General features: G+C 32.9%; 4 protein-coding genes, 1 non-coding gene and 1 pseudogene across 14 annotated transcripts in view; 1 reads left to right on the forward strand and 5 right to left on the reverse strand.

The window, feature by feature from the left end:
- The window catches only part of LOC115954542 (cell division control protein 6 homolog B-like), a 4,202-nt gene extending 628 nt beyond the window's left edge, over window positions 1-3,574 (reverse strand). Inside the window, exons 1-8 of one of the 5 annotated variants that reach the window (XM_031072419.1) lie at window positions 3,136-3,554; window positions 2,839-2,942; window positions 2,529-2,603; window positions 2,345-2,454; window positions 2,141-2,247; window positions 1,951-2,010; window positions 1,346-1,419; window positions 539-903 (exon numbers count right to left, since the gene is read on the reverse strand). In XM_031072419.1, the coding sequence (XP_030928279.1) occupies window positions 829-903; window positions 1,346-1,419; window positions 1,951-2,010; window positions 2,141-2,247; window positions 2,345-2,454; window positions 2,529-2,603; window positions 2,839-2,880 (543 nt within the window). In that variant the 5' untranslated portion in view covers window positions 2,881-2,942; window positions 3,136-3,554 and the 3' untranslated portion in view covers window positions 539-828. Of the gene's footprint in view, window positions 1-538; window positions 1,420-1,950; window positions 2,011-2,140; window positions 2,248-2,344; window positions 2,455-2,528; window positions 2,604-2,838; window positions 2,943-3,135 lie in introns of those variants that run through there. The other 4 variants (XM_031072418.1, XM_031072420.1, XM_031072416.1 and 1 more) reach the window with 4 other exon arrangements.
- LOC115956852 (fatty acyl-CoA reductase 2-like) overlaps window positions 1-6,791 on the forward strand; it is a 10,784-nt gene extending 3,993 nt beyond the window's left edge. The window contains exons 7-9 of the mRNA XM_031075129.1: window positions 3,920-4,031; window positions 4,284-4,680; window positions 6,564-6,791. Of these exons, the coding sequence (XP_030930989.1) occupies window positions 3,920-4,031; window positions 4,284-4,680; window positions 6,564-6,727 (673 nt within the window). The 3' untranslated portion in view covers window positions 6,728-6,791. The remainder of the gene's footprint in view (window positions 1-3,919; window positions 4,032-4,283; window positions 4,681-6,563) is intronic.
- Window positions 6,792-9,387: 2,596 nt separating this feature from the next.
- Window positions 9,388-15,877, reverse strand: LOC115954541 (annotated as a pseudogene).
- Window positions 15,878-24,570: 8,693 nt separating this feature from the next.
- LOC115958696 lies at window positions 24,571-24,656 on the reverse strand. The gene has a single exon (XR_004084621.1). It is a non-coding gene; the product is annotated as a small nucleolar RNA R32/R81/Z41 (small nucleolar RNA).
- A 1,385-nt stretch (window positions 24,657-26,041) lies between these two features.
- On the reverse strand, window positions 26,042-33,463 carry LOC115954929 (O-acyltransferase WSD1-like). Of its 2 annotated transcripts, none has more exons than XM_031072931.1 (5): window positions 33,224-33,463; window positions 32,066-32,638; window positions 29,364-29,723; window positions 27,437-27,574; window positions 26,042-26,444 (listed from the first exon to the last, which is right to left on the reverse strand). In XM_031072931.1, the coding sequence occupies exons 1-5, from the start codon at window positions 33,407-33,409 to the stop codon at window positions 26,295-26,297; spliced, it is 1,407 nt and encodes a 468-aa protein (XP_030928791.1). In that variant the 5' UTR covers window positions 33,410-33,463; the 3' UTR covers window positions 26,042-26,294. The 2 variants fall into 2 exon arrangements, with proteins under 2 accessions (XP_030928791.1, XP_030928792.1); XM_031072932.1 differs by lacking the exon at window positions 33,224-33,463 and adding an exon at window positions 32,758-32,837.
- A 2,537-nt stretch (window positions 33,464-36,000) lies between these two features.
- Window positions 36,001-41,176, reverse strand: LOC115954982 (leucine-rich repeat protein FLOR 1-like). Of its 5 annotated transcripts, none has more exons than XR_004083993.1 (7): window positions 40,655-41,176; window positions 39,748-40,012; window positions 38,296-38,384; window positions 38,045-38,188; window positions 37,888-37,950; window positions 36,402-36,438; window positions 36,003-36,191 (listed from the first exon to the last, which is right to left on the reverse strand). XR_004083993.1 is itself a non-coding variant. In XM_031072993.1 (6 exons), exons 1-4 carry the CDS (start codon window positions 40,699-40,701, stop codon window positions 37,896-37,898), a joined length of 318 nt encoding a protein of 105 aa, XP_030928853.1. In that variant the 5' UTR covers window positions 40,702-41,176; the 3' UTR covers window positions 36,001-36,191; window positions 36,402-36,438; window positions 37,888-37,895. The 5 variants fall into 5 exon arrangements, 2 of the variants coding, with proteins under 2 accessions (XP_030928853.1, XP_030928854.1); XR_004083992.1 differs by having other exon boundaries at window positions 36,004-36,191; window positions 38,296-38,367; XM_031072993.1 differs by lacking the exon at window positions 39,748-40,012 and having other exon boundaries at window positions 36,001-36,191; window positions 38,296-38,367.
- Window positions 41,177-72,089: the final 30,913 nt, after the last annotated feature.

Genomic DNA, 72,089 nt, shown 5'->3' on the forward strand with positions numbered 1-72,089 from the left:
AGTACAGAGTGTCATAAGTTGGAGGAATTTTAGGTTAGACACCGCCTACGACTAACATATATAACACCAACACGTTGTAATGGTTTTTACTTTATAGGTTTGCTTCACTTCAATGAAAACTCCCATTAATGGCATGTAACAAACTCCAGCAAGCAACCCACCAACCATTGTTCCCCTTTGGAAGATTAAGACAAATGAAGAAGAGATATTGTTCCAAATGGTGACGTTTCAGCTACATGGCTTACAGTGAGAATCCATAAAGATCTTATGGAGTTTAGCTAAATGGAGCTTCCAAACAAAAGCTGGTTTGACAATCTCCAACAACCATACGAATTAGAAACATGAAACTTTATGTTGCTTTTCTTTCGAGTCCAATCCACAAAACTTATCTAATAAAGGCTTACACTTACACCACCCACACAAGCACACACACACAACCATGTCTATGTATACATAGTTATATACATACATACATGTGTATTTATACATATAATAGAGAGAGAGAGAGAGAGAGAGAGAGAGAGAGAGAGAGAGAGAGAGCGAGTCAAGGTCTTTGAAGGAGGTAGAAGAAATTAGGCAGTGACATTACATTCAAGGAAGAAAGTAAAAGAAATAAGGCAGTGGCATAGCATTCATGGCGTAGAAAAGTTGTGCTTACTTAGGAATTTATACCTGCTCTAGCCAATAATTACTTAGGAGATTATACATCATTACATAATTGATGTTTTCTTCCTAATAGAACTTCATAAACACATGCCAAGAAAATTGACTGTGATTACTTATGAAGATATACTTGTCTTAGTCAATGATTAATTAGACCATATAAGACTAAAGATCATTACAAATCTGATATTTTCTTCCAAAAAGAACTTCACATTGCACTTGCCAAGAAAATAAATGAACCTAGGACCACAAAGAGAGAGAGAGAGGGTATCAAGGATAAAACCTTGTCATCTACTTTGACCTAGAAAAAATAAAATTTGGTCCCAATGATAATGTTTAAAATTATAAATTCACATCAAATGTTGAAATGTTGAGCAATTTGATCAACCTATATGAGAGAGAATAAATACATATATAGTGTTTTGCCGCTATTACTCAAGAAACCAGAAAAGTTGTCAAGGGCCTGTATGTTGTGGTTCCTAATGTTCAAAGTAAAACTGTAAAAGGTGTAATAAGAGAACCTCAGAATATTTCTCAAAATGATAATTCCTTCCATTTCCTTGTACATGGTTAAATTTACAATTGAGTTCCTCAAACTGTGATGCAAATGAAAACACAAAATTAAAATTATAAGTGAATACCACTTGCTTGCCGGGAGGTATAACTGAAGCATAGAACTTACCATTAGCCTCTCATGAAGTATCTTGAGGATTTGATCTTTAGAGTAGGCCCGAAAAGTTACCACCGTAGGTTTGCCTGGCACAAAAAAAGAGTAGTTGAAGGAATTGCAAATTAGTTCTATTTCAGAACTTTAGGAAAGCTGACGTCTCTTATTACGCAATTCATATTTGTAGCCAATATTTTGGTGGAGGATTGGAGGCCTAGTACAGGCCACGGCCAGCCTATTATCAAGAACTATAAGCATTAACAGTGAACAATTGCCCCAGGAAAGACTAGGGCAAGACATGAAGATCAATGAAATGAAAATTAGAGTTTTTAAGATAACTGATCAGTAAGTTGCATTAAAATTAGTAAAAGATTTTCGTCAACCCAGTTATAATGAAATGGTATGACCAAGGGGCAGCCAAGGTTGTCAAAATATTCAGAAGTCTCTGAAGTTATATGAAGGAATAAAGGCTAGTTCTGGAAAAAATAATAATAATAATAAAAGACCATCACTAAATTGCTCAAACCAAACAAAAGAAGTTTTCTGAGTCTTAGATAAAACTAAATGAAAGCAAGTACAACTTAGCCTAAACAAAAATTGAAAGCAAGTACGAAACTCACAATTTAATGACTGAAGTTTTGGAAGAAAACGATCTGCTAGGTCTATGGCATTAGCTATTCCTGCAAAAGCAAAGATGATATGAGAAGTTTACTTACGCATTCAAGTCATGGAAAATGAAATCTGATTAATCTTGTGAAAGGCAGAACAATCTTGTCAAAATACTAATAATACATTTACTAGGAATTGTACCTATCAATATACATCTGGAGAAGGGGAATGTTGTAAGCATGAAAAGATCATGAAGAACGGCCCGGTCTTTAGTAATCAAATAGTCCAACTCATCAGCAATTATCAGCCTATTAAAAGTGAACACCACATGAATAAAACCAACCACACATTTGTGAATAAGCAACAAAGTGAACACCACTCCTACATTGAAATTCCATATCTTACATCATCTTCATGCCAGATGGCTGGGGCTTTTGAGAGTACAAGTTCTGCAAATGTTGCAAGGGAGAGGTAACACCATTAACTTTCTTTCGCAGTTGGCTTTCACCCAATATCTGCAAAGCCAAATACCCATTAAGCAAATTTGTTATTCAATAGTCAATAGCAAGCTACACCATTTAATCAATACCTTGCCAAAAATATCTGACGTTTTTGCCAGTGAAGTACAATTTATGGTTAACACATTCGGTTGCTGATGCCTCGCCTGGCAAAAGCAACAAAAACACCATATTACAACCTGATTACATTTTTTTTTTTTTGACAGAGTTTTGGACTATTACTTGACAATTAGATGATTATCCGCGAGTGCTTTTATCACACGAGTCATCAAATGATTTAAATAAGACACACGACTATTAAATAGATCATGCAATTAATAACAAACGTAAATGATCTGAATTTACATTTCAAAATAAAGAAATAAAGGAAATGGGTTATACCTCATTAGCCCAATGAAACAAGAGTTGTTTCACTTTCTCCATCGACAAAGATTTCCCGGTCCCCGGACACCCACACACGTATAAACTCCCAGCCTTCTCTTGCTCTACACACGTATAAACACAAATGAAACATGGAAATTTATAAACACCCATCATACCCAAATTTCAAAACCGAAAAAAAAAAAAAAAAAAAAAAAACAGCAATGAAAGATGGAAAATTTATAAACACCCATATACCCAAATTTCAAAACACAGAAAAAAAAAAAAGAAAGAAATAGAATGGTATCTGTAGCGTACCCTAGTGAGAATGAGAGGTGGGATTCCAGAGTCAGCTAAGAAGCGAGCAATGAACTCGACCATTGGTGTCTTCCCATTGCCACCCCACGTCAAACTGCCTACACTTATCACCGGCACCACCAAGCAGTGGTTGCGGAGGAGGCGGAAGCGGTAGAGAGAGTGGCGGAGGGAGAGAGCGAGCGTGTAGAGAGACGAAGCGAAGGAGAGGACTGGAGTGTGTGCGATCGGTGAGGGGATCTGTGAGAGTTGTTAGCGATCGGTGACGGGAGTGTGTGCGATCGGTGAGGGGAGGAGTGTGTGCGATCGGTGAGATTTTTGTACGATCGGTGAGGGGAGGAGTGTGTGCGATCGGTGAGAGCGGTCGATCTGAAGTTCGGGTATATTTGTGTTTGGATGAGGGATTTTTTTTTTCTTTTTTTTTTTGTTATTTATACTGTTGGTTGAGCTGCGTTTAAAGAAACGCAGCTCCAAACATGTAGAAGCTGCGTTTTTTAAACGCAGCTCAGGATAAATGTCTAAGCTGCGTTTTAAACGCAACTCCAGACTTGTAAAGCATTTTTGATGCTGCGTTTTTTAAACGCAGCTCAACCAATAATTAAAAAAAAAAAAAAAAATTTCTCGGACGAGACTGAAGCCGCGTTTTTTAAAAACGCAGCTTCAGTCCTAGGCAGCTAAACGCGGCCTGATTCGTCCAAAAATGCGGCTCGGAGCCACGTTTTCCAAAAACGCGGCTCCAGCCTTTCCTTTAAGCCGCGTTCAAAACAAACGCGGCTCAAAGGAATAGCTGTAGCCGCGTTTTCCAAAAACGCGGCTACAAAACGGCTTTAGCCACCAAAAACGCGGCTATAGGCCAACTCACAGGATTTATTGGGGACTCAAAAACAATTATAGACATGGTGCGTAGCTATTTTTTTTACTTCCTCACAAATTTCAATTGACATAAGGTATACTTTTTATTTGAATGATGCTATGGATACTACAAAATTCATCATATAACTTTTACAAATTGATGTGTTATCAAATATATTATATTATTGATATTTTCCAATCAAATTTACTACAATATTAAGTTGTAAATGACATATAGAAAAATTTGAAATGTTTTTAACATTTTAATTTCTATTTCACCAAGAGTTGAATGCTTGTAGGTTCCTACTGACATGGTTGTCAACACGTCCATAGCAGCCATAGCAAAACATGGAATTGCTGCGAAACCAGGCTTAAATGTCTACCATGTTGGGTCATCTTCTGTAAACCTGATTACGTTTAAGGATTTAGTCAAGTTTTGTTACGACCACTTCACTAGTTCTCCGTTGATGGACTCAAAAGGAAAGAACATCCACATCACTGAATTTAAGTATTTTAGCTCAATGGACAGTTTTTCCTCTTACATATCTGATGAATTAGCTCAAAGAAGTGCACTAATGGATGCAACCGTTTTAGACACTAAGCTGCAAGGTCAGCTGGAAATGAAATCCAAGAAGAAAGCGGAGCTTATTCTTCACATGGCTCAGTTATATTGGCCATATGCATTCTATGGGGGACGGTAGTATATCTGACTTTGAAATCCTCTCTCTCTCTCTCTCTCTCTCTCTCTCTCATGACACAACACAATTGTCTCTCACTCTCTCTTTCATCAAATTCTTGTTTGATCTGCCGTTGTTAGAACACCACAATATTCGTCCTTTTGGGGTTAATGCTTAGATAAGGGGTCCAATTCTCAACCATACGTAGATTGGCCTAAGAGTTGCTTATAGGAAGTGCCTACAAGAGTGCCTTGGATAATAGCTGTTGAAGAGACAGAAAGTTTCGATCGGTTAATAACATGGTAATTGCCCCTGCCAGTACCGGAAGTGATAATAAAAGTGGGAATGCTGTCACTAGAACGGACCACACAAATAGAGGTGTCCCGAACATCTTTTGATCGCCTTTGAAAACCTTCCCTAGATCTTTCAAAAAAAGAAAAATCCACCTCTCGTAATGGTTGCCACTTCCCCGGAAGCTAGCGCTGAGGACAACGACCCGAACCCCTTTAGATCCAAGTTCAGGAATTCCTCTCGTTTTCAATGGAGGAATTCTTAAACCTTATCAAGCTACAAGACCACTCGAGGGAGGAGGCTCATTGACTTCAAGAAACGGGATACCGAGCCGAGGGAAGGCTTTGTTGGGGCCTACGGGTACGGATTTCGTCAATCCTTTAAAAGCGGCCCTTGGGTTATCTACCCATCCCCGACTACTTAATTACTTGATGAGATAGCTTGAACAGTAGAAGTCTCTTAGGGGGTCTTGTCTTCTCGGATTCCAGCTTTTTACTTTTCTTATAAAAAGCTTTGACCTACTCCCTGAGCAGAGATGTACGCTTTATACGGGTAGTGGGGTATCTTTTCTATGCTGAGAATCATATGTGAATCCCCACGAAGAGCCAGAAGCGGGAGCCCAAACTAGAATAGGTTAATTATTAACCAACTATTCAACTATTCCACCTCCAAGGATGGAAAGAGCCGATTCGTCTTCGAGCATCGCTGGCAAAGATAAGTTTGTGCAAACTTTTCTCTATATTTTAGAATAAGAATTTACTTTTTATATTTTAACTACCCATTTTTCATCACACCTCGATTGTTCTCTATTTCATACCCTATTTTATTGAAATATTAAATTTTCATTCTTTCTCTCAACCCATTTCATTCTCTTTGCCACAGATATCAAACCTAGAAACAAACAAATCAAACCCAGAAAACTCATTATAATATTAAGCACAAATTTTGTTACCAAGACCCATGATCAGAATTCTCCTCAGAGATTCTAAAAGAAGCCCGCATCTTTCGTTTTGTTGTCCATGTTCACCGCAGCTTAATTTTGATTCTCAGCCATAGTTGATTTTTTCTGATCAACGACGAGGTGCTCCCAAAGCAATTGACCTCATTGGCAAATGACAATACTAGCCCTAATGCCACTGCTAGTAACACTGGTAGCAAGAACAATGTTAATGACAACATATATAGGAAATATGGTCGAGCTGGAGGTTCGTTCTGGGAGATGAGTTGCTACCATAGTGCCATTGACAGAAGCTCTAGAAACGGCTTTGAAGGTGGTCTCTCAAGCACAGTAGGTAGGGTGCCCCAGCTCGTTTGAGTGAGGGAGAGAAGCGGATGGAGGAAGAAAAGAGTGAGGAGTGAGAAAGGAGAGGGCAAATCAAATGTAGAATTGATTGTTAGATATTTATCTTGAATCAGGGTAAAATTAATTAAAGCTTGTAGTACTCTTAACAAGTCCAACGTGGTTTTTCAATCCATAACATGATGAACCATACATCACCTTTATGTTTGCTCAAAATTCTCTTTCTGCTTAATTCGCTAATGTTTTTAATTAAGCCTTGACATTTTTGCAGCTCCTCTGTTACTAATTTGTTGAGCTATGATCTGCTGCCTGGTTTGACAATCGTAATACCCAGAAATTGATGGAAGATATGTCCTTAGAAGAAATGAGGGACTTTGGATTTGATGTACGGGGCATAAATTGGGAGCATTACATCGTGGACGTTCACATTCCAGGTTTAAGAAGGCATGTCATGAAGGAAAGACTGGCATCATAATAACTATGCTTTTGTTAGTGGTGTCCCCTTGCTGTAATCAATAAATAAAAAAGAACCGTATCTAAGACTTACGAAGAAAAAAGAAAAAGGAGGGGAGGCTATCATGTCGTTGCATTTATGCTTTTAGTACTTCAATAATATCCATGGAGGACTATGTAACGCATACTATCTGTCCCAATGTGTATTGGGGAATAATTCCTCTTGTCTTTGGATGGAAGAGTACTTGGGGGTGTAAAGATGCTTGCAATTGCAGTCACTTTTACTGTTGAAATCTAATGTTTTGTACCATGTCAACACGGGTTTTTTTAAAAAATAACTATAAAACACATACTATATTATAAGTTAGACAACGTTTCAAACTTATTGCATTTCTAACAATTCGAGTTCAGTGAACTCGATTTACCTAGAAAGGTGACGTGGACAAAGTAGGAAATCGAGTTTACTAAACTCAATTTCTATACATAGAAATCGAGTTTAGTGAACTCAATTTCTGTGTACAGAAACCGAGTTTAACAAACTCGGTTTCTATACATAGAAAACGAGTTTATTAAACTCGATTTCTATGTATAGAAACCCAGTTCAATAAAACTGAGAATCTGCTCATCATTTCTGCTCAAAAAATCTCAACTCAACAACACCCCAAAAAAAAAAAAAAAAAAAGAACATAAGAAACAGAAAATAAGCAAAACCAACAACCCATTTCTTTAAAACACAAAGACAACCCAAAAACCACATAGAAGAGATCAAATGAGAGAATGATACCCTGCGGTTGTTGGGACGACGACGGCGACGGAATGGAGGGGCGACGGCATCGGAGCGGAGGGGCGATGTCGACGGAGGGGCGACGACAATGGAACGGAGGGGCGACAGCGACGGAACGGAGTAGGTGACGGAGCTGCAGAAGAGGGAATGAGAGTGAGAGAGACGGACGGCGATGGAGCGGGAATGACCGGATCTGAGAGAGACAGACGGTGACAGAGCGGGAATGACCGGAGCTGAGACTCCGTCGCCATCACCGTCCCAACAACCGCAAGGTATCATTCTCTCATTTGATCTCTTCTATGTGGTTTTTGGGTTGTCTTTGTGTTTTAGAGAAATGGGTTGTTGGTTTTGCTTATTTTCTGTTTCTTATGTTTTTTTTTTTGGGTGTTGTTGAGTTGAGATTTTTTTAGCAGAAATGATGAGCAGATTCTCAGTTTTATTGAACTGGGTTTCTATACATAGAAATCGAGTTTAATAAACTCGATTTCTATGTATAGAAATCGAGTTTAGTAAACTCGATTTCCTACTTTGTCCACGTCACCTTTCTGGGTAAATCGAGTCCACTGAACTCGAATTGTTAGAAATGCAATAAGTTTGAAACGTTGTCTAACTTATAATATAGTATGTGTTTTATAGTTATTTTTTTTAAAAACCCTGTCAACACCATGCCAGTCTTTACCAACTGAATTAACTGGTACTCATACAATGGTCCAACTCTAGTTTCTTCAAATAATCAACACTTGCAAGAGATAAACTCCATATTATAGCATAAATAAAATACATGAAATTCTTCATATATTATCGGTCAAAAGTTGAGCTAAATCAGAGTAACTACTTTTCTTCTTTTTTTTCCCCATTCACTAAAGACCCATCTGTTTTATGGGCTACACAATGAGATCACTTTTTCCCTTCCCTTAAATTCCTTATTATTTAGTGTTTTCTTGGAGAGAGAGAGAGAGAGAGAGAGAGAGAGAAGAATGAAAGAAAAAAGAAAATTATTTTCACACTTGCACACATAGTATACACAATCTCCAAAAACAAGGAACACTACGGTTAAATAATGTTAGTATTGCCCAATGTAACAAAAGTACGGCCATATGTGATGTTGGTATTATCTAATGTGATGGAATTGTCAAAAATGATAATTTGGTAACCTGATATAGCAAATTGCTTACTTGTGGGTACTATAAATACCCCCCCCCCCCCCCAAATAAAAAAAAAAAAGGGCACCGTAGTATTACCCATGAAATAGAAATAATGTTATCCTTTTCAAGCCCCATAATTGTTATCTTTTTCAAGTATTCAATTTAATTAAGATACCTAATGTAAAGCACCTTCCTTTATTTTAATTTTTAGTGCATATTAATTTCATGGTTGAATGATTAAAAAAAAAACAACATAGGTCATGAACACTCTTAGCGAAAACATTATGTGCGGTACTACAAAATATCCAGTTACCTTTTACTGTCTGCACCGATGACTTATTTGCTCTAAGGAGATGCCGCACAGATCCCGTGCTATGTCCAAATTAACTATCGGTAGCTTTGTGAATAAGAAAAATACCATTGGCATATACACTGAACAATACAGGTTGCTAGATATTACTAACTTGGTAAGTTTAAGTAGTCACTAATAAAATCTAAAATGTCAATTATCTTTAAAATCCTAGAGTAAAATCCTTAACCAAATCAGGTTTGGGAGAAGATAGTTGCATCAAGAGAGCATCAGAAGTAGATGCAAACATGTAAAGTTCACATACTGAACTTTGTAGGAAATGAGCAGACTAAATGAGAACTTTAATTAAATCTTTAAACAACCCTAGAAAATATAATCATTTTAATTCTGTTGGACACAAGCTTTTGTGTGTTAAAATTGAATAAGTTAAATATAACTAAACGTAGACTCAAAGCGTTTCTTTCTTCTTAAAAATTAACTTTTTAGTACATTATAACTTCAAAGAGGACCAAATTTGGTCCACTTCTAATTTTAACCAGAAAAAGTTTCATGAAGTCATAATTCCATTACACCAGTCTATTTAAAAAAGATAAATAAGAAACAACAAAATACCAAAATCAATAAAATTTAAATTACATGAAGGATGGCTGCCACTCAAGTGTTTCGCCTGCAAACATTGGAATGATATCTCCAAAAGAAAAGGAGAAAGACTCCGGTACCTTCCATGGAGTCCTGGTCATTTTAATTTTTGATGTGTTTCTTGGAAGCCCGTAGAAGTCTGGTCCATTGAAGCTTGTAAACGCCTCTAGCTTGTCAAGCGCACCTGCCTGAAATAGGCAAATGACTAGTAAATAAAGCTAGCATGATGTTATTAATTTCTTGCAGTCATTATCACCATCTTTAAGAATTGCTTAGGATGTAGAGTAAAAAAATTATCTCAAGTATTTGATCAATCTCATACAAAGTTCATCATAATACAGTAATTTACACACTAATATCCCAAAGACAGCATATGCACTCCGACAATTGGACACATCAAACAAGAACAAGTCAGTGTGGATCCAACAATAAGATGCTGAATAATGTCAATGAATGAACCTACTTCACTTTTCAGAGGATTAAAAACCAAGTTCCGGAAAATCTAAGTAACAAATTCTTTTTCTCTTGAAAGACACGCATTCCTGTCTCCAAAAGGGCAATTTGAAAAATCATATTTCTCTTAGTTCCTTAACCTTAATCAATGAATTATACTTGCGATGTCCACACACACAGGAAATCTTATAGTAATTTGTAAATTGTATGTTGTCATCTTAGATTTGTACCGTGTGCACTTTGTGCTAGAATTTGGGATGATCCTATCATAACCTAAAAGCTCACTAGACCTGAATGAGTTGAGCCATACAGGAGCTCAATAAAAATGCAGGAAGCCTGAACTGATTTCTCCAATTCAATCCAAACTCATAAAACCAAATCAACTACACATCACTTAAAATTTGCAAAAAGCAGTTTGTTTTTTCATAACACATCCCCTTTTGTTGGGTTAGAATTCATTCTGACATAACCTTCCATATTATTTCAAACATAGAATTTTATTGCATGCACACCATATTAAATTTCCCTATAGTCATAATAAGTTTTAGGCTCAAAATTTTAGTAGTTAGTTTAGCATGTCCTGGTATATGTCTTTTCCTGTTAGACATAACTTTTTAGACTCCAAAGATGGTAAACCATCAACTATCCTCTTTCCAAAAACCCATCAACTATCCTCTTTCCAAAAGCCAACCTGGCCACTTAATCAGAATATATAGGGTAGGTACTAAAAGACCATTCAGAGAGGCTGGAGGTTCAAACATCCTTAAAGCATCAATGTCAATGGTCAAGGTAGTGCCTAGTCAGGAAATCGGGAAAAGAGAATGAGGGTGCATTAAGTTCAAGTTTCTTTATATAAAATATATACAAAAATGAAAAATAGGAAGAATAAACAAACTAGGAATTAATAATAAATATAACAAATAATAAAATTAAAAATTAAAAAAAAAAAAAATATATATATATATATATATCTTACATCTTCAAAGACCTTTGCATACAGTGATAAGGCAACTGGAGCATTGTATATACCAGCACATCCACAAGGACATTCTTTCCTTCATCTCTCATGAGGAGCACTATCAGTTCCAAGAAAAAATCTTTTGCTTCCACTAGTCACAGCGGCAACAATAGCATCTCCTAGATTAGAAACAAATGAAGGTAACATAGTCATAAGGAGAATTTCCTTTTACCATTATGAATTGCTAAGTTCCTAAATAACATGGGTTATAAGAAATTATAACTTAGAAACTAATAACTTAGAAATCAATCACCAAGGAGATTTTTTATGTTTTTTTAGCATAGGGAACCTTTCTAAAAAAGAGCCCTTCAAACTCGCCTCTAGCCAGTAAAACTAAACAAATACAACCAAAAAAAAATATCACAGTCAACTCTCATGTCAGACATCATTTTGGACATTGAAACACATTTAATTTTCATCTTATATTTACAACACCTAGTCAGCACCATAAGGTATGTAGACATCAGGACCAATGTGACTGCCATTTGCAATGACACTGAGCATAATTTACAGGGCCATAACTTGTTCATTATTTCGGAAGTGCATAACAAATTAGACCTAGAAGTTTGATAGTGCATATGGAGACGGTAATAATCAATTGCAGCTTTGTGGGAAATGTTAAATGCAACATATTGTGGATCTCTCTTTTGAGTACTGGAAGGCAGTAATTATGTGGCTGCAATCCTCCTTGAAAGAGGGAATTTCTGTTGAGAAGAAGATGCTGTGGAGTAACAGTTGCAGCAACAGATCCTAAAATTTAAAGCAAGATAAAATGCATACATTTTTTAAATGGGAAAAAGGAAAAGAAAATAAAGGGAAAAGAATGGCAGAAGGCAAAACTTCCAACAAAAGTGAATAAGGATACCTTCTTTGCAGGACTGCACAAACCTAACAGCATCCATGGTAGTGATATGTTCCATCACTACCTTCAGCTGAGGAAGCCTCTGGACTAAAGGTTTTAAAATGGTCTCAATAAATACCTTCTCACAATCAAATATGTCAACGTTGGTATCCGTAACCTCCCCATGAACCTGTGAATAAAGAAGCACACACATTCAAAAATGAAGGTTTATATGCTAATCAATGTCTCCTACAGATGTTTTATTGGGGAAAAATAAGTCTACTACAGATGGGTAAGCATCACAAGGAAATTTTTTTGCAGTGTTCTACTCAAAATCCATTAAGATTTTGCTTAGTTTATGTAATGCTCTAAGAAGCTTACTCATTCATCATTGGAAGAAGCTCAAAACTTACAATGAATTCAATTTTATGCCAGTGAAATGTGATGATGCCTGTTAGAATTTTGGAAATCATATAAGAGTGCTTTTGTCCTGTATTAAGTATTATCAACTTCAACAGAATTCATAAGCTAAAAGATTGGTGTGACTTCTTAGGAGTTCCAATAAAATGTTGTACAATGTTTTATCCTGCTGTACATGACATGCATGACATCATACACAAGGGTCAAATATGAATGAAAGAACTTGTAACAAACCATGAGCTACTGCACAAAGTTGATGCTGAATGCAGCCTAGCACAATATCCAGAAACAAGTAATTGCTTCACTGAAACTTTAAGCATGTCAACCTTTTTCAATTTTCAGAGAATGCCATTAAAAAAATGTTTCAATTTGAATGTGAACAACCAAAAAAGGGATGTAGAAAAGTAATGACATGGCTAACAGCCTAACACTTAAAAAATACAGATAAGAACAAGTTAATATGGTGAAATTACCAACAAAGGCATGTTTTGTACAGCCATCTCCTCGAGCACGGGTAGACATTTGCCAAAAAGATCTGTCACCCCATCTTGAGAATTTGTTGTAGCACCAGCAGGGTACAACTTCACAGCAAAAACAACATCAGTTCTTCCTGTCAATGAATCAGCATCGTCATGAACTTAGGATTGAAAGAAAGAAGTGGTGGAGGGGGAAAATTAGTTCAATTAAAAAAAAAAAAAAAACAAAAAACAACAACAACAAAATTAAAGAAAGAGCCAAGAGGAAGCAGCCTACATACATCTTACTAAATTAACAGCTACAATTAAATCTTCATACAACAATAAAAAGATATTAAAAACTGCTCTTATGAAGTAAAAGCTATTAACAAGCACCAATCTTAAGCAACATGTTCTTGCCAACAAAGTTTCAGGTCTCCAATCTCCCCAAAAATACTCAGTGGTGAAGCCTAGGATTTGTCTTGTTCTTCTCTTTTCCCTCAATTCTATTTGCTATTCTCCCCTTCTTCAGCTTGGTGGTGATTCCAAGCCCCTTGGGTGGTGAAGCCTTGGGTTTTCCTATTCTGCCTTTTTATTCACTATTCTCTTTCAAATACATTCTGCATCACAGAGCCATCATGAAATACTAATCTTACAGGCAGTATTCTCTTAATAATAAGATGTTCATATATCTGTGTAGGATTTGAAGGAATGCTACAATCAAATACCTTTTTATTTTCTAGGTAAAAACTTGAGGGGAAGCAAAGTCCCATACTTGCCCGCCACCACATATTAGTGGTTGTGGGTGTGCCATTTGGCCCAAAGGAAATTGGCTGTGATCAAATAAAAGTCAAAAACAATGAAGCCCTAGCCCCATAATGATCAAATACATGTCAATAATCAACTTAAATCTCATGCAACAGAAACATGTTGAGCAAAAAACAAATTTATTAAATTAATTGCATTTTTCCAACAGGTAGCGTTCTCTCTTATAATCTTTAATATTTACATTGCTTCAAGTATATCAAACAACAAGTAACAGCAGAGGCAATTTCCTATCAGAATTTGCAACAAAGAGGATTTGTGAACAGAAAAGTAAAGCAGCAATTATAGTCTCATATGTATTTGAAAAAGTTTGAATTGCGAGTAAAACAATAATGATGATTGTAAGGCTGCAAACATATTGTCCAAGTGTAATTTGATTAAAAATGTCCCACTTGAGTATTATAAGCAAGACTCACTAGCACGCTTGATCTCCTCTGGGTTTGTTTTATCTGTCAAATAAAGTGTCATAAGTGGAGTGAAGTTGCTATTGACAGGCAGAACCTTCAAGATCGATTCTCGATAAGCCACAACAGCAGCTGTGGTGGTGATGGGGGGCTTCAGATTCGGCATCACCATTGCCCTTCCAAAATGACTTGCACTATAGGTGTAACAATTACCAGAGAGAATACATCATAATCATTGAGAATTAAGTTACTCTAAATTTTCAGTAAAATATGATTAACTGTATTCAGACCCTAGTCTTACTCAGGAGACATATCCACACTCACACAGACACAAAAGACAATAATTTGCAAGTCAACCTCAAAAGAATAGCCAATGAAGTATTGACCTGTGAGAGACAACCCCTTCAAGAAGGTCGCCATCACGGAGATGAAGATGCCAATCATCAGGTTGTGTTAGAGTGAGCTCCATCTTAGGTCCTTTGCACCTTAATTGCTTATTCCCTTCAAACTTCTCCAAGGCGAATTTCAAAGCCTATATTACAACAAACATATAAGAAATGAAGACACACTCTAAGAATAAAGTTTTGTCAAGTCAGAAAGAATGGTGGTGAGCTAAACATGGGCATAATAAGCTGTACTCATCCTGAATAGTGATTATATGTGAATTAATATGACCTACAACAAAAAAACACAATGTTTTTTAATAAATCCAAACCACAGTTTCTTCCCTCTTCCCTCTCACTTTTTATCTTTCACGTGATTTCTGGTGTATTAGGCAGCAGCTTTTGTGTATGTTTCAGTTCTACAACAGAGCAGGTGAATAAGAAATGAAGACACGCACTAATTCTATAGTTTTTTTCAAGTCAGAAAGGATGGTGATGAGCTAAAGAGGGGCATAATAAGATGCACCCATTCTGATTATAAGCAATTAAGAAAAAAGAGTGTAACATGTACACCACATGGATTGAGCACTAAACATAAAAAACAAAAAAAGAACAGAATTAGCTGTAAAGTTCATGCTCCTTTTGTCTGATTCTCGATGTGGGTATTATAATATACTGCATAAGGACATGGTCAAAGCAGATTGACAATAAAAGATTACCAACAGTCTCCAACTCTCAAATTTCATTGAACTAGTTAGACAGATTTCAAAACGACAATTTTAGTTATTGTGTAACCGGTATCAAGCAAAGTCTATAATGAGGATTATACAAACTCTACCAGAAAAGATAAAATACACAAAGAAGAAGATACATACTTTACAAGGAAGGACCAAACTCTTTATCATTTTATATGCCACCAAACAACCTTAAAGCCTCTGTTGAATATGGAAAATTCTTCTGCTCAAGGAAGAAAAATTTTAAGATCAGTTTAACAAAAGCTCTAAATCCTTACCAGACTTTAATTTGTTTATGAAATTTGCTTTCTTGAATTCTGTCCAAAGTTGTATTTACAAATTCATTCATTAAAAATTATAGATAAAGCTGGTAATTTTTTTGGAAAACAAGCAGTGAATGCGTAACCAAACAAACCCAAGTTCTTGAAATGCAACCTAGTTATTGATTTTGAGGACGGATTTTCTAAGTGACAATACTTCAAACAGGTGGTGTGCGTGTGGGTGCAACAATCTGAAGAGATTACAGTTGACAAGCATGTGAATTCTCTTCAGATTATTTGAATATAATTTTACAAATGATGGGGAGGGTCGCCGGAGTGGAGGAGCTGCCTGGCCTATATGAACTGCGGACGGTAATGAAGGTTGAAGGCGGTGAAGGCAATATAGGAAAGAGACAATGAGACAGTCAAGATTAACAGAGTAGCAAAAGAGAAAAGTTCAGTTTGTTTTTAGAGAGAGAGAGAGAAAGAAGTTCAGTTTAATTTTGGGTTCAGACCAACTCATAAAATATATATATATATATATATATATATAACCAGCAACTATAGATTAAAAAAAAAAAAAAAAAATGGTTTCAATTCAGGCATACATTAAAAACTAATTAGTATCTTACTCTAATGATAAAGAACTGTCACGATACCATAGATTGAAACTTTCTAAAAAAAAAAGGGTTTAAATTTCAAATTTAAACTTTTAAGTATACATTTGGATTGAAATAAAAAATTAAAATTATTTTTCTATTCAGTTTATTTTTGCTATTATTCATGGGTTTCACTGTACTATTTTAACTAACTTTTGCTTTTATTTACAGTACTTTCAGCAATAATTTTTCAATTTCAACAAAATAAGTAGTATTCAAACACACCCGTAGTCAAATTTAAATTATATGGATTTAAATTAGGACAAAGTTTAGTTACAAAAATTGGTTGTAACTTAAGGCTACAACCTTACTCAATAAAATAAATATTACTACATATTTTAAAAATCTAACCGTTGAATTGTATGTTTTTTACACCCTTAATACACATGTCAAATTTTATGTCAATTGAATATTATATACTAATATGATCTATAAGTTTATATTTTATACATAATTTTAAACTACAAAAACTTGCAATTTAGGGTCTGTTTTGATACCGCTTATTACTGAAAACTTATTGATGAAAACACTGCAGTAAAATAATTTTTAAATTATGAATAATGCTTGTGGGACCCAATTTTAAAGTTACATTTGTTTTATTAAAAAACTTGTGGGTCCCATGAAACAGTGCATGAGACCCAGGGGAAAACGCAAACACCAACTGCATTTGCTATCCAAACTCATACTTAAACAATTTATTTACGACATAGTTACCAATTTTTAATTTTCTAGAAATTTTGCAAGTATAAAAGATATAAGAAGAAAATATAATCCAATAGTGGATTTATTAAAATTCACCTCCAATAAAATATTTAGTAAGGTTGTAGTCTTAGTCTATAACCAATTTTGTAACTAAATTTTGTCATTTAAATTACAAGTTGTAGTTGAGATGCTCCAAAATTTTAGTACAAAAAAAATAGGCAAAAATAAATATGATTAGAAAAAAAAGGTTTAGGAACCACTAATAAGAATATGAAATATGTCTAGTCATGTGTAATTGACATAATTCACCTTGCTAATTGGGGTTAAGCAAGCCATGTGTGTTACATGTTACAAGGATTCATGTTATCTTTTTATTCATGGTTGGAGCCAAGCTTTGTCCATTGATTGGTTCTATTCAATTATAAATTATAAATGATTATTTGAAACTTTTTTGTAATTAGCAACACATTTTACTATAAGACCATGCATGTAGTAAGAGAGAGAGTTTAAGGATACAACAAAACCTCGCAATATTTTTACAACACATTTATTTGATACATACAATAGAATTTCCATCAATGTCATCTGCTCTGTGATGATAGCACTCGAATATCAAATCTCTTATTCAACGATAAGAAATTTTATTAACTGAGCTAACTAAAACCTAGAACACCACCAACACCTTTATTTTGAATTATGGTAAATCTCCCCATATTTTTTTTTTTTTTTCATATTTTTTTTTTGATTTATGATGGGTTGACACCTTACCTATTATGAAAATATTGCGAGATTTTATTGTGCTTATAGAAGAATTCATGTAGTAGAATTTATAGTATCTTTAGCTTCACTCAGTTAAAAAAAAAAATCCATTTAATAAAAAATTAGAAAGCTCAATTAAATTCAAAATTTTGATTTTATTTTTTTATAGTCCTTTTTCAATAATTAAATTCAACAATATAACTTATTGGTAGATACAATGTTATTATTGATTTTAATTAGAGAATTTAAAACACAACTAACAAAACGCCTTTATTATTAAAGTTTTAACAAAATAAAACTACACTAACCTAATCACATCATATTATATAATAAAAATTAAGTTCTGAAAGTCATAGTTATATAAAATGGCTATCTTCATTTTGAGGCAAGTTTCTTCACTTTTATTAATTATTAAGATAATTTATCATAAATCAAACTCCATTACTAATAATCAGGGGCGGAGGGAGGGGGGGCGAGGGGGTCAAATGCCCCCCCTATGCCCCAAAAATTCTCAAGTAATATATAGTATAAGGTCTTATTTGCATACACAAGGACAATCAACTTTTTTTAAATACATATTGTACTTGTACTATGTATTAGTTCACTGTAGGAAAACAATTTCCTACTTCCACCACCATTTTGTAGAACAGAATTATGAAAAAAAAAAAACTACTCTCACTCACTAGTCATTATAGCACCTCAAAAAAAATTGAGGACCACAAAATTTTTCACAACTTTTTATCCTAACTGTTGCATGGCAGAGTATGATTGTTAAAAAAAAAAAAAAAAAATTGTGAGTTTATGTGTTAGTATTTGTTAATCACTCACAGTCTGCCATATCAAAATTTTGGCAAAAATATTGTGAAATAATTTATGGTCTAGAACTACTCATAGCACCTTTGTTACATATAGCAATTTTTTCTTTCCTCACTAGCATTTTTCAGTCTCAAACCCAAATATTTTTTACAAACCCAAATTTTAATTGTATATGACAATTACATTTGCATATAGTTGTTTATTTATTTTTTTATTAATATCAATTAATATTTTTTCGAATTAATTTTACTCTCTTTTGATCTTGCCCCCCCTAACCTAAAATCCTGGCTCCGCCACTGCTAATAATTTACTCTACATAAACAAACTCCATTATCAAAATTCTAAGATTAAAAACTTTATTTTAATTAAAATTATATTAGTAAAAGTTTCAAGTAATTTTTAAAATAAATTTAATATTCTAAATTTAATATTCTAATATTATTAGATGTACGCACTATCTATTGTGCTTGCACAACTCAATAAATAATAATATAGTTTCAATTTTCTTCCAAAAAAATATATATATAGATTAATTTATTTACATATAATTTTTAATTCTGCCATGCAAGTGATGTGAACAGATAGTCAATTTTAGATGCATGTTCCTGTTGTGTTAAGTCTAGTACACTAAACCTCAAGGAGTTAGCTTAGTGGTTCTTAAAACCTCATGATCAAGGATGTCAATTTTACCTTGTTTTGCTTGACCCGTCTTTCCCTATTTCACCCCACGTAGGTTTTTCCTGTCCCGTAAAGGTGGTGGGACAGGAATGTGGGGAGATTTTAGCCCAACATCATAGGGAAGGGTGGAGATGAGTTTAGACATTTTAGACCCGACCTGCCCCATTTTCGCCCCGCCTCGCATTAATAAGAGTTATATTGTAAATTTTTCATACCTTAAAACTCTACTATTTAAACAAGTATATTATTAGCTTATTTTATTATACCCAATAAGACTTTTTGCCTCTCTCTCTCTCTCTAGCAAAGTTGGAAATAAGGTAACAATTTAACATTTTCTTTTGTCTTTATTATAAACAAATTTATATACTATTGAATCATTGGTTTTGTATTATGAGATTTTTGTTTTTGTTGTGATATTGTTTTGTTAAACACTTTAATAATATTGTTCAATTTTTGCTAAAAATTAGTCTAATTTGATGGGATAAACTTATTTGTAATTTCAAATATATTTTTACTAACGAAACAGGTTTTATTAAAAAAAAATTGTAATTATTGTGGACAAATTAACAAGAAATAGAGTTTTATGGGGTAGAGCAAGGCTTCGCGGGGCCCCAAGAGGTGGGGATGGGACAAGAAAATTTTCCTTATCATGCGGGGCGGGGGCAAAGATCCCATCCTTTGAACCCGTCCCACCCTACCCCATTGCCAGCCCTACTCATGATGTTTATTAGATCTTGGTTTCAAAATCTCTTGCTAGCACCTTGGGGCCACCCCCAAGGAATTTCTCCTAAAAATAGTTAGATATTCAAAAAGTTCTAGATACTCTTTTTTATTAAAAAAAAAAAAATGGTCTAGCACACTAGAGCACTCACCATGCCAAAAATAAAAGAATAAAAAGTAGATGATTATGAGTGGTAGATGCTTTCTGCCCACCACTTTTTCATAAACCCACCAATATGTTTTTCATCACTCATAGGAAATCACTTCAATCTATTGTAAAATTAACTTTGCTGGGTCCATGACATGATTGATCCTAAAATTCAATCGAGTAATGCACAGGTACAATAACCTTTAATACATTGAGCTTATAAATTGATGAAGAAAAAAAAAATTCAAACATTCACTTATAAGATTGTTGAAGCTCACTAATCATATTCATTGCTTATCAAAACTTTTGTTGAAACTCATTCTCGTGCATATCACATGTCTTGTTTCTTGAAATTAACCTCATGTCTTGTTTCTTGAAATTAACCTTAGCCAAAACTATATCCGCACTGCATCTCAATTCTGTAGTCACGTGTGCAGTGCGATGTATAAGATGTGGTTTGAAGCAGGTATATTTTTCAAATTTTGAGCTTTTCTTGCCTAGCCAAAAATCGATTTTTCCCTTTGTTTTGGGTCAAGTTTTAAAATATTGAGCTAGTTTTTCTTTATTTTGGATTAGCTTTCCTCATCAACACTTGCTTGGGTTATTAAACTTTGTTGTTGTTGTTGAAAACTAAGGTTATTAAACTATTAATAATATATTTTAATATTAAAAAAATAAATATATTAATACATAGAGAAGGTGCAGTGCGGTTTATGTGGTTTTCTTATCATAAAACCGTAAACTACATTGCATCATTTAGTACGATGTGATGCGGTGCACTGTTAGTTGTGGTGCTGTGTGGTTATGCCATTTTGCAAGTGGTTTTGATGCGAATTTTACAATTAATGTGATTTGGTGAACACCCCTAATTACCATTACTCACGTGATTATCACATGTTCTAGTTGGGTAGATACGTGCAAGTTTCTTTTGTGGCTTGAGGGGAGTATATTAACTTAATTTTCAATAAAATGATGTTATTTGTGTCTCTCTTAGAACTTCATTTTACTGTTGTTATGCAAGTAATATAACTACTATGATATTATATTTATATGGATCTTGTAACGAGTGTCCTTATAACATTTGTTAATAAATAATTTTTAAAAAATTTTAATACCACTTTTATAGAAAATATAACAGTTGTAAAAAAAAACAATTAAATAATTTTTCTTTTCCTTAAATTTTTTTTATAAACTATATAGTTTCTAAATCAATACTTGCTTTCCCGTTTCCTTACTTATATGATTATATCCTTCTTTTTAAGGTATTAAAGGGATTAGGTTGAAGCTGCTGACTGACCACAGCAGACTTCTTTTTGTCATGAGTAATCTTGAAATACTTGGCATGTAATGTCTAGTCCAATAATAGAGAGAATCTTTTGTCATCCTATCGCTAAAGTTCACATCTTAAGACATTCTCAAAAAAGAAAAAAAAAAGGTTCACATCTTAAAAAATATTATCAGGTTAATGATTCACAACAATGATTCACTTGTACCATTTCATGAAAAAATAATTCACTTGTACCAAAATTCAGTGCTTGAGTTCAGTACACTCAATTATCAATAAAACAAAGTGACAAAGTTTCTCAAAAAAAAAAAAAAAAAAAAAAAAAAAAAAAATCTCGATTCTTACTCGATTCTTAAAAAACAAAGAAAAAAAAAAATCAGTGTTTCTGTACACTCAAAAAAAAAAAAAAAAAAAAATCTCAAAAAGCAAATTAAAAAAAGTAAGGATAAGCCCACATATCTGTGCCCAATACAAGAAATCTGGTCCTTAAACCCAATCCAAATTTGGGCCTTTCGGAGATGTACCCAGTACTACTAGTACTAAGCCTTTCTTTAAATTATTTTTGGACTTCGTCAGAATGAAAACAAAATAAAATCGCATTGTTCATGATCCAAATATATGTATTATACCTTGTAATATTAACTTGTTTTCAGGTTGGGTTTAGATTTACGACCTTGCTTTAATGATAAAATTACAAGGCCCATTGACGCTTATTCAATTCTTCCTTTCTTCATCAAAAAAAATTTCCTTCCGGGTTTGCCCTTTTTATTTTTTGGTCTCTTTGATTATTAAAAAAAGAAAATGTTAATAGATGCTCCTAGGGCAATGATTAATAGTCTATTTAAAGAAAGTATTTATAAGAAAAGTAAATAAAGCAATAATATTTTGACAATTTTTTTCATTTCTGATAAAAATGGTATCAAAATTTTCCTTAAATAGATTGTTAACAACAATCCATTACCCTAAACACCTGTTAACATGACCCATTAAAAAATAATCAAGTCAAAATAAATGAGTCGAATCGAGTATTAAATTTTAAATTTTGTTCATTTAAATTTTTTTCGAACACGAGCTAAGCTTATGAGATTAGTTTATTTTCATATCAAGCAAGCTCGAATTTGTTCACAAGCTACCTAATTAACTTATTCTTTTCCCATAGAATTTTACCTCTTCAAAATTTTATAGATTTTAACTATTTTTTTTGGAGAAAATATAGATGTTAACTATGAATAGGTTGTTTAAGCTGTAAATAATAATTTCATATCATATAAGCTTGATTTGTTTAACAATAAAGCTTAAACTTAAGTTTTAAACTTTGTTTTCTAAAGAAATAAATATAAACAAACTTTTTCTCATAACAATCAAGGCTTTTTATGAAGAGCTTGGTTCGAATGAATTTCTCTTATTCTTATGAACCGATTTGAGGCTGCTTAAAAACTTGAACTCAGTACCATTATCTATGGTTTTAAAAACCGGTACGGTCAAATAACCGGAATAGAGAGTGATTCTCGGTTTTATGGTCGGACCGATGGTCGAACCGATGATGTCATAAATAATTAATTAATAATTATAAAATATAAATAAATAAATAAATAATTTTATAACGAATATTTTAACTAAAAAATTAAATTAAATAAAATAACAGTAAAACATTAAACCTTAACTTTAATTTATAAGAAATGATATGTCCACAATATTTTTACAATATTTCTACAACAAATTCTAAGTAGCAAGTTGTTACTAATTGTTATTGTTAGGAAAAAAAAATAATTTTAGTATTAAGTTCAAATTTGAACCAATAACAACTAACCACTTATAATTTATTTTAAAAATATTATAAATATAACGTCTTTCTTTATTTATATATTAGACAGCCAAACTCAAGCCTACTATAAAAATTATTTTAGTTGTGCTTTCATTTTTCAAATATCAAAAAGTCACCACAGAGTGACAATATCATTGCCCATTACTTTTCCACCACATATCCTACCTCTAGTCCTTTACACGTTGATACTCCACCCACCACATATTTTGAAATCTTACATCCACACCTTGGTTAATTAAAAGCTTTGTACTAGTTTCTTCTTTTACTTTTCTCTCATTTCTCATCTCTTTGCCTTCCGTACTCTCTCTCTTGGTCAAGATATGTGCATCAGTGCACTTGCAGTCTCCAAGAGCAGCAGCAAGATTTTTCTCATTCTCTTTATTCAGCCAAAAAAAAAAAAAAATACAAGAGCAGCAAGAAAAGCTCTTAAACTGAAGCGGACATTGTACCTGCGTGGCTGCATCTCTTTGGTTTGAGTTTCCTCAATTCTTTTCAACTGTGTCAAGTCATAAATAGTAAATCTGATATTTTTTGTGTCAATGTGAGCATCTTAGGCTTCACAACTTTAGACTTAACAACATTTTCAAAGTCAAAACCTCTCTTCTTCTTAAATCTGAAACAAAAACTCTTATTTATTTTTATTTTTTTGGTCAGAAACACAGTGGCTGAGGTGTTAATGAACAAGCTAAAAACCGGTTTAACCGTACCAGTTTCCGGTTTTTCAGGTTTTTTCATTTTTTTCTTTTATTTCCGGTTCTTAGTAATAACCGTATCGGATTAAAATCCGATTTCCGATTGAACCGGTTTAACCGGCCGGTCCAGTCCGATCCGATTTTTAATACTATGCCATTACCATACCAATCTATTACTCTACTTGATATCATTTTGCTCCCTTACATTTTTAGGATTACCACCAATTTCGTTCCTACTTTTTGGTAGCAAAATTTGGTTTAGTTTTCAATTAGTAGCAGTTCATCAACTCAATAATAGTTTTTTTTTTTTTTTGAGGCTATCAACTCAATAATAGTGATTCACTGCAAACAACCCTAAAATAATATAAAGACCAAAGTAGTACTTACATATTCTGGATTTGCAACTTTTTTTCCACCTTTTAACAAAGAGTCTGGTTAAAGAGGGTGCCTTAAAGTATTTCTCAATTATTTCTTTCTTGGTGCAAAATTTCAGTTTAGTTTCATTCCAAGAACCAGAGAGTTCTAGAAGGTGATTCAAATTTTGCCCCAATAAACAAAAGCTCCAGAATTCAGTTACAAGATTGAACTAAATTTTGGGTATTCGCTAATACTCTTTCATAAATTAGAATACAAAGGAAAGGAAATAAAAAAAATTCCCAAACAAATCAAGAACCAAGAAAGAAAAAAGACTCGAACGAAACTGTCGATCAGTGAAAATCCTAGAAAGAGAGCTTTACACAATTTTTTATCATATGGGAAGTATAATAATCAGAAACGAAAATCTTTCTCATACACAGCACGCGTGCGTGCGTGCTGTCTCAGAAGGTGTCCTAAGATTTTCTGACTTAATCATCTTCACAATGTAACATAAATTTAATAAAGCTAAAGGGATAAAAAAATGTCAGACACAAGAAGAATCAGAAAGAACGTAGCGAGTAGATTCTTGATCACTTGATGTTGATCATCACCCGTAAATTACTTTCATCATGTTCCCCAGATCAGATTTTACACAAACAGCAGAAGAAAGATAGATAGGTTGGGATACACAGAGAGAAGACGGTATGTGAAGCTTTTATAGAGGTGTACTTGAAACCCTAGAGGCGCTAATCGTGCTGTTTGGTTACAGATATGTGGTTCGCCTTCATAATGTTATCGCCTGCTTGGCTGCTTGGGTACATTCAACTGGTTCAAAGGGTCTTAAAAGTGTTTGTTTGCTTAAAAAAAATAGCTTTTATCTCATTTTTTTTTAAAAAAATAACAAAACTAACTTGAAATAAAATAAAATAAACTATATATTTTGATAAATATTATACAAATAAAATACCAAAAATTACGGAATTCTCAATTGGACACTAATATAATTTTCAAGTTTTCCTTTCAATCACGTTTGAACGACATTATGAATTCAAAATGTGCTTTTTAGCAATTTGTAAAATACTCCATTCTTTATAAACCGCACAGCCAAACAAAAAGTTACTCACGTTTTCATTTAAAAGAAGAAAAAAGCGCATTTGTCCCGTAAAATCGTTGTAAACGGGGACCCATGATCTTCACTGCACCCAAGCTAAATGTTTTAAGTGCTATCCAATTTTGTGCTAATTTTATTTGCTCCCTGTAAATTGAATGTGGGCTCACAACTCACAAGTATGGTTGGATGAAATCTTGAGAGTACAATCATTTCGTGAAAATGCAAATAAGCATGATAGGAATCCATTCAAACAACATGCTAAACATTAAACCCATATTATAAAAATCGGCATGTTCTGTGCTTTGAAATTAAACTATGATTCAGAACAAAAAAGTTTGTGGATAAAATTTTCCAGTTCATCAAAACAATAAATAAATAAACAAACTATGACTGAAAATAAAAAAGTTTTAAAGATGTACTCGCATACACTACCTTCTACAAAAAATTTGATGGTAGATAAGATAACTTTCAATTCTTGAGGTATTTAACTAGTGATTTGATGAGTGTAACTTTCGATTTTATAATAATTATTCTTTACCATTAGGTCAAAATATTAATTGATTTCTTTTTTATGTAGCCAAGAAGACTCACTATGTGCCTCACAAGTCACAAGGTCAACTTTGGAATGTGAAACGGTAGAAAATAATTTTATCATCAATTAGAATAAGGGCAAGAATGCCCATAGAAGCTAGTATTGCGGATTTGCAATAAGATGGATAATATGGTATAGAACCACGTGTATATAGTCTACATCTTATTACTTTAAAAAAAAAAAAAAAAAAAAAAAAGGCCGTTAAGATAACAATTTTTTTATAGACAAAATTCATTTAATCAGTTGCTAGCTAGTCTCTCTCTTCCCAATTCATAAGATGATAGAAAGCATTCATAATATATAACAAATAAGAAGTCAAGATTCAAGAGAAATAGGCTTGGCATTATGATAATAAATATTAATTAAAACCCTTCTACATAAAGTTTTACATGGAGGATGAGAGAAGGTTGACCAATCATCATATATAATCATTACACACCATTGTGTGTGTATATGATAAGAATGTATACATAGAAATTGTATTGACATGTTTATCAATAGAATATCAACATTTATGAATCAACTTCGATTTATTTGATTATATATTATTAAAAAAAAAAACAGAAATCTTTGTTTAATTAGGGATTTCATCTGCAGCTTTGAGAATTATCTCAAAGGCATTTTCCACGCATGACTTGAATTTTTGGGGATCCAGGAATCCCTTCTCTATTACGGCGCTAACCCTCAGGCTTCCCATGTAACTTACTATTGATATAACAAGGTTCTGCAAATCCATATTAAAAAAAAAAAAAAAAAAAAATTTGTTACAATGGGCCATAAAAACAAGGTGTCCTGGAATTATTCATAAAGGTCATTGAATTCGAGAAATTTGTACATAAAATCGTATATCATGCTTCTTAATTTGTAATTTATTTTCCACTGTAATGACAAATAAAATACTGAAATAGTCCTTATATGTAAATTATAATTACTATTTATGTATTGCCCAAGGTCCCATTGCTAGTCCAATAAAAGGCAACAAAAAATTGTTTTCTGCCCTCCCAAAAAGAAAATTTAGGTGATTTCTTCTAATAAGTGTGGGTTTAGATTGGGATAGAAAATTAAAAATATATGATTATACAGCTTATTTTTGCTATTATTTATAGACCCCACTACATTTTTTGATACTATTTATGAACTCCACTATACTATTTTAACTAACTTTTACCTTTATCTACAGTACTTTCAGCAATAAGTTTTCAGTTTCAGTAAAATAAGCGATATCCAAACACCCTAAGTTAAAAGTAACAAAAACCATTCTCTAACTTCAAAAAACAACATCATTTTTTCCCCATGGGAGAAAAGCCAATGAAAAAAATCACATGATGCCTCTATCTATAGAGTATTTATAGAGTGCAGAGATCACAATTTTTCCCACAACTTTTGTCAAAACTTGCTTATGTGGCAAGTTGTGAGTAGTGAAATTGTGAACCCACTACTTTCTTTTACTCCATTATTCACGACTTACTACGTGAGCAAGTTATGTAAAAAATGTAGAAAAAATTGTGATTCTAGTATTTTACCTGTTTATAAGGCAACCTCTACATTAAAAATATGGCACAAATTATACTTCCATATTTATGGTAAGTTGGAATTGGGAAAAAAATTTATATATATATATATATATTTTTTTTTTATCTAAGAATCTTTATAAAATAAATTTATTTTTTCAAAGGCAAACTAGGTGGTACAACAATTATAATTTTATTATTTTACCTGAGGTATACCGAGCACCACGTAGTATAGACCTTTGATCGGATGATTATCCAAAGACACTTGTTCCAGTGGCCCGATCAAATTCGAAATCGACAAACTAGACTTCCATATTGTCCCATGTATGAATTTAGCGGCAGCCTGCAATAGTACCAGAATGTTCATATTACGAAAATTTCTGTTATGGTACACGTTCAAAAATAAATTCAATTCGTTTTTTTTTTAAACCTTTTTTTTCCCTCTTTGATGAATAATATTAAGTACTATTATGTGGCTTTGCAATTTGAAGAAATTGTTGTAAGAAAATTATATTGCTATATCAAAATAGAAGCACCAATCCAAGAATATGTGGCTTGCTTAGCAATTAAGGTACTAAATCCTCCCCAACCCCCGACCCCTCTTTTTTTCCTACCCGTTTTAATTTAGAAAAAAGACAACTATTTGACAATTTTAATAATTAATAATATGATATATAAGTATGCTATAAATTAATATTATAGTTTTGAAAAATTACCTCAAATTCCAATTGTGATTTGGAAAGCTAATTGAGTCTACGTCTTGAAGAAAGAAATATAAATTTGGTTATTTTTTTGGGAAAATGTTCATCTCCGAACTAGTTTGAGATAAACCATCCAAACTTCTTATATATCTTTTTGTTAGATGTGAATTTTGAAAATCTGACCGTTATATTATATGTTCTTATTATATCATTCATACTTGCAAAATTTCAAGAAGATCAAATATAAATAGTTATATCATCAATCATAATATTTAAATTTCAAGTTTTTGTGGTTTAAATTATACATAAAAAATAAGTTTATTGATCAAATAATAAATAATATCATATTTAAACAAAATTTGACATGCATGTTAAAAATATAAAGAACATACAATCAAATGGTTAGATTTTCAAAATTAACATCCAATAAAAAGATATAGGATAGGATTTAAGGGTTTCTCTCCAACGAGTTAAGAATATAAAGAACATGCAATCGAATTGTTAAAATTTTAAAATTAACATCCAATAAAAATATATAGGATAGGTTTGAAGGGTTTCTCTCTAAATTAGTTTGGAGAAAAACTTTGTCCACTTTCTTGAGTTTCCTTAGTGGGGAGAAAAGTTATTTCATGGAGTGGAATGAAACTTTATTCCTTATTAGAGAAGTGATGTATTTTTTTTGTCCACCATGGAATAGGATAAGTTTTATAGGTAGACCACGTGGCAAAGAATTTGATGGCTTTGGCCAAGGCGTCATCCTTATGGGGATGGAAAGGAGAATTTGTGGATCTTGGATTAATATTGTGAAGCGATAAAAAGAATGAGGTTTGCATGTGTGTGAGAGGCAATAAAATAAGGAGATTTTTCTTTTGCCATGAGACATGTATAAAGGAGGATAAATTTGGGGTTCCTTAGGGAGAGGTTTTTTGGGTGTTATAACCACTGAGAGTTGTTGTATCCAAAGTGAATGAATATCTCAGGTGAGTTCATATTAATTCTTAGAGAGAAAATATTATTTTATTTGGGGGATTTATTTTGTAATTCTTGAGAATATTTTGTAATTGATTTTATAATGGGAGATTTATTTGGAGTTTGCCCTTGATTTTTCTCTTCAAAGAGAAAGGTTTTCCTCATAAATTTATACGTTCTTGTGTGATATTAATATTTTGGCTTAGTAATTTTGGTGATAATATTTTGAAAATATTGATTAAATTTGTTAGTTGATTGTCTTAATTTACATAAAACTAATTGGGACCCAAGATATAGAATATCAAATGTTATAAGCAACAAGTATTTACTATTAAACTAAGTAGAGTATTTTAAAAAAAAAAAAAATTAAGATAACAGGGCTACATTAATATTTTGAAAAATATCAAATTAAGGAAGGTAGAAATAAGGAATTATTGCTGATGAATAAGATCATGTATGTACCTCAGGGCCTTTAAGTTTCTTCACAATATCCAAAAGCTTACTAGTGATATAAACACCTAATGAGCTTTTCTTCTTCTTGATTATCTTGTTTGCTGCCCACACAAACTCAAGTGGGTTTGCGGATTTATGATCATCCTTAAACTTTGGCATTGGTACATGCAAGAAGCTGAATCGGTTCCCCCATGGCACCTTTGACTTAGGTTCAAGCATCTCCTCAATTGACTTGTAGGCGCCACTCATTGTCCTAGTGTTGAGCAATACCAATGCTGTGGAATGTGATTTACTTGATTTATAGTTAATCTCTTGCATGCATAACCGGGTGCCGAGGAAGATTATTCCAGTAATTACATCATTTATCGTCTGTACTTAAGAAAAAAAAATTCAATTAAACAATAATTTTATAATATTTAAAAAAAATTAATTATGCATGCATTGTCAATAGATTTTCATGACAAATGAATATTCTTACTTATTTGAAATATATAATAAACATTAAAAAAATTCATTAAAAAAAGAAATCTATAAATATTTCAACAAACTACATTTTTTTTTTCCTTATCAAAATGGAGCAATCAAAACTAATAAATTTGCATACTCTAATACTAAATGATATTCGTATAAGTGCTTTTTTTTTCTCCCTGAGTCAGCTAAATTCAAAAGTGAACATTTTTTTAGGAACATTCAAAAGGAAACATTGTAATATTAAATTAAACGTAAGTATAAATCAATGTTGTCAATTCCATTTTGGTGCCCATTTCAGTTTATCTATTGGAAAAAAATAATTCGGTACCTGTTAATTCTAGTATAACCGAACCGGACCAACCGGTTAAACTGGGAACTGGACCTTAATCCAGTCCGGTTATTAGCTAAAACTGAAAATAAAGGTAAAACCAGGCAAACAGTGCAAACCATTGGTTCAACCGGCGTAACTGAAAACTGGTACGGTTAAACCGGTTTTACTCAACATTAATTGTAAATTTGACAGTGAAAATATTTATATTTGAGAATTATATGCCTAGTTGACAAAGTAATGTCATTTGCATTATCATCTAATTTTAGAATACAAAATCATACGTTGAAAATGAGTCAATAGAAAATTCAAATTAAAAAGTTCAATACAATTAGGGTGACAACAAAAATTCACAATATACCCCAATTTGCCAACAACCATAATCTACAAAGAATTTTTAAATTTTTTTTTTTTTTTTTTTTTTTTTATGGGTGCAATTAAGTTTTTTTTAAATCTCCTATTTGTGAGGTGGTAGGAAAATTTAGAAGTTTTGTGACATTAGGACTCTTAACCCTTGTGTGCGTGTTTGTTTCTAAAAAAAAAAAAATCGTGATTGTCCCATATTACTTAAGAGAATGTGTTAAGTGTAATATATCTTATCCCACTCTCCTTTAAAAGTTATTGTAACTTTTGAATAAAAATTTGGTGTGCCTTTATATTAGAATCTCATTTCCACTCCTTTGTGTACGTGTTTGTTTCTATAAAATGAAAAAAAAAAAAAGAAAAAAGAAAAAAATCTTAAATTTTATAATAAATACTTTGTGAACAGGTGGGGCCAAATTAGGTGAAGATGGCATGTTGGAAAGAGGATCATCACTATTTTAGATAGAATTTTGGCCTGCTTCCTACCTTTGGCCTCTTTCCCTTGGTCCCTTAATTAATTAGGATAACGTGAGCGCTAAGGCGACTCTTTTTTTTTTCTTTTTTTTTTTTTTTGAACGAAAGAGTGTTATTATTTCTCGGCCAGCAAATTGAATGAGAACATGAGGGGACCAAAATTATATTCTTTACCAGACAAAGAAAAAAAAAAAAGAGCAGTTATCCCTTTCTAAAATTTGGGCCGTCATTGGAATGCTAGCCGGAGATGGAAATTGAATGGAGAACATACATTACATTCTTTACCAGAAAAAGAAAAAAAGAGAGCAATTATGAAAAAAGTTGAAGGCCAGTTCAATATTAGCAATTTAAGCTTTATAATGTGTCAGGATTGGTATTTCTTGCATAAGTTTTGATTTTTCTTAGCTATTTTGTTAATTTATTCTCTCAAATCTTTATATGCAAAAAATCTCTCCCAAAAAATCTTTATATGCAAAAAATGTAAATGATGATTAAAATGTTTTACCCAGTCATAAATATTCATACAAATTAATGTTTTGCTATTAATTTAAGTATGTAAGGTATTTGAAACCCTCATAATTGTAAATTGTAATAAATCATATATGTGATTTCTTTTTTAGCTGAAAAAAAAAAATCATATATGTGATTTGTTTTTAACTAGGTGAATAAATTAAAATGGTAAGTTTAGCTATCTTATTTTTGACAAACTTAAATAAATCAATTAATCTAAACTGAAAAAAAGTTTATTTTCAAATTAGTTTGGAGGAAAATTTTGTCCATATATAAATATAAAGATTTAAAATACTTTGGTAAAATCACTATTAAAAAGCAAAAGGTTTTACTTATTTGAATGTTAAATAAATTTTTGGATGAAAAGTATAGAATACATTTAACAAACATATCATTAGGGATTACTACTAAGTGTATAATTGAAGAGATTTTTTATAGTAAATCACTACTACCATGCTTTCATCTGATGAGCGGATTTAATAGGCATTTTAGGTTATTAGCTAGTAGAAAAACGAAATGAAATTGAAATCATTAGCTAACTTGTGCTAAGAAATGCTGATCTTACCACTCCAAGCTTGGCCTTAATGTGTTTGATACTATCCAGAGAGAATATCATGTTTGTTATCATAATTGGCCGATGCTCGACTCCTTCAATCCCAGACCTTATCGGTGTTCGATCATCTTCAACCAAAGTACTTTTGAAAAAGCAAAAAGCAAAATCAGATACAGAGTTAAAGATCAAGGAAAAAAGTTTGGGAACTCTTCTACAAGAACTTTCTCTGTTGCTTTTTGACTGTGTGTGTTGGCGTGAAGGAAATGTTAGGGGAAGAGAAGGATTATCAGCTCTTTGCAGACAAGAGAGAAGTGCACCCATGAGGGAGTAGCCATCACCAAGCGCATGGTGAAGCTTGAATATGATAGTACCAGCTGCATTGCTTGTTGGATATTTAACCATGTGAATTTCCCATAGTGGTTTGTCTTCTGAAAAATGCTCCATTGAAATCCTTGATATATAATCTTCAAGATATTCATCGTATGATGTGGGTGACAAGCCAGTGGGGAAAATGGGGACATTAACATGCTTTTCAAGCTTCACCTCAACCCGTTTCCATTGCCTCTCTCCTTTTCCATCCATAACCTGTTCACAAATTCTCTCTACTAATTAGTGCCACTTTTAAAGGGAATAATGTAAGATTTGTAAGGCTTAGTCTAGAACTTGAATACACTTCACTTTTATGAAGAATCTAGGATACTTACTGGATTGGATGAAAGAGGAAGAATAATGATGGTAACAATTTCAGCGAATTGTGCTTTTGAAAATCATCATCCTACATTTCCTTAAATTAAAGAAAAAAGGACAACAAGAAGAACAATCTTATATTTTTTATTTCGTTCAACTAGAAAATTTAAAAAAATTATCTTGGCTCCCATTTAACCTTCCATGCATTTTGCCAAGAGCGTTATAACTCAATTAATTGACATCTTGGTATGTATAATATTCAGGGTTTATATCTTCTCTTTCTGTTATAACTATATATCAAATCATCAAATATCTTCCATTCATTTTTGTTTGTGTATTTCTTAAAAGGGGAACAAATAGACAAGATAATATTATTTTCCAAGAAATTGCAATTTTGTTAGTGGGAAAAACCGCAAAGTAGGTATTTTCTACTTTGAAAAAAAGCAAATAACATAGAGAGAGAGAGAGAGAGAGAGAGAGCACCATGATGGAGGAAAAGCGTGGATTAATGGGCAGGAACACATCCTTGAGCAATAACATGGTTCGGGCGTGGTTGATTGCAATTGGCACCTCAGTTTCCATAACACCCATAATGGATACCGATAGCACAGAGCTGTTATAGTATTGTGCACTAGGACTTGCTGGCCACAATCCTTCCTTTACCTCCATTTTTTTATTTATTGTTTCTTTAGCTTCTATAATTTTGCATTTGAAACAGTTTAATAGCAGACTTGTGGCATTCAAAGTTCAGCTAGAATGTTATATTTATATTATTTAGAGCACCGACGATAAGTTTGTCGTTTGTACAGAAAGTAGTAATACACTAATACCCCTAAAAAAAAGTGTTTGGCTATATTACATTTTAATCCTTATATATTTTCCTACCACCTCACATCAGGTATTGAGAGTTGTACCGGTTTGTTTCGGCCATTAAAGAAAAATAAAAAGAAGAATATGAGAAGGTTTTCCTTGTCAAGAACCCCAAAATAGAGTCCATTTTCTCCTCACCACCAAATCACACCCTCTGAATTTCTTGACCAAGGACTCACCTCTCCTATGTTGGCTATTTACAAGTAGGTGGTGCTCTAACCCGTGTGAGTTCCACTATCCTCTGTGTTTGTCTTCTTTTACTCACATGCCATTTTTGCCATTCTTGTCTTGTCTCATTCCGCAGCATGTCTTGAGTTCATGCTTATCTCCATAGTGTGAAGAGCATGGGCTCTTGGGCTTGTACTGCATCCTTTTGTCCCTTTGTGGGCTTGGACATTGTCTTGACAGAAGCTCCTACCCATCTAGCCTATTGGGCTTTAATTTTTGTTGCTCCTTTTCTTGCCATGCCTATGAGCTTGCCATGTTGGCCTATTGGATTTGTTACCTCTTCTTTTGGGCTTTCATAGCCCATTTACTTTACTTTTATCTCTTGTTGTACCCATGAGCCTGTTGGTTATCATTCTTGTCACATTGGTGCATTGGATTTATTACCCATTTTCTTGGGTTTCCATGACTTATTTACTTTACTTTTACCTCTTATTGTGTCCATGGGCCTATTGGCTATCATTCTTGCCATGTTGTCCCATTGGGTTTATTACTTCTTTGCTTGGATTTCCACGACCCATTTATTTTACTTTTACCTCTTATCGTGCCCATGAGCCTGCTGGCTATCATTCCTGTCATATTGGCGTATTGGGTTTATTACCTCTTTTTTGGACTTCCACGACCCATTTACTTTATTTTTACCTCTTTCATTTTTTTTTTCTCTCACATTTTCGTATTGTTGGGCTTTTTCTTTCATTGGCCTTTTTGTTAAAAATAGGTATCAACAAATATTCCATTGTCACATTCACATACCTTTTATTCTTTGTCACATCACCACGCACCATCATGCGACTTCCAACATGGCCACTAGTAGCCAACTACCATTAGCTCTCACCGCTACCACAATTATTGCCACTTTGATATTATCTTCACCGCTGCCAAACTACCATCATCTTGGTCCCTATCATATCTATAATAAAATATATATCATTATATAAATGAACTTAAATACCTATATAATTGATTCTAAAAAAAAAAAAAAAAAGACCAAAATAATTTTAAATTGTTAGGTAAATTTATCTGCTTTGGACTTATTTGTTTATAGTTATATGTCAAATTCGCTAAATTAAAGCACAATCAAAATAATATTCTTAAAAAAATTATAAATACCGACATAAAACAGAACATAAAATGTAAAGAATAAAAAAAAAAAGGTGCTATAATAAAGATTGAGAAAGTGAGAACATAATGTGTCAAATTTACAAAGTCCCAAGAGTTACTCACATAAGTCAAAGTTAAAGATGTCACTACAACAAAATGTATTTTCAGTGACGAAAAAATTCGTCACTAAAAGTCCAATTTTTCGTCACTAAGGACCTTTAGTGACGAAATTGGACTTTTAGTGACGAAACCCATTTCGTCACTGTAGCCCCGTCACTAAAAGTCCTTGTGACGAAAAACTTCGTCACTAAAAGTCCGATTTGATTTTTTTTTTAAAAACTTTTAGTGACGAAAACATTTCGTCACTAAATGTTTTCCTCACTAAAAACATTATTCAGTGACAAAAACATTTCGTCACTAAAAACACTTTAGTTTACTAAATCATATTTAGTGACGAATAATTTCGTCACTAAAACTATGTTCGGGTACATATAGTGACGAAAAAATTCGTCACTAAAACTATTTTTAAGAAAATCCAAGCACATATAGTGACGAAAATTTTCGTCACTAAAACCATTTCTTACAAATTTTTGCTATATTTAGTGACGAAATTTTCGTCACTAAAACAATTTTTTGTTGCTATATTTGTGACGAAAAAATTCGTCACTAAAACTTATTTTATGTTTTTATTTTTTTCATGGCTTTGATATTAACCTGTAACCTGTTATTACATTATTAAAACCTCACATTTGAATAATATATTTATTTCAACAACACATTTATAAAAAAAAGATCCATACATTCCACAAGTAAAAAATAAAACAAGTATCAAATTCAAACTCCTTCCATACAATAATTGTTTGCAACATATACACTAACTCAAGATGTTTTATAACAATACAAAAAGTGTAGCATAATATAATTAGAACTAACGGAAAATGTCCTCATATGTCTTCAAGTAATGCCAAAAGTAAATCTCCTAAAAGCCACCAATAAAAAATCTGCACAAATATAAAAACAATACTACATTAAAATCGTAAAGTAAAAACATTAATTATGTTATAAGTAATATTTCTAACAATGCATTAAGAGTATGTCACACCATGTAGTGTGGGTCAATTGCTAAAATAAAGTACTAACCAAAAATCCAGTATAGAGTTTTATAAGCTTTTAACTAAAATTTACTTCCTTTCCTCAAGCTAAGCTTACAACTTTCAGAAAAAATCCAAAGTTATTGCAAACAATGTGTATTAGCCTGCAAAAGAAAAGTTAAATTTATAAGTACTTCAATCTTGCAAATAGTGATACATGTGAGTAATGGGAGTCAAAGTCAAGACTTGTCAAAAGTGTTAGAAATTTCAACAAATATATGTGATAACAATCACAACAAATATATATGCTGGAGAACCTAAACAAATAAAATTAATGAAAGAAAAAGCAAAAAAAAAAATATTTCTCTACCGACCTTTTGAAGATATGAAAAGAGGGCCACTCTTGGAAACCTGTCAAAACATCTGATGTGTTAGAAACCATGAACAATCACTGCCTACCTAGTACTGACTTATTCACTTACTATTTGTAGTGTGTACACACAATAAATAATTGTTTTTTTTAAAGACAATGTTTTCATATCTGACCCAAGAGGCCCAAAAAAAAAAAAAACAAAAAAAAAAAAGAATTTAAGCCCATAATTATTGAATTTCAATCCATAAAGCACGGCATTTTTGGGCCCAGCAGCATTAAATCCATTCAAATACTCTCTTCTTTTTTTTCCCTTTTTTATTTTTTTTATTTCACTTTTTTTTTTTGAACTGTTATTTTATTTCACTTTAGGGCCTGATCAAAAGGGCCATTAAAATTAAACTATTACATCAATTTTTATTGGGCCAATGGGGATATTTTTGTACTTTTCAAAATATCCACCATCTGCCCAAAACAGCATTACTTGTATTTATTGTACACTACTATATATATAAGGCCACATCCTCTCATCTTCCTTCTACCTATAAGCTATAACACATTTTCTAGAAGCTTTCAAAACTTCAAACTCACGGTAAAAACTTTCATTCGTTCTCTGTTTTTTCTCTCTCTTTGTAATAAAGTTGTGTTGTTTTATATTCCTCTTTTTATGTAAAGGTTCACAACACTAATTTGTTTGTCCATAATAATAATAACACACCAACTACATTCGGTAATAACTCACTTTTTTTTTTTTTAATGGGAGGTAATGACTCACTTTACCCTCATACAGCCACTAACCAATATAATGTAATATTATATATAAATTATGGATAAAATTTAGATATAATTCTTTAAATGCAATACATTAAGATTTACTGTGTTTTATTGGTTAAAACAATTAAGTATTTGGATTTTTTTTTTAAGAAAAAAATTTACTCAGAAAACATCATAAAATACAAATGCGTTTTGTCTTTACAGAAGGAATACATCTCAAAATACACAACATTCCAATTATTTTCTAATGGCAACAACAAAATATGCCAAACAATAACAGACTCCTTATATCATTATAGCTTCCATCTTCTTTAGGGGCCAAGTCAAGATTTAAACCACTGCCAAAATCGATAAAACTCAACCTAATAAGGGCATTATTCACTTAAAATACTCCCTACTCCTACAAAACTTTTGTCCTCCTAAAGCTCAAACCAATGGTAAACTCAATAAAATAAAACAAAGCAATCAAAACTATTAAAAAAAAATCTGTTAAACATAAAGAAACATCATAATTCAGATTTAAAGGCAAGCATCATATACTTTGATAACAATCCAGAAAATGCAAATCCTATTGTTTGATAACTGTACAAGTGCAAATCCATCAAAACCCAACAAAACTAGCACATTTTAAAGAAGACCCAGAGAGCCAAATGGTCATAAAAAGTCGAAATTCTATGAGGATTTAAAAGTATAAGGCTGTAAAAGCATCAACAAACCTTGAAGATTAAAATTGAATCTCAATAGATAAGCTACCAAGAAGCTTGTTATAGTCCACTAGGCTGCAAAGTAGGCAGTAAAAAGATTTAGCATATGCATAGGAGGAGAACAAGAGAAAAGATGAAGTTAATGAAAATTGAACAGTATAAAACCTACAGGATTGTCAGTGAAAGATTACTGCCAAGTTCAGCTGGGACTGGTCCAGTGAAATTATTGTATCCCAAATCTAACACCTCCAACTCTTTTAGCTCACCAATTCCTTCAGGAATAATTCCGGTAAAAGAATTATTGCGCAAAACACTGCAGGGAAATGTAAAATGATAATAATACACATAAGAACATAAAATCATAAACAGCACAGTCTAGAAATTATTACACAACTAGGTAATGAACATATAAATGCTTACATAGACTTTATGTGAACTAGCTTTGTAAGATCAGTTGGCAATGTTCCTCCAAGATAAAGATCTTTCAAGTTCCTGCACATCTTATACATCTAACCTTTAAAATATGATTAGAGAACACAACCAGAAAACTAACATGCTTTAAGTACCATATGTCATGACAGCATTACTATTTAACTATATGTCCATTAATTAAGCCATGGGTTTGTGTATTGAATGATATATTGCAGTATCCATGGTATTAAACAGGATATTTAGAGTTAAAAGTATTTAACTTGTACAATTAAATCTTAACCAGCTTGAAATGGAGAGGATCCTATTCCACCCTAACCATAGATTTCTAAATCACAAAGTCTCTTTAAATAAAAATTGATTGAAGAAGTTAGAATCTAGCTGTTTTTACTTGAAATAACTAAAATTGTAACATACATACATCAAGCAAACTAGAAATCAACTCTAGCAGTAAAAACAATTTCCAAGAAAAGACGATTGCATTCATTCAATCAAACACAAAGAACCCTTTAACTGCTAGTGTAAGTGTATAATCCTTCTGTTTTTCAAATTACTGCTCTACTGGTATAACTTTGCAAGACAAGACAGTTCCTACTTCCTAGCAAAGACCCTATAAAACAATGGAAGTGCTAACGTGGAGCTTTTACCACAAAAAGAAGAGTTGGAAGATGAAATTTCTCCAAAACTGCAATACTTGCTAAAACAGCTTTCGATTTGCACCATATATGCTGTACTGGAAACTTTTTTTTTTTGGTTGATATTTTGATTTTAATGCATATCCTCATTAAAGCAATTGTATTTTACTTTTTCCAATATTACCACCCTCTTTTAGATTTTTTATTTTTATTTTTTTTTAAAAGTCAAAGCTCAATTAGAAACAATACCGACCAATTCAACGGTACAACAAAACTGAAGCTTTCTTGATCTATGCAAAATGGAACTAATTCTGACCACAGTGCAAACTACACTACCCACAAAAAGAAAAAGGAACAAAGAGTATGATGTACAAAATACTGCCTTGGCTTAATCAAACCCATCTCAATCTCTTCCGTCGATAGCTTCAAACCACTCCCAATCACAAAAACCCACTCACCCACCCACCTGCCACCACCGTAAACCCCAACCCAAAATCAACCCACCATTAGCCACCACCACCACCACCACAAACCATACCCACCCACAACTAAAAAAAACAAAACCACAACCTAGCCACCACCTTCAACCTTCCTCCTCCAAATCACAAAACAACTACCATCACAAACACAAAAGCCAGCCATCACAAAATTTCAGCTACCACCAAATCCGATCCACCACCAAAATGTGACCCATGACCCATCGTGACCAGGCGAAAGATGACTTTTCAGCAAAATAAGTGAAGATGGCTTGCTTTATAAAAATAAAAAAAAATAAAAAAAAAAACCAGTCGTGTGATTGAAGGCATACCATTTTCCCCATACTTTTGAAATGCTACTGAAGACTCTTCACCATCGTCATTAGCCCAAAGGACAACCAGGACGTACTTGACCAGAGGGATCAAGATTAAGGTGTATAGGACTAGTGATAATGCTCCAATAACATCTTCTTTTCCATTAATAGGTGCCTTGCTAAACATCACACTGAAGGTATATAATGGACTTGTTCCAACATCACCAAAGACAACCCCAAGGGTCTGGAAAGCAAGTGAAATTCTTCTTCCCATACTAAAGTCCTGCAATTATATTTACATAACCAAGACGATAAGTACTGGCCCTTTTTAAAAAAAAATCAACTGCTATATAATCAATCCTTTCCTCCTTCACTAAAGTACAAGATCAAAGCAAGTTTGCACTAATAAAAATATAAATTTTCTTCCAACTAAAAAAATTAATTAATCATCAAGAGAGGAGAAGTATAGAGTATAAGAAATTGTAATAATGGGATTATTTTATTCCTCTGAACTGTTACCAAAAAGCCCCGATCCAAGTCCCATATAATGATCTTCAACAAAAAAAAAAATGAAGAATTGAAAATAAGGTGGTACCAATTCCTTAGCTATTTCTCATTATTCTTCCATAGAGTAATAATTTAGACAAATCTTAAAATCCCAAATATCAGTCCCACCTTAAAGTGCATATAACGCTAAGAAAGATTCATACAAATCACAGAATCACGTTTGCAAATCGCTAAGACATACCAAACTCCATTTAAATTGAGTTCAACACACACTAAGTTCTAGTAAAGTAAAATCAAACTTTACTTATCTCATCAGAAATTTCTCATGAACCAAACAGTAACTATGACAAAAACACTTAAAATCAAACACACACACAGTGATTCACAATAGTTCCAAAAAGGAATAAGAATTCAGTACCTCATATTCATTTCTGACTGCGCCAGGGACCTCGAGGGCCTCGACATCGAAGGAGTCGATGCGTGGACCAGTGCGAATCAGTCTCTGCTCGGCATTGTCATCTTCATCTTCCGAATCCAACGCGGCAGACGTGTTCGCAGTCAGCTGCGAGGCATCGTCGTCTTCTTTCTTTCAGCTGTTTCAATTTTAAAGGACGAAGAAGAAGTGAGAGAGTGCCGTGAAGGCGAAGGGTTGCCGGAAAGGTCGCCGGGAAGGCGAAGGGTCACTGGGAAGTCGAAGGGTCACCGGTGCGATTTGGAGTGGGTATCGGAGTGTTTATTTGCAACGGCGAGCTGAAGCGTCGCCGTTGAGCTTAATTGGCGACGGTTGGCTCTTAACGGAGCTTCATCGGCGACGGTTTGAGCTTCATCGGCGACGGCTGAGCTTAATCGGCGACGGTGGGAGCTCAACGGAGACGGTGGTTTGGGTTTTTTTGGTTGGCTCTATGTTTTTTTTTTTTTTGACCGAAATGGCGTATTGAAATATTTGTGGCTCTTGGTTTTTTTTGGGTGGGCTGGGTATTGAAATTAGGCTTTTAAGTCTTTAGTGACGAATTCCGGTTTCGTCACTAAAGACCGGGCTTTGTTAAAATTTTTAGAGACGAAATTCATATTTCGTCACTAAATCATATTTTTAGTGACGAATTGTAATTTCGTCACTAAAAATATATAAGTGCAAAACTATTATTATTTTTAGTAACAAATATTTTTCGTCACTAATTCTTCCTTATAGTGACGAAAGGATTTTCGTCACTAATACTATCCATAGTAATACCTATAGTGATGAAATATTTCGTCACTAAAAATTTCAACTTTTAGCAACGAAATATTTCGTCACTATAGATTAATTAAACTCGCGCCAAAGTTTCCCTCCACTGGCGCCCATTTTTCAAATCACAATAGTGACGAAATTTATTTTTCGTCACTAAATGTTATAATTTTTTTCATTATTAGTGACGAAATTCATATTTCGTCACTAAAGCTGTATTTTTAGCGACGAAAAATATTTCCTCACTAATTTTCGTCACTAAAAATACATTTTGTTGTAGTGTGTGTAAATTTGTAAAATTGCTACAATAACCATGTAAATATACATGGTTACTGTAACTTTGTATATTATTATTATTATTATTATTTTTATCTTACCTCTTGTTTCACCAAATTCCTTTCTTTCTGTGAGTTTCAGTTAACACAACTGATAAAATCTCTAATGGTTGTTTAAGAGATCTAAGATTCAATCTCCGCCTACACTAAAAACTGATTGGTGTCTAGGTCTGATGATAAAAAACTATCATCAGAAGTGGACGCCATATGTTGAAACTCTCTCTCTCAAAAAAAAAAAAAAAAAAAAAAAAAAAACCTCTCTTTCTTTCTCTTTGTCTCCCTCTTTATGAAGATAATAATAAACAAAGAATGAAGAATGGTTATCTATATAATAAAGATTGAAAAAGTGAGAACATAATGTGTCTAATTTACACATTCAAGTCCTAAAGTTACTCACATCAGTCAAAGTTAAAAATATGTAAATTTGTAAAGTTTGCTACAATAACTATGTAAATATACATGGTTACAGTAACTTTGTATATTGTATATCATTATTTTTATTTTTATACATGGTTACTTTAATTGGATTTTCAATTTTGCACTACATGTCCTATTTAATTTTTAATTTTGTGCCAAATGAATTATTGAGTGCAAAAATCAAAGAATCCAAATTCAATTAGATTATAACTTGGATTTCAATTGGAGTCCAATTTTCCACAACATGTCCATCTAAATTTTTAATTTTTGTAGGAAGTGTATTATTGGGTGTGAAAATCAAAGAGTCTAAAACTAATTAAATTCTAAATTATATATATATATATATATAATTTAGAGGGTACTCAACGTCCTTCTTGAGAGAGAAGGGGAACACTATGTTGCAATGGAGAGAGCAGAGAGCTATCGAACAATGTTTTGGTTGCCATTTGTTAAGGAGAAGAATGTGCAGACAACCAGAGGTGGAGGAGGGGCTTTGGGTATGTGCTTTTAGGTGAGGTATTGACCACAACCACTAGAAAGCACTTTCAGATTATGAGCATCATCGGCACTATCTCCTGACGGTTATTTCTCTGTGATGATTTTCATGACGAAACTGGGTTTTGATTTGGTTTGGTATTTGTGAGGGAGTGATCGTGTGTGCTAAGTTTATTGTTATAATGTCTAAAAATATCATGTCATTCGAGGGTGTAAATAGTCCCTTTTACGCCCGAAAATTTAAAAAAAAAAAAAAAAAATCCCGTTTACGCAGGTTCGTTTTAATTTAATCAAGCGAAATAAACTTGGCATGATAAAGCTTCCTTTTCTATTTTTTTTTATTTTTTTATTTTTGAGTTTAAAACAATTTTTCAATTTGAATTTATTTATTGTCAGTGAAGACACAGGAAGAAATTTTTAAGAAACTAAAGTTTAGGATTTGAAATTGAGTAAACCGCTAGGTTTAGTGTGTGTTAGTTTTTAGGAAAAAAAATATAGAGAGTGTGCTAATTTTTAGAAAAAAAGTTTATCAGGTAGTTTTTTTTTTAATTTTTTTTATTTAAATTTTGTTGAATTACAATTTTAACCCAATTTTTTATTTTTTAAGAATCAAGATTATCTAATTAGATTAGGGGTATTTTTGACATTTAAGCCCAATATTGCAAGATGCATTAAAAGTTAATACCCATCTACCTACGTACAGTTTTACATGGAGAATGAAAGAAAAGATGAACAATCATATATAAATTGTATTGACTTATTTATATAGAAAATCAATATTATGAATGAACTTCAATTTGTTGATTAAAAAAAAACATCTTTGTTTAAACAGGAATTTCATCGGCAGCTTTGAGAATTATCTCGAAGGCATTTGTCACGCATGACTTGAATCTTTGGGGATCCAAGAATCCTTTCTCCATTACGGCGCTTAGAGCATCTCCAGTAAATTCTCCAAATTTTTGTACTGTTTGGAGAATGAACAGTGACTTTTACCTTTTAGCTGTCCACTTTTTTAAATACACTTTCCAACAGATTCTCTATCCTATTCTTTATCTCATTTAAATATTATTTCTTTATTCATTATTTATTCCTTTTTTAACAACTACACATCTTCCAACATTTTTTTATTCAATACCTGATTATTATAATAGAAAAACATTTGAATGATGAATAGTAAAAGCTACAGTGTTCTCTACTTATACTCTTATAGAGAAGTACTGTGGCAAATCTACTCTACTCTAAAAAATAGAGATAGAGAAGCTATTGGAGTGGGTTTTTGGGGTGTTAATACTCTAAAATTGGTTTTAAAGAAGCCATTGGAGATGCTTTAATCCTCATGTTTCCCATATAACTTACTATTGTTATAATAAGGTTCTGCAAATCCATTTAATAAAAAACAAGCACATGCTAAGGTGGGCCACAAAATATGATGAATCTAATTGAAAGCAAGGTTCTATTAAAAAAATAAGAAAGCAAGGTGTTCTAAAATTATTCATAAAGGTAATTGAATTTGAGGAATTTTTTCACATTAAATCATAAATCATGCTTGTTAATTTGTTCTGTACTTTCCGCTGTAAAGACCAAAAAAAAGAGAAAGTGAACACTAAAGATTTGAGGATAAGTGTAAAAAAATCATTATGTGATTGCTTCTAATAAGTAGAAAGTTACAAATATCATTCTGTGACTTCGAAAAACAGAATCATTTTTATGACTTGAAAAAAAGAAAAGAAAAAAACCAATGAAAGGAAAGCACATGCTCTATGTTTTATGAGGCAAACATGTCACATTTATACTTCCATATCTACGAGATGGATTATAAAAATTAAAAAAATAATCTACAAGAAGGTGGAATTTGGAATTTTTTTATCGAAAAATCTTTATAAAAGATATTTACTTGTTTAAGGCAAACTAGGTGGTATATATAATAGAGGAGTGCTATGTTCATAATATTTTTACAAAAAATCATAGATGGTAAGTTATTGTTAGTTCTAATTTGAATCTACAACTTAAACTATTTTTTTGCCCACTTATAACGACTAATAGCAACTCACTACTTAAAATTTGTTGTGAAAATATTTTAAAAATGTTGTAGAGATAGCATTTCTATGTATAATAACAGTTTTAATTTTACATTTTTACCTGAGGTACACCTAACACCATGAAGTATAGACCTTTAATCGGATGATTATCCAAAGACACTTGTTCCACTGGCCCGATCACATTTGAAATTGACAAACTAGATTTCTTTAACGTCCCATGGATGAATCTAGCGGCTGCCTGCAGCAGTACAAGAATGCCGAAAAGATCTTATAGAGCACGTATTCAAATATAAATTCAACTACTTTAGAATCGTGTATATGCAAATGTACAATTAAAAAAAAAAAAAAAACACTTTCTCACACACACCACACACATATATATAATAAATAACGGTTGTTTATAGTATTATGTAAAAAGTTGATTAATTTGAATTATTTTTAACTAAACAAACAAATGGAGTTGGAAAGCATAATTTTTCAAACTCTCTTTTTCTAATTTTAGATATGTGATTGAGTTTCTTAAAGTTCATTTATATTGATCTTATTGTATTCTGCACTAAATAATTAACTTACTTGACATAAAAATTAAAAATTTTAGATGAGACACATAACACAAAATTAAATTCTAATTTAGATTCTAATTAGATTTTATCTTAATTTTGACTATATATATATATATATGTATATATATATATAAGAATTTTTTTTTCAATATTTTTTTAAGAAAAAAATTGTATAACATTAAAATAAAATTACACTTTACCAACATAAACTATACCTCTATTTACATTTATGATCCTAAACTTTCAAAATGCATGATTACCATCCTAAACTGTTAAATTTGAACCCTATCATCTATTGGACTATTAAATTAGACTAGAAAACATGTCAAACTCATGCGAACTCTACATACATGGCATCACATGAACATACCAAATTTCCCCTCTTTAATCCTTTAAAATAAAATTATTTTACAAATTTAACTCTTATTTTGCCAAGTAACTTTTGTTTTAAAGGGATTAAAGAGGGTCAATTCAATTTGTTCACATATTGCCACGTATGCAGGAGTTACATGAGTCGCACATGACATATTTATCAATCCAAACTAATTAATAGCCCAATTAATTACGATAAAGTGCAAAGTAAAACACAAGTTATAGTTTAAGATATAGTCATGTATTCTGAAAGTTCACAGTGATAAATTGTAATTACCCTAATATTGATTAATATTAGGCGGCTTTGCAATGTGAAGAAATTGCTTCAAAAAAAATTAAATAATTAACTTTTGGATATCAAAATAGAGGCACCAATCGAAGATTATGTGGCTTGCTTATAAGGTATATACTATATACTGAATACAATCCCCTTTCACCCCTCCCACCCTTTTTCTACCCATTTTTATTCAAGAAAAGAAGAGCGAATTGACATTTTTAGTAATGTGATAGAAAAGTATGATATTAATATCAAATGTTATAAGTAGCAAGTATATGAACTATTAACTATTAAACTAGGTATGCCAAGAATTCTGTTGCTCAATATCTATATATATATATATATATATAAAAGTAGGGTTTTTAAATTTTTAAAAAAAGAAAAAAAAGAGAAAAGAAAAAAAAAAAGAACAAACATAATTGTTTTGAAAATTATCAAATGATTGAAGGTAGAAATAGTGAATTATTGGTGATGAATAAGATCATAATTGTTTTGAAAATTAATCTCCAAAACCCTACCAGTGAGATAAACACCCAATGAACTTTTCTTCTTCTTGATTATCTTGCTTGCTGCCCAAACAAAGTCAAGTGGGTTTGGAGATTTATGGTCCTTAAGCTCTAGCATTGGTACATGCAAGAAGGTGAATTGGTTCCCCCATGGCACCTTTGAGTTTGGTTTAAGCATCTCCTCAACTGACTTGTAGCCACTCATTATTCTAGTGTTGAGCAATACCAATGCTAGCTGTGGAATGTGATTTAGTTGGTTTATTGCTAATCTCTTGCGTGTATAACCGGGTGCCAAGGAAAATTATTCCAGTAATTACATCAATTACTGTCTACATTCGAGAAAATAAAATTTGGTTAAAAAATAATTTTACTATACTTTTGAAAATTAATTGTGTATTTTCTATAGATTTTTATAACAAATTAATCTTCATACTTATTAAAAAAATATAATAAAAATTAACAAAATTCATTGTATCACAAAAAAATAATTACATTAAAAAACTAAGTCTATAAATATTTCAACAAACTATATGAAGATGAAGAATAATAAATTTGCACAATGTATGCTAAATGATATCCGCATAAGGGTATATATATATATTTTTTTGAGTCAACTAAATTCATAATTAAGGGAACAAAGTAATATCAAACTTTTGTGCCTGATAATGCAAATGATCACAAGGTTGACACCAATCTGCGGACACCTAAGAAATAAAGTATAAAGACCTTGAAGGCTACCAAAAGTAAACTGGTGAAAGACGTGTATATCTTAATTAGGCTTACTAGTAGTTATCATACCTTTCTTTCATTGTTTGCCTTCTATTTAATCTCTTCGTGTGAGAAATTTTCTCCATGATTTTACTTAGGATTTGAAATTTGAACATTGGCATGTTATTTGGCTTAATGGATGATATAGAATTGTGACGATTTGATATGAGAATTTTGGCAATCATGATACCTATCAGTTGCCTCTAATTCCTAGACCTAACACAACATAAATTCACAATGCCCTAATTTGTCTATGATCTCATAGTTGGCCTACCATAATCTGCAATTTTTTTTAATAACCCATGCTTGAGGTGGTAGGAAAATTTAAGAGTGTTGTAAAATTGTTGCGACCTTAGAAGGACTTTTAAATTTATATTAAATACTTTGTTAATAGATTGAGTCAAAATTGGGTACAAAGTTAGAATTAGATCTGACTAAAATAGTTCATTGTTTCTATTATCTATACCTATCTATTCTTTGTGCGTGGGTGAAGATGGGTTAATAAGTCTAATTTTCCCAATCAATCCATATCTTGCTTCCGATTTAAAGGTGTCATTGTCAACACATTGTCATGAAGGTGAAGAGAGCATGTTGGCTAAGAGGGTAATTACTATTTTCAATATTTTGGATGCTAAAACTAGGGTTGTAGGAGAACTAAACCTAGGAATTTTGGATAAGTCTACTTTTGGAGCAATGCCACCTTCGAACTTTCTCCCTTGCTCACATAATTTATTAGACATGGAAAAATTGGACCCAACTCGAAGTCGAAATTTTTTAACTTAAAGTAAAAATAGTTTGACTCGTGACCCGACCCTTTTTATGGATTGGGTTGGGTCAACCCATTTCACCTGTGGCTCGACCCATTTTTAAGACAATTTTTTTAAAATTATTGTTAATGTCACATGACCTCAAACATCTAGTGTTCAAAAGCATTGGCCCTTGAATATACATGCATGGTGGAGCGAAAAGGGGTGCTTATAAGCTAATAATGTTTAATACTACTGCAAGTGTGTGTGCATATAATATATGTTATATGTAGCCTATAAGTAGTGATATAGGGCAAGGTACATATTTATGAAATAAGAGGATTAGTGATGCTATCTTGATTGATAAATTTGGTACATATGAAAGAAGCAAAAAGGTAATGAAAAATTTCTCCAATTTTGTAATATCTAATGCATAACATGTGCAATTTTCCAAATGAGACGTCATTTATTAGTAATGAGATATGCATCATGAAATTTATTTTTTATTTTATTTTTTATGGTGATGACATCATGATATCATTAGTGAATGGTGAACTTTGAATTGTTTAAATTCAAGAATCTTTTTATATTTTAAGGGTATATTTGGTAGACTGTAATAGGCACTGTAATGTAATAGTTGTTCCTATAATTTAGCTATTCAGTAATTTGGTTATGTTTCCATTACAAGGAATAGTTATTCCTTATAAATAGCTATTCTTTAAAATGAGGAATAACTATTCATCTCTAAAAGGGATGTAATAGATATTTCTTAGTTTGTGTATTGATTTCTAAAATTAATATATTTCCAAATAAAAAAACTTTCCATATGCACATAGCAATTATAAAAATTAAAAATCATAAAAAAAAAACTAATCTCTCTTTCAAATTAAAAAATATATATTATTTTTTAGGAAATATAACTATATGAGTAAAATATCTCCTAAAATATATCTTAAGTATGTTTTAAAATGTTTTCATTCCATTGTCTTTAGAGTTCTATTATTGTATTATCACCAAACAAATGAATAGTAATAAGCATTATATTATAGCATCTTGTATTCCTTGTAATACCTATTTCTATTCTTATGTAATTACCGTTACAGTTTACTAAACCTACCGTAAATGTTTTTTAATAAGTATTTTATTATTTTTTTTGTAAAAAAATAAGGATCAACCCAACCCGCTTACAATCCATTAAGGATAACTTGTTTTTGACCTGAATCTAATTAACCCAACTAATTTTCCTTGACCATAATTTATTAGGGTGGACAATAAGGGGATTTTATTTAATGAAAGAGTACTATTGTTTTTGGACCAACAAATGAGAATAAGCTAGGGGGGCCGAGATAATCTCTTTCTAACCCTTGGGCCATAGAGAGTGGAAGACTAGAGATGGATACCGATCCAGTCAAATTAAAAAACAGACCAATAGCTTAAAAGATGGGCAGGAACATCAAAAGATGGCTCAAAATTGTTTATCTGTCTTTATTTCCACACATGCCTTGATGTGCTATTTTAAGTGTTTTAAGAAAGACAGGAACATTCTGATCAAGACTTTCTGACTCTTCTTGCAACTTTTAGGTTAGAAGTATTAGATTGGAATTTGTGATGTATTTGGACGTTTTATTGTAATTGGGTTGTTCTTGTATTTAAGCTTTTCATTTTGTATGTGAGTTTAGTCACGGATTGCCAAAGGGGGAGATTGTTAGGTTCTAAAAGTTTAGAATAATTCACAAACCATGAACACAAACTTGTCTAGGTATAGATCTTAGAGTCTATAGAGTTTATTAGACATGCTCAAGGTGCTGCAAGTCAAAATACAAGAAAAGGGAAGCTACAGGTTCAAGAATTTGAAACATGCTAGGTTCGACCGATCGAGTACAAAGCTTGACCAATCGAGACACGGGTTTTGCAAAATTTTAATTAAGCCCAACAGCCCATTGGCCCATCAAGCAATTAGGATTTCAGATCTATTTCACATAGTATTTAAAGGAAACCCTAAGGCATGTTTTGAGATGACTTTGGAAGTGATTTTTTGAGATTTAAAAGGTGCTATGCCTTTTCCTTTTAAAGTCACTACCGGATATTATTTTCATACCATTAGAACCGGTAGATCTAGAGTTACTGCTACAAGATCAACAATTGCTGATGATCTAAAACCTTTGAGTGGGATCTCAAAATCACAAGCGTGGGTGTTTATGCATAGCAAATTCAAGATAGAAGAGTCCGTGGAGTCGAAGCTATACGTTGTCGTGTTAGTAAGCTCTATGAGAGGTAACTTTAGATTTAGGGTTTAAATCTATTGTAATCTTTCATTCTATCATAGTGGATTTGTTTGCCTTAAGGATAGGTTAGGTTAAATCCTCCCCAAGTTTTTTACCATCAAACTGTTGGTTTCATTGGTTTTCTTGAGTAATCATATCGTTGTTTTATTTATTTTTCCACACTACATGATATGGTATTTTGTTGTTTAACCTAGATCTCATAATTAACCTAGATAAATACTTGGCTAATTCAGTAGGTTAAACAATCTATTTTAAGGGGTCTAAAAAAACAAACATATATCATTATATATTAGTGCTAATTTTATCCAACAATGTGTGCTTGGACATGACTTAAAGCGTAGTTATGCCTAAGAAAAATAAAATTAAAAAACTTTTTACATAAGCATATAAGATAAAATATTATTCATAAAAAATATATATATTTTTTAAATCTTTGTTCCCAAACATACACAATAGTTTACTAGTTTCAAATTAGATCCAATATTTTTTTAAATCTAATCAACTTAAAAGATTATTTTTATTTTATTTTTTTGGGTTTGAAATCAAGATTTGATTTTTTTTTTTTTTTTCAATTGAATGGCTTAAATTGATACAATTTAAAATTAGGAAAATTACTTGATAGGCCAAGAATGTATTGACCTATTATGATGAATTAACCAATTAATTAGCCAAGTTAATTGATTAATTCAATTTGCATGCAATAAGCGTGATAGCACAAACAAATCACCAACTAAGTTAATATGCAGCGGAAAATAAATTGACATGGTGATTTGTTTACAAATGGGGAAAACTTGTATGGAAAAAACCCCATCGGGTGATTTTAAGGTCATCACTCCCAAGAATCCACTATTATCACAACAAGCGGTTACAAGTAAAGGAATCCCAGTACTTTATACTAACCTACAATTGAACCCTTACCCCAATACTCAATTGGACTTGTTCTGTAGTGACAATATCTCATTTTCAATACATAGCTCCCAATACATGACTAACCAATTCGATGCGCAGATCCTAGTACGCGACTTACACACCAACTTGAGAAAGATGTTGACTGCAAAGTTCTTTAGTTCATCAACACGATGAAGATCATGAAACTCCTTGGTTACAAAACCCTACGATGTACAAACACAACAGCTTCTTGAAGAGAAAGATGAACTAGCGCATATGTCTCTGGTTCACAATATGCTTGTGAAAAACTTTTGCATCGATGTGCATCAGCTGTGACGGCCCTTAAAATAATCCTTATATATGTTTAGGGCTGTGAGAAAAGAAAACCCAAATACCTATTCATGGATTGGATGAAAATCAGAACTGAAAATCTGATTTTCTTTGATCTCGATAGATATATCTATCGAGCAGCTGTCGAGTATCGAGCTTAAACAACTTTTTAAATCTTAATAGATACTAGCTGTCGAGCTAGCTGTTGAGTTTTAAAATCCAGCACTTCTTCACTTGATTCTTGGACAAACTTGCATGACTTTAACACTTGAACTTGAAATCTTGTTCCTTAAAGTATTAAACACATCTTAAAACTACCCAATTACAAGTAAAGTGCGTTTTGTCAAAGAATTACTCATTTCTATATTGACATATATTCCTAACATGATTCACATATGTCCTAACAACAATAACCTTTTTTGAAGTTTTATGAAATAACGCTCCCCTCTCCTCCTTTTATGAAATGACACTTGCCCCCCCCCCCCCCTCCAAAAAAGAAGTTAGGAAATGACATTTTACCTATTGAGATTTGTATAAATGCAATAGATAAGTTCATGCCTTCTCATACTATACTACTTTAAAAAGTGGAATATTTCTTTAGGGAAGTGAGGTGTGAGAGGGTATGGATTTGTCAACTGCATTTATAAAAAGCTCAAAGTTGGAAGTATCATTTCTTGAAATGTTTGGAAGGAGTGTCATTTTATGAAATCTCAAGCGAGGTTGGTGTAATTTATTCTATAAAATTTCATGGTTCAATTTGACACTACAAAACGCGGGGGCCTTGGGCCGCGTTTTTTAAGCCGTGGCTATAAAAAACGCGGCCCAAGATAGACTGCAGCCGCGTTTCATAAAAACGCGGCCATAGACAGGCTCTTAGGCCGCGTTTTTTAAGCGGGGCCATAGATGGGTTCTTAGGCCGCGTTTATTTGAGCTAAAAACGCGGCCTAAGGACCTCCGTACTTTATATTAGTTCAAACTTTTTTTTTCTTTTCCTTAACTGTGGCCGCATTTTAAAAACGGGGCCATAGACGGGTTCTTAGGCCGCGTTTTTTAAGCGTGGCCATAGACAGGTTCTTAGGCCGCGTTTTTTTGAGTTAAAAACGCGGCCTAAGGACCTCTGTATTTTATTTTTTGGCAATTTTTTTTTTCTTTTCCTTAATTGTGGCCGCATTTTAAAAATGAGGCCATTGACTGGTTCTTAGGCCGCGTTTTTTAAGCGTGGCTATAGACGGGATCTTAGGCCGCGTTTTTTTGAGCTAAAAACGTGGCCTAAGGACCTCCGTATTTTATTTTTTGGCAAAATTTTTTTTTTCTTTTCCTTAACTATGGCCACATTTTAAAAACGGGGCCATAGACGGGTTCTTAGGCCGCGTTTTTTTGAGTTAAAAACGCGGCCTAAGGATTTCCGTATTTTATTTTTTGGCAACTTTTTTTTTGTTTTCCTTAACTGTGGCCGCATTTTAAAAATGCGGCCATAGACGGGTTTTTAGGCCACGTTTTTTTGAGCTAAAAACGTGGCCTAAGGACCTCGTACTTTATTCAATAGTAATAGCACACCAAAAAGAAACCCAAAGCCACAAAACATTTCAACCCAGAGCCATTTCGGTCCAAAAAAAAAAAAAAAAAAAAAAAACACAAACCACAAACACCGTCGCCGTTGAGCTCAGCCGTCGCCGATGAAGCTCAACGGCGACGCCAAGACTCCAACCCACACTGATTGCCAGCGCTGGAGCGTCGCGATCGGCGCCGGTCGCCAGCGCTGGAGCGTCGCGATCGGCGCCGGTCGCCAGCGCTGGAGCGTCGCGATCGACGCCGATCGCCAACGCTCGGCATCGATCGCCAACGGCGACGCTCAAGCGTCGCGATCAGCGTCGATCGCGACGCTTGAGCGTCGCCGTTGGTGATCGACGTCGATCGCGACGCTTGAACGCCGCCGTTGGCGATCGACGTCGATCGCGACGCTTCAGGGCCGCCGTTGGCCTACTGAGTTTCTAGAACCTTTTCATCTCCTCTATTTCTCCGGTTAGTATCTCTTGCCCTATCTTTTTCCTTTCCGCCGCTTCAATAAAATTAGACAAGTTTTTTTTTTTTTGGGTCAAGAATTCTTAGTGAAACTTTGGCTGCTGTACTTGGTTTTTTATTTATTATTTATTTTAAATTTTTAATTTTAATATTTAAGTTTCTGCCCTTTCCTTAAGTTTTATTTCAAAATAGAATAGAATGGATCCCATTTTTTTAGGGTTTTTAAAATTTGCCTGTGTCGATTTTGCTAGAAAAATTAAAAAAAGTATTGAGAGAGGTTGTCAAAGATCGCATTAAAGTTCGATTTGTGCCCTCATTCGAAATCACCTCATAAACTTTACTCCATATGGGAGAGAGAGACACACACACACTTGTTTAAAACTTGTAACTAATAAATTAATTAGGTTTTTGCTTTGTATAAGTATTTATTGTAGTCCTTCGTCTGTCCCACACGCCAGGTATGCATGTATATATACTCTTAAAAAGAGAGTTTTGATTTTCAGTTCTGCTTTTGAGTCAATCGTTCAATTGTTGTATGCTTAAGATTCTTAGTCTTGCTATGCAGATAAAAATATGGCATCGAATTAACGAGTAGTCGGGTACTATTACTATTGAATAATACTAGGCTAGGTAGCATAGTCTTTTTATTTTTCCTGGAGGATGGATTGAGTTTGGTTAGGCTCTTTTTTTTTTTCTTTTTCTTTTTGTTGGATAAGTAGCTAATAGCAGGGTCCCTGACAGTGCTCCGCTTTTGCAATGAAGTTCTCATTTAGTTAGTGGTATCCCAAGTATTTAGGTAAATACCAATCATGAATTAGTCGATGTCCTCTTTTATGCTACTTTTTAGTGCAATTGTGACTTTTGTCATGTCATAATTCTCATTATTTCTTGATTTTTGAAGTTGGGTTTTATGAATTTTTATTTATGGAAAACCACATTTATTAAGGCTGTTATGTCCTTGTAACCTGGCTATTTTTCTGTCAAACTTTTTTTTGTGCACACTGTAATATATATTTTCTGGTTTCTTTTTAGACTTTGTCGTCATCATGGAAGGTGCCACTCAAATCCTGGCTATGCTGTTGGTCTCGTGATGGGTAATAAGGTACGTATTTATTGTTTTGTGATATTTATCCTACTATATTTATGCTTTTGAGTGTTGTTGAAATTACATGAACTATGATTGGTAGATATTCTAGTATGTTTCAGAAGGCAGTCACTTGTGTGTTTTTAGGCTAATCAAAATGGTTTGTTATTCTTTATTTTAAAAATAGGTCCAATGCCAATTTAACAAGCCCAATATAACGTTGAAAATGGGTTTACTTGAAAATCAGTAGGTCGAACATAGAAAAAACCCAACTTCAACTTGACTATGTCACTTGAAAGTGAACTATGGTTAAATCTCATATGGCTGTTAATACTTAGTCTCTAAAAAGATTCTATAAACTTGAAAATTTTTAATATTAGTTCTTATCCTTCCAATCTTTGAACTTTTTTTTTAACCTTAGTTCTTGTGTGTGTGTGTGTGATGTCTTGGGGTGAGGGAGAGGAAGAGAGGCAATGAAGTTGTGGAAAACCCAGTTCGGTGAATTTGTAGAAAATGAGTTCAATTGTCGAGCCTTTTCTATCTCAATCTACCATAAAGTTTGTGTCTTCAATATTGCTTCTTTTTTCCCCCCATAGTTTCCTTTTGTATACTTATCTAATTGTCTCACTTTTGCAGGTCTTACGAAACAAGCCTGATTTTCACCGCAAACCATGGCCAACCATAAGCAACAGTGCGAAAGATTTTGTAAAGAAGTTACTGGTGAAGGATCCTTGGGCAAGACTAACTACTGCCCAGGCCCTATGTATGTATTGAATTTGTCTCTTAGTAAATATCAATTTTGATTACTTCTAGCCTATTGGAATTGGCTAATGCAATTACAAAAATTTTTAGGCAATAGAGTTGTGACTCAAACTGAGATTCTGGCCTATTGGAATTGACTAATGCAATTACAATTTTATCTTTCATTTCATTTTAAAGCTTGTTTCTTTTATATCATATTCAGATATGGATTTCTTTTATGTTTGGTTAAATGCCTATTTTGATTTACTAAGCAAAAGGTTAGGAGTCCCAACTTAAGTGTTTACTGTGTGGGTGGAGATCTTGTAAGGAATACAGTAAATTGAAATTAAAAACAAGGATTTCGTTTGAGGAGAGTTACATTGATAAGAATTTGATGATTTATTTGACAGTGAATGTCTTTCTTCAGCATTGTGCTGAAGAAAAAAGGGCTATAGGGAAAAAAAGAAAAAAGAAAAAAAGGGCTATAGCCGCGTTTTTAAACACGGCTAAAAATATGTCCTATAGCCACATTTAAAAAATGCGGCTAAAAATATGTCCTATAGCCACATTTAAAAAATGCGGCTATAGTGTCACCTATAGCCACGTTTTAAACGCAGCCATTAGTCCGATCCTATAGCCACGTTTTAAACGCGGCCATAGGTCCTGGTCTTAGGCCACGTTTTAAGCGCGGCTATAGAATCTAGTCTTGGGCTGCGGTTAAAAAGTGTGGCCATAGGACCGTCAATCCTATAGTCACGGGTTTTAGGCCACACTAGAAAGCGTGGCCTAAAAAAACGCGGCTATATGCTATAGCCACATTTTTTTGATATATAGCCGCGTTTTAAAAACGCGGCCATAGAACCTTTTTTTTGTAGTGTGAAATTAACAAAACTATAAGATTTAATTTTTAACCATTTTAAAGTTCATGATTTAATTTTAAACTTCTCAAATTGTAGGTTTGATTTTCTCACATATTCCTTTGTACTCACATCTAGCTCTTTTATTCTTTTGGGTCACATCTTCACCATTGCATAAATAATTTTCTTTTGTGATTCAGTAAACATGAACAGCAAACATATATTTTAATTTTTCAATAAAATTTTAAACCAAAACGTATTGCAAAAAGTTTAAGCAATATAGATTTCCAGGTTGTGGTTTTTGATCATATATTTTAATTTTCATAAATTTTTTATCAAAAACGGATTTTCATGTTGTTGTGATTAGTCATTGTCCATATTGTTTATTTTTACCAATTTACTCGTGGCCTTCACTCAATGAAAAGGCAAAAAAGTTTGTGCGCTTGGTGATAGCACATAATTTAATGGGACTAGAACAAGTTTTGACGCAAGGATATTAGCTTGTAAAATTTGAAAACTCGTTTGATCATATCAGTTGCGATTTGCCCAACATTATATTAGATGCATATATAAGAACAATTCATTAACCTATTTCATTCAAGTGATCTCACTAACCTTTTGTATGCATTCACTGACTCGTAAAGAAAGGGTGACTTGAATTTGATGCTTGTAAAATCAGTAAGTCAGGACTGTCTACGAGGAAAATTAATCAAGTCCTTTTGGTTATTTGCACTTTTTTTTTTGGTTATTTGCATTTGAAACAATAGTTTTAGACCAATATTATATTTTTCTTTGTTTTAAAAAAAATCAATATTATCCAAACACTCAATGGATAGAAACAACAGTTTTTCATAGGTTTAAAAAAAATTATGTGTTCGTTTGGGTTAGATATTTGCAAAAGTGTGGTTAAAAAAAAATAAATAAATAATTTGCGTTTTGAAAAGATGAATTTTAATTTCACAATTAAGCATTTCATAGGTTTTACCAAATGCTTAATTGTGAATTTAAAATTCATCTTTTCAAAACGCAAATTAAATTTTTTTTTTAAACCACATTTTTGCAAATATCTAACCCAAAGGAACACATAATCAAGAATTTCTAGAAAATTTTACAATGCAGTCACTAAACCATATATCATTATTATTCATAATTTTAAACAATAAATATAATTCTATCACAAAAATCACAAAAATAATTTCAAGAAAGGAAATATGTCTTAAGAATTAAGATTGTAAGAAATATTGCAAAAAGAATTTACTTTTATGATTCTGTAAACATGAACAACAAACCGGACAAAACTGTAATGTATAATGCAAAAAGAATAAAGAATAATTAAATGTACGCATAGATTTCTTCTCAAAAAGCTAAATACACTCATAGAACGGATGAATACATAGTGATAAGTGCAAACTTAATTAAGGCTAATGTTTAACATTATCTCCTTAAGACAAATTTTGTCCCTCACACTATTTCTTGAGCATTATTCTCACAAAATACAATGTAAGGGAGTCAATTTCATATTGGAGGTTGTTTCAATGTGGTCAAGGGAATGAAATATTTTAGTATTGGTTGATACAGGTATACCGTTCCAAGACTCACATGTATAGAGACACACACACACACACACACACACACACACATATATATATATATATATATACTCACATGTGGGTCTATATGTTTGTGTTTATTTATTTAGATATGTGTGTATGTATTTATTTATTTTCATGTTTATAAACATATAATTTAAAATCGACATATTTTATGAGTCCAAATATTGGCCTAAGTACATTAACCCAATGTATTAGCTTAAATAATAAGTTTTTAACTTTTTAAATATTTTTTAATTGCATTGGCCGAAACATCAATATCAACCAAAACATTTGAAAAATCCTTAACATAACTGGTATAGGAACTGTATAGCCCTGTGTTTTATTTGGTACATTTAAGAGGAGTATTGATATTGGCTTAATTGTTAGTATTTTATATACCGCCAGTACAGTATTGACTTCTTTGATATAATGATCACAACAATGAGTGGGAAGAACAAACAATCGAAATATCTGCTTTAATATATTTCAACCCATCAATTACCACACTTAAAAATTAAGGAGCCTCTCTCATTTTCAATATGTAAAACCCATGAATATATAAACTCATTAAATTTTAAATTCATTTCCCATGTGGGAAGCAAGGATTTCACTACATAATGGTCTTTGACAATGACCGTATAACAATAATTTCCTCAAAAAATAAAATAGGTTCCAACTTAGACCCATCACACTAGACATATAGGCCCTACTTTAAATCTGGTTGAAAAATAGCCACCCAAACACTTTATAACAACCATTTTTTAGAACTAGCCTTAATTAGGGCTGACCATGGATTGGTTTTGGTCGAGCTTATGCCCAACCCTTAACCAACCCAACTAGATTGGGTGGGGAGATCTAAAACCCACAGCTGACTAGTAAGACTATCAAGTTGGATGGTTTGGGTGAATATCAGGTGGTGATTGGTTTCGGGTGAAGCCAAAAATCACAAAAAATTGGCAAAATCTCTTTAGATTCGACGAGTTCTCACTAGATCCATAAAAGATCCTATGAGATCTAGCCAGATTTTGCGGAGATCTCATCAAATTCGGAGAGATTTCTGCCAAATTGTATGGAGAACTCGCTAGATATAGTTGGAAAAGTCACCAGATCTAGCCGAAAAAGTTGCCAAACTTGATGTTTTACGGTCGGTTCGGGTTTCACAAGTTTTGGAGTATGAGACGGCGAAAATGGGTAATTACCCATAAAAAAACAAACTATATAGTTAATAGTGCCGATTTACAAACTATAAGGATTTTTAGCAATTTTGGGCCTTAAATCGAGCCTCTAGAGCTCGATTTCCACGTGGCACCTACATGGAAATCGAGTTTCTAAGACTCGATTTACATTTAAAAACAAAACAAAAAAAACCACAAGGGCAGCAAGAAAAGAAAACCACACCAACCTGTTCATCAGAGAAGAAAGAAAAAAAAAAAAAAAAAAAACCCCAGAAACAATCGCACGGCGACCTGGGTCGCGTGGGTCGCGCGCGGCCTAGGTCATCGGCCTGGATCTGTTGCGCGCAGCCTATGTCGCCGGCCTGGATCTGGCGCGGCCTGGGTCGGCTTGAGCTGATCTCCATTTCTTCTTCTTCTTCTCTTTTTTTTTTTTTTTTTTTTTTCTGCGTTTTTTTTCCGCTGTTTCTGCATTTTGGGTCATTAATATTTTATTTTTGGGTTAGAAATCGAGTCTTAGAGACTCGATTTCCATGTAGACGCCACTTGGAAAAAGTGCCATATCAGACGGGAACAACTAATGAAAATCGAGCCTTAGAGGCTCGATTTAGGGGCCCAAAATCGAGCCTTTAAGGCTCGAGTTGCTAAAAAAGCATATAGTTTGTAAACCGGTCCTACTAACTATATAGTTTGTTTTTTATGGGTAATTACCCATTTTCGCCGTATGAGACCTACAACCAACCTGTTGGCATCGGGTTTTTGAATTTTGAGACCTGCATTTGATTGTTGAAGTAGTCAGATCGAGTGGCAGCGAGTCATGTATTGTCGGCTTGGGTGGGTGGGTTGGACACCCCGAGCCTTAACCATCACAATCATCATGCAACCTAGATTATTTCCACCATTCTTGACCTATTGTCACCGTTGTCATCACCACCTTCAATGTTGTCACCACAGCCTCACAATAACTAATGACATCTTCATTAGTATCATTTTTATAAAACAATATATATAATTATATGAATGAACTAAAAAGTTTTTATTTTTTTATTTTTTATTTTTTATTGTGTGTTTGGCTAACATATTTGCATCTAACCTATTTGTTTAATTAATGTTGAAAGCTGAAATAAATAAATAAATAAATAAATTTAAACAAATAATTAGTTTATTTTTAAAATGTTAATTTATTTATTAAATTTTTTTTTATTCCTTAATAAAATAAACTAAAAACGCAAAATTGCTAAACACACAAATTTGAGAGAATAATTCATTTTCTAAAAGGTATCAATGTATAAATAAAACGAAGAATAAAATATAAAGGATAGAAATAGTGATATTTTATATTTTCGACTATATAAGTTTTGCTTGAGTTTGTTTATGGTTACTTAATTTGCTTTGGTAGAGATATGATGATAAGCAATTACTTTGAAATGCATATAATAAAATATTGCTTTTACTTTTGGCATCCGCTTGGCACAAATTCCTTAAAATTAATTTTGTTGTGAATAAATTATTGGTATTATTTTTTCTTTTAATCAATCTTCATTTTAAATGATATATAGAAAATTAATTTTAAATTAAAGGAGGATGTAATATAGTCGTAATATTGTTTGTAATAATTTTTTTCTAATTACGATTTATATGTGTCTTGCACATTAAAACTAACAATAAATAAAAAGTTGAGAATTCATCCTAAAAAAAGGTTGAGGAAGTAATGTGGTTTTTTTTTGGATACCAAGCAAAATAGTTCACAGCATTGAGATAGGTGTGCTTATGCCACAACCACAACTTTTTTATTTTATAGAAAAGTGCCACAACCACAACTTGGTAGTTAAAATGTCTTTACCATTGAATGGATATTGGGGAGACATCTCTTTAATGAGTAGGGACCCATGTTTTAAATTTTTAATTAAAGCAGGATGGTACACATGGCCTAGGAATCACTTGTTAAGAGCAAATAAGTTACCACACACCAATGACTACCTGATAGGGACTCACTCCCTCCAACCTCTCAAAAGGGATATTAGTTTAACAATATTACATATACTTTAGTTCAAGGTTATAAATTTTTTCACAATATCTTATGTAGTAAGTTGTGATTAATGCATCGTCATATTTATATGAATTATGATTAACATGATTTATAAGTTCTACTTAATTCAACTGGTAAAATTTCTTATCACCATAAGTTGAATTTTATCATATCTATTAAAAAAACTAGTTGACACAATTTTTATTATGCACAAATTATAAATTTCTGTATTAATAATTAAAAAAAAAATTCTCTAAATTAATTTTGAAGAAAATTCAACTAATTCATTACATGACAATTGATAAAGTCATAAACCATTTATATATACTTTTAATCATATGATACATTTACATACACTTTATAATTTAATGTACATGTTTTTTTTTTTTTTTTCTTTTCGAAAAGTAGTTAAGTATAATAGAAAAAAAAAGGTTTGTAATGTTAAAATATATAAGGATTTAAAAAAAAAGTTATGTAAATTAAAAAAAAAAATTGACAAATTTTAGAAATAAAGTCAGCTTGGTAGTTGTGGCCAGCCAAAATCCCAACTGCCGAAGTCATATTAAGGATGCATCCTTCTTCTTTTCTTTTTTAATTTTTATTTTTTTTAATTTTTTTTAATTTTTTTTAATTTATTAGTGAAAGGGGGGAGCGGGGCGACAATTGTGATTCACTCCTTGAGCATAATCATAGGGGTACTCCCGCTAGGGAATGTTAGATTGAGCATAGTTATTGTGGTCTGGAATGACCACAGAACTCACCCTAACCCATCAAAAGAGCTGGTAATTAAGGGCTCCTTAACAGGAATACCTAAATTCCTTCTCAGGTACTCACCTGAGCTTGAATTAGGAACCACAAATCTGAATCACAGATCCCAACCACCAGGCCACCCCTCTCACGGCATATTAAGGATGCATCCTCTTCCTTAATAGTACTAAAGTTTATGCTGCCTTTTTTTTTTGCAGCATTAAATAACCACAATCACGACCACCGTCTACTCTTCTTTTATCATATATATATATATATATATATATATATATAAACCATTTGAAATGAATTGAGTTAGTCAAACCACTCATTGAGTTAGTCAAATGATTTTAACTAAGCCGCTGATGTATGGCCGGATCTATGCCAAGGCCGGTGATTTTCGTACAAACTTTAGCTTTCTTTCGTTCATATTGAAAAGGCAGAATCCTGCCGCCAACTTGTTTCTCTATTTTTTTAGGTAACGAGCATTAAATGCTTAACGGTTTTTTATAATGAGATTTGTGGTAATAAGAGTAATGGAATTAGCCTATTATTAGGTGTTGTAAGAGCATCTAAATTGATAGAGTCATAAATTTAACAATATAGTTCTACAAAAAATTATTTTATTTATTTTACTATCTCACTTTACAATACGCCAACATCAATGGATTTATATTTTTAACTATTTAATTAAAATAATATAAAAAATTAAAATAAAAACAGTGTTAACACAACCAAAATAGATTTTTTTATTATTAAAAAGTAGTGTAAACACAACAATTTAATAATATATATATTACATATGAGTTATATTGCACAGTCAAAAGTAACTGTACACTGTAGCTATAGATCTAAAAAATATGGTTTTGGCTCCACTAATGTAGCCACATTTTAGTATTTTGTCATGCTAAAAATAGTAATATAACTTTGTAGGGACACAATTTTTAATGACCCAAGAATGACGTTGGGCTCATATGTAAAAAAACCCGAACAATATAATTCATAGAGAGTGGGATAGAAAGGCTGGACCTTGGTCGTTGGACGACGGTTCAGTCATGATTTTCATGGAAGCTCATACGAAGGTAGGTTTGACTAGAATAGCTAGGCTTTACATCGGTGTAGCTCGGAGGGTTTGAGTTCACCTTCTTTCCATTCTTCTTTTTTATAGGATCTTTTTTCCTCCCCCTTTCTCCCCTGGCTCTCTTCTCCTTTTATACCAGTGTTTACTTCCCGTTTTTTGTCTACGTGTCAGTTTTTCCTTTTTGGGGTAATGACTCGTCCTATCAATCCATACGTCAGAGTGGTTGGGGGTGGTTGGGAAAAGTTAAATAGCATGGTCCGGAGTATGGGCTTGTCAGACGCAGGGCTCCACATTACAGTGTTGGCAGCTTTCTCCCTTGTACTGCTCTTGTACTGAGTTTGTCCTTTTCTTCAAGCGTTTTGTGAGGTGTTGAGCGTGAGATCGTCCTCGGCCACATCCTTGGGCCTTTAAGGGGCTTTCATCATACGTCCTCGGCAGTAGGGCTCCTCGGCCTGGGTTTTGGGCCCTGAATACAAAGTGGGCTGGGACCTCAGATTTCGGGCCCCACAATAGCCCCCCAAAATCCTACTGTCTGGCTTTGTTGTTGGGGAGGAGGTTTTTGGTAATGTTAGGCCCAAACCATGACTGGCCCAGCTCAACATTTCTTTAATGCCGGGGTTTTTTCGTTTGCATGGGGGGCGCGCCAAATTTGTGAGACATCCCTCTAGGTTTTCTCGCGCGGCGTCCTCAATGTTTCAGTGTCCAAGGCGCGCCATTAATACGTTTCCTTCACGAGGTTATTCAAACCTTGCGGTTACAGATGGTGTGGAAATTGTGCCAGGACCGTCTTGTCTGTAGCACTTATTGGAAACTTGCATGGATTAAATGTCACCGGTTTGCTCTCTATATAAATAGGATAGGGGGTCACTCCCCTTGCATATAAACCCTTCTGCTCCCTTCAGAATCATAATCCTTCCGCCATAATCACAATCTCCATTTCCAGTGCCATCCAGCCTCAGAGCAATATGTTTGAGGCATGGGTGGGGATGAAGGATCTTCACCCGCTTCAGAGGCACCGAATCCTTCTACAACTCAATGTGTTGCGGTCTGGACAGGGAAGACATAGACTCAAGATGATCTTTCGTTTTGATAAGGTGGGGATGGTATCTCTGCCTCTTTCAGTCAAACTCCGAAGCAGGCTCTGGTTGCATCAGATTCTTGGTGCGTCAGAAGTAAGGTTTTCCGTCATCAGCGCCGTCTGCTTTATCGCAGGTGTGGCTAACATGGAGGCTCATCAACTTCCGGCTCCCTGCACCTTTTCTTCAACGGTGCCAGCCTTAATTTGGGCTCCCTGCACCTTTTCTTCAACGGTGCTAACCCCAAGTTGGGTTCTTTTGCTGCCTGAGTCGTAGGCATGTAAAAGTATTGAGGAATGGTCTCCTTAGACAACATTTCGGAATGGCAGCATCCTTCTTCTCTGCACCTCTTCTTCGGCTTTTTCTTCACTCTCTTGTATCTTTTCTTTCTGCTTATGTAGTTAGCTTTTAGTATAAGCTTATTCAAGCTTTTTCATTGTACGTTGTACTGTTTCTTTGTGCTAATAAAAGATGAATTTGTTTCCCTCTAAATACTTTTCTTTTCTGCGGCAATTACTTTGTGAATGGGTATGCTACATGTGTATTTTCCTTTAATGATACTTAGGACAAGAAACCTTGTGACAAAAAAAAGTACCAATTTGAACCTATTGAAACTATCAAATATAATAACACCAATCAATAGCAAATTAAACTTATGAGACTAACCGAGATTACGGTTGAGTGTACCGCAACGCGCGTGAAGTAGGTGCCCGAGAATGAGGAACCCAAAATAATCCATCCGAGAGGGTTGTCGAGTAGTGTGGAACTTTGGTCGTGTTTTCGATAATACTTGGCCTCTGCTCCGAGGACCGAGGTTTGATTGTACCGGGTTGTGCCCAAAACTTGTATTATTTATTTTTTATTTAAGTAGTTGGTTTCCCCATAGGCTTGAGTCCGAGGACCATACAAGACCTTGGTTCTGTCCAAAACTTGTATTTTTTCTTTTAAGTATTTGATTTCCCCATCGGCTTGAGTCCGAGGACCATACAAGACCTTGGTTCTGTCCAAAACTTGTAGTAGTTGGTTTCCTCATAGGCTTGAGTCTGAGGACCATACAAGGCATTGGTTCTGTCCAAAACTTCTTTTTAAGTAGTTTTTTTCCCCATAGGCTTGAGTCTGAGGACCTTACAAGGCCTTGGTTCTGTCCAAAACTTGTATTTTTTCTTTTTAAGTAGTTGGTTTCCCCATAGGCTTGAGTCCGAGGACCATACAAGGCCTTGGTTCTGTCCAAAACTTGTATTTTTTCTTTTTAAGTAGTTGGTTTCCCCATAGGCTTGAATCCGAGGACCATACAAGGCCTTGGTTCTGTCCAAAACTTGTATTTTTTCTTTTAAGTAGTTGGTTTCCCCATAGGCTTGAGTCCGAGGACCATACAAGGCCTTGGTTCTGTCCAAAACTTGTATTTTTTCTTTTTAAGTAGTTGGTTTTCCCATAGGCTTGAGTCCGAGAACCATACAAGGCCTTGATTCTGTCAAAAACTTGTAGTAGTTGGTTTCCCCATAGGCTTGAGTCCGAGGACCATACAAGGCCTTGGTTTTGTCCAAAACTTGTATTTTTTCTTTTAAGTAGTTGGTTTTCCCATAAGCTTGAGTCTGAGGACCATACAAGGCCTTGGTTCTGTCCAAAACTTGTATTTTTTCTTTTTAAGTAGTTGGTTTCCCCATAGGCTTGAGTCTGAGGACCATACAAGGTCTTGGTTCTGTCCAAAACTTGTATTTTTTCTTTTTAAGTAGTTGGTTTCCCCATAGGCTTGAGTCCGAGGATCATACAAGGCCTTGGTTCTGTCCAAAACTTGTATTTTGTTATTTATTTATTTACTTTTTGAAGGTTAGCCCTTAGACCAAGGTGGGGAGAGTTAGCTTGATGTTGGAAGCCCCTAAAGCTACCCGTGCCCTCGGCACTGCGAGGCGCAGCCCCCGGCGGAAATTTATGTCGGAGCAACAACTGCATGTCGCTGGAAATGGAGGAACCTTTGCCGACCTCTACTTGATAGAGGCTTGACTCCACCGCCACCTGCGCCAACGCGCAAGCCTTCCCACAGACGACGCCAATTGTAGGGATACAATTTTTAACGACCCAAGAATGACGTTAGGCTCATATGTAAAAAAGCCCGAACAATATAATTCATAGAGAGTGGGATAGAAAGGATGGACCTTGGTCGTTGGACGGCGGTTCAGTCATGATTTTCATGGAAGCTCATACGAAGGTAGGTTTGACTAGAATAGCTAGGCTTTACATCAGTGTAGCTCGGAGGGTTTGAGTTCACCTTCTTTCCATTCTTCTTTTTTATAGGATCTTTTTTCCTCCCCCTTTCTCCCCTGGCTCTCTTCCCCTTTTATACCAGTGTTTACTTCCCGTTTTTCGTCTACATGTCAGTTTTTCCTTTTTGGGGTAATGACTCGTCCTATCAATCCATACGTCAGAGTGGTTGAGGGTGGTTGGGAAAAGTTAAATAGCATGGTCCGGAGTATGGGCTTGTCAGACGCAGGGCTCCGCATTACGGTGTTGGCAGCTTTCTCCCTTGTACTGCTCTTGTACTGAGTTTGTCCTTTTCTTCAAGCGTTTTGTGAGGTGTTGAGCGTGAGATCGTCCTCGGCCACATCCTTGGGCCTTTAAGGGGCTTTCATCATACGTCCTCGGCAATAAGGCTCCTCGGCCTGGGCTTTGGGCCCTGAATACAAAGTGGACTGGGACCTCAGATTTCGGGCCCCACAAACTTTTTAGTGGATATGAGTATGATATGGAAACTCATATCCACTGTAATTGAACTAAACAGTCAATCTGTCAAATACTATAATACATAAAACATAAACTAAACTATGAACCTCTTGAAACTCGTATCAAAAGCTGAAAACATTTTTATAGATGCAATATAAATATCAACCAGTCAAATTGAAGTTATTTCAATTGAACTAAACTACCAATAAAGTCCACAAAAAACTTACATACATAATTCATTTCCAATAACATTAACTCACACAGCAAACCCATGGAATTCAACAACCATTAAGCTTGCAACTTCTTTTGATGACAGATGGTACTTAAAGTTAACACAACAACACTATCAATGACAGCTTCATAAAGAAAAGGAAACAAATAAATTAAACCAAAAGTTTTCATGACTTGCCTTGTAGTCAGGATAGCTCCACATTGAGTCTAGAGTGGTCACAGGACCACATGGCCTAGAAAAAAAAATTATTATATATAAATTTTAAAAATTTATGATTTTTTTATCTAAATTTTTTTAGGCCTAACATAATTTAAAAAAATTTGGTAACAACTTTATTGTAGACTAAGGTTACAACTCCATTCAATATTTTTATTATTTGATGTGAATTTTGATAAATCCACCATTGGATTACATTTTCTTCTTACACTCTCCATAATAGTAAAATTTTAAGAAGATCAAAGATAGATAGTTATGTCATCAATCGAATGTATAAATTTCTAGTTTTTATAGTCTAAAATTATACATAAAAAAATAAGTTTACGGATAAAATAGTAAATAGTAAACAACATCCAATTAACATGAAATTTGACATGTGCATGTCAAATTTAAGAAAATAAAGAACATGCAATTCATCGATTAGATTTTTAAAATATGTAATCATGTTAATTTGTTTAGTGAGAGTTGTAGCCTTAGGCTACAAGTAAGTTTGTAGCCAAATTTCCTTCTAAGATAATTCGTAGAAGAAAATTGTATGACTTTGTTTATTTGTGTGTGTGTGTGTGTGTGTGTGTGTGGGTGTTTGTCTTCAATATATGAAGTTCACTTTTTATTAGATTTTGTATAATTTAAATTTCTTAATGACCACCTTGAAAAATTATTTTGGAGCCACCACAGCTTGTAATTGCCATAAATGTTCAACGAGGTCCAATTGGAGTTGAGAATGAACTTCTTGGTCCCTAATGCGTTGATGAACTTGAATGAACTCCATAAATTCATTTGTCTACTCGCGCCACACTGGTGTACATAGAATCTCATCAATTTTTTCATAATCTACTTCTACTGCTTCAACTTCATCTTGCTCATCTTCAATAATCATGTTATGGAGAATTATGCATGCTTTCATGATGTCTTGAAGCGTTTCATGATAGAAAAACCAAGTAGGTCCACGTACAATTGCAAATTGTGCTTGAAGCACTCCAAATGCACACTCTACATCCTTCTTATGTGCCTTTTGAGCTTTTGTAAATAATTTTCATTTTTGTTTGAGTGGAGTTGGTATTTTCTTCACAAATGCTAACCACTTTGGATATATATTATCGACAAGGTAGCTTCCCATTGTGTAGTTATTATCATGATTTTAAAAATTGAACCAATCAAACAATTGAAAAGGTAGTGGTTCTCGATTTTATGGTTGGACCAATGATCGAACCGGTGATGTCATATTTAACTAATTAATAATTTTAAATTATAAAAATATAAATAATAGAATATCTAATAAGTTTAAAACTAAGAATATTTAATTTTAAATACATAAATTTGTTTATAAAAAAATATGTGAGTTTAATTATCACATATTATATTTAGAAAATTAAAATAACAAATCCACAACTTATATATAGTATTAAAACTATTTAGTATGAAATTAACAATACATAATAAATTAGTAAATCTTTCAAAAAAATGAAAATAAAAATTGTACTATTACTTATTATTCAATTTATATAAATTATTATTGTACATTTTTTACATTTATTATATATTATGCTTTGGCTACATTCATAATATATTATTACTATTATTTACTTATATGATCAGTATGGCAAGTAACATGTTACGTAGCTTTCTCCTCTTATATCAAAGTTCATGAAATAGGATAAAATAGCCCAAAGGTTGCCAAAAGCCCAAAAGCGAAAAACACACCCCCAAAAGAACGACACCAGTGTATGCACTACAAGACAACATTGAAAAAAAAACAAAACAAAACAAAGAACCAAAAGCTTTAATATTAACCACTAAATATGGTGGGTTCAAATTAACTTAATTGGTAAAATTTTTTATAATTGAATAAGAGATACGAGACATTTAATCAAATGCTAAAAGTAGTGAAGCACACCAAGTAATGCGTGCTGTCAAAATTAAATTGATGCCATGACAAGGTGGGCTTCCCTCCCTACAAAATTAAAAGAGACGAATCCTCATAATTCTCTTTGCTGAGAGAAAAAAAAAAAAAAATATATATATATATATATATATATATGAGGATTCGTCTCTTTTAATTGAGATTGGACCAATCTCAATTATGGGACGAATCATCATAATTGAGATTGGACCAACTCAAGTAATTATTGATAATAAGAATAATTAAATAACTTATAAAAAATAATTTTATCATTAAAATACTTTTCAAAATATCTAATTTATTCTTTATGCAAAAACATGACATTGTTTGAAATTTCCTCATTCATTTAAACTCTATACTTTCTAATAATAGCTTGTCTTAACCGCATAAGTCTAATAATGAATGTATTATGACAATTACATTTGTAAAGTAGTGTTAAGGGAGTCAATGTCAGATAAATAATAGACAGATATGAAGAAGGAGGCTTAGGAATAAGGGTGTTTTCAAACAGTGGCGGCTCTAAGAATTATTTTTAGGGTGATTACAAAGAAATTTAAATTATACAAAATCTAATAAAGCGATAATTTGAATATTTGCTACAATTATAAGTCGAGTCACTGAGGAGATCAATAAAATTGTTGTGACTGCAAACCAAAAATGAATATAACTGTTGCCACCATCAAGGAGAATTGACAACCACAATATTTTTCTTGGTATGATTTTTTAGGGAAAAATGAAATTAGAGATTATTTTTATTGAATTGGTTGAATGAGCTATAAATTTGAATGTTTAATGATTTTTATCATTTTGTTTTATAGCAGGCCTTTTTTTACATAATTAGATCACTTGTTATTATTTGGTCTTATCTTATTTTTTTTTGATTTATGTTTGTTGTTATTTGGGCTAATATTTATTGTTGTTATTTAAGGTTTTTTTTTTTTTTTAAATTTTATAAAAGGAATTAAGGATTATGCTTGGGGGGCAGAATTAATTTTGGAGTAATACTACGTCCACAATATTATTTTAATAAATCTTATGCAAAAAGCTGTTATTGGTGGGTAAAAAAATAATATCAGCATTGAGCCCAAATTAGAATCAGTAATAACTTACCACATTGGATTTGTTGTAAAATTATTAAGAAAATGTTGTGAATGTAACATTATTCTTTTTTTTTTTAACCCAACTTTTTGTAATTCTCAAGTCAAGGTATTCAACATTTTTATTAGGGTGGTCACAATAAGTTAGTTTAACATATAATTTTTTTTTGGGGGCAAATGTACATATGCAATTTTTTGCAAGTCAGGGTGGTCTTGTGACCACCTTGGCTTGAATGTAGAGCTGCTAGTGTTTTCAAACGGTGTTTTAAAAAATTTGGTACCACCTAGTATCAACCTAAACCTTAGGATAAGTATTTTGTATTAACCCTAAAATTAATATATATATATATATATATGTGTGTGTGTGTGTGTGTGTGTGTGTGACAATTTTCAAGTGAATTTTCTCATATTCTTATTAGTGAAAACATCATTTTGGTCTTTACATTTTTTGGTTTAATCAATTTGGTCCATAAATTTTGGTAGCAGTCAATTTGAATTATGTTATTTTCAACTTGTAGTCAATTTTTGTTAGTGAATTAACGGTAGAGATCAAATTAATTGTACATTGAAAATAATAAGGATTAAATTGACAGTTATCAAAATATAGAGACCAAATTGATAATGACCCCAAAATATAGGGACCAAAATGATATATTTGCCTTTTAAGTTTAACCCATTCCTTTCTAACCTGATTGATATGCAATCAATAACTCAGACCTTTTTTTTTTTTTTTTTTTTTGGGGGGAACCAATAACTCATACTTAGAAATCCAAATTATTATAATTAATAATGACCTGTTTTTTTAACATTAATATGCATGGAATGTTCTATACATTGAGTTTTAGTTACAATATATTAAAAGAAAGTTATTTTGACCTATTTTCCATATTATATAGGCTTATTTTTACCGCAATTTCAACTTGGATAGTAACTAGAAGAATGTTGATAAATGATTAAAGAGAGAAATATCTTTACTGTTATATATTGGTAGCATTTTATAGGAAATATGCTAGTCACATTTGTGTGTATAATTCAAAAAGACTAGTTAAGTTGCAAATAAGGCTCATTGTACTTATTTATAAATCCACATCCACCTAATAAACACCCTTATGGGACTCAAACTCAATGTACATACCCGCACAACACACTCAAACAATCCAATCCACACAATTCTTCTAGCATTTTCTATTGTTTTCATGAAAATGTCTAAGGTTCAAATTTTCTCATTCCCAACTATGGAACAATAAGTTATTTTAAAAAAAATATAAAATTTATATATTTGAGAATTATTTTAAAACAACGTAACTAAGTATATATCAAAGCTACAATGTTTGACCACGTCAGAAAAAGTAGATATATATTTTAAAATATTTTCAAAACCATATATATTCTTTCTCCTCAACTGTGACGCAATTTCTTATTAAATTTTAAAAAATTTTGAAAAACCAAACACACAATATATATTGCAAAACTTAGGTACAGTACTTAAATTCAAATTATGTTTCTTAGGTTCCCCTTCTTAAGATTCAGCCATATGGTTTTTTTTTTTTTTTTTTTTCATGAGATGGAAGTGTATTTTTAGTTAAATATAGCCGCATGGCTGAATTTTAAGAAGGAAACCTAAGAAACAGCATCTAAGTATTGTATATAAATTTTGTCTATATATATGTGGGGGGTAAAAGACCAGGAGGTCCATGTCAATGTCTACATTGGGCCAAGGGCTCAATCCAAGGAAAAACCCCTCATTGGCATGGATGTAGCCGAGAACAAAGGGGGCAACCTGCTACTGGTAGTGACACTCCAGATCATTCCACGGAACAGGAAAAATACTAAAGCATAAAAGGACAACGGAGAAAATGGAAATGTCTGAGGGAAAGGCTGCCATTATTGCATTCAGTGTCTTGTGCCTGACATAGCCATGCTTTTCTGCCTTTACAACCACTCCCAACAACTGGAACGGAGGGCTGATAGGACAAGTACCTTGATGAGAATCACAAAGCATTCAAGGATCCATTGCATGTTCCAGTTGGGCCTATTACT

Source organism: Quercus lobata, chromosome 8, assembly GCF_001633185.2.
Source record: "Quercus lobata isolate SW786 chromosome 8, ValleyOak3.0 Primary Assembly, whole genome shotgun sequence".
NCBI classification, from domain to species: domain Eukaryota; kingdom Viridiplantae; phylum Streptophyta; class Magnoliopsida; order Fagales; family Fagaceae; genus Quercus; species Quercus lobata.

What these genes read in the sequence shown, in the direction of transcription:
- LOC115954929 (XM_031072931.1), bottom strand. Translation starts at nt 33,409, where the DNA reads ATGGAGGTAAAGGAAGGATTGTGGCCAGCAAGTCCTAGTGCACAATAC. An exon ending in AGAAACTTAAAGGCCCTGAG is followed by an intron (nt 27,575 to 29,363) that starts GTACATACATGA and finishes GTACTATTGCAG; the next exon opens with GCTGCCGCTAAATTCATACA. An exon ending in TGGTGCTCGGTATACCTCAG is followed by an intron (nt 26,445 to 27,436) that starts GTAAAATAATAA and finishes ATGGATTTGCAG; the next exon opens with AACCTTGTTATATCAATAGT.
- LOC115954982 (XM_031072993.1), bottom strand. Translation starts at nt 40,701, where the DNA reads ATGTCGAGGCCCTCGAGGTCCCTGGCGCAGTCAGAAATGAATATGAG. An exon ending in CTAGTTCACATAAAGTCTAT is followed by an intron (nt 38,189 to 38,295) that starts GTAAGCATTTAT and finishes ATTTCCCTGCAG; the next exon opens with TGTTTTGCGCAATAATTCTT. An exon ending in AATCTTTCACTGACAATCCT is followed by an intron (nt 37,951 to 38,044) that starts GTAGGTTTTATA and finishes CCTACTTTGCAG; the next exon opens with CCTAGTGGACTATAACAAGC.